This window comes from Molothrus aeneus, chromosome 13, assembly GCF_037042795.1.
Source record: "Molothrus aeneus isolate 106 chromosome 13, BPBGC_Maene_1.0, whole genome shotgun sequence".
Classification (NCBI taxonomy): Eukaryota; Metazoa; Chordata; class Aves; order Passeriformes; family Icteridae; genus Molothrus; species Molothrus aeneus.
Window position 1 is genome coordinate 10,179,749 of NC_089658.1, and position 72,043 is coordinate 10,251,791.

Consider the following 72,043-nt stretch of genomic DNA (forward strand, 5'->3'; position numbering starts at 1 on the left):
CAAATTTGAAATGGATCAGGAAACAAGGAGGAAGAGAATGATAAGTTTCTTAGCAGTGATGTGTTGCCCTAAGGGCAAACTGGACAAAATGGAGGATTTTTTAGTCACATTCATGACCCAATGCCAGAGTTGGGCAGTAAATTTGCAGCAGGCAAGCCTGGAGATGAAGAAAGCATGGGTCCTTGTGGTCATGTTTTCATCTGAAAGGACTAAAAGCAATTTCCTATGTAAGGAAAAAGGGAATAACCTTTATTGAGTTCTATTTTAACTGGAGACCAATGCACAATCTTTACAATCAGAAGCAAAGTGCTTGCAATTCATTTCAACTTTCGTTTTCAGTATGTGCACTGTAACAATGCTGTGGAAAACTCTTATCAACAGGAAGAAGGAAGCACCAATGCATGCATTAAGTATTAAAGGATGGCTTACAGCATGCGCATATTGCACATTTCCACATTTCCTGTGGTCCTGAAACCTGAACACATCTCCAAAGAAACAGAAAATCACAAGCATTTAGGTGGAAAATTTTTAAGTATTATTAAAGATTTGCTTGGGATTGTAATGTAAAGACCTGGGCATGCACTTTGTTAAACAGATAGAGAACCAAATGTCAATTAAGAGAAATCTTCTCTAAATCTAAATCAATTCAATTTGAGAGATATATTAGTTATGCTTGATTTATCAGATGCATGTTGGGCCATTCAGAGGCTTGGCAACTCATGCAGAGAAGCCTGATGTACACATGCACAGTGAGAAGGCATCCCTCCATTAAAAGATACAGAACTGGACTTGTATAGCAAGACATAAAAATGTGTAATTAAGAAAACTGCAGCTAAAGCACAGTGGATATTATTCTATAATTACAAGATACAAGAATATCCTTGTATTTTGAATGTTAGCAACAATAATTAAAGAGTAACTGCATTGTTCACCAACTAAAATTAGAGCTAGTGCCTTATCTAAGCCACTTTTAATTTATTCTTAACTACAAATGTTTCCAGAGATCTGAAGTGAGGCGCCACTTAAGAAAACTCACTTACAGCAAGTGATTTATTTTTTCAGAGCCAAGAGAAATACATGCTTATGCCTGGACCACGAACAGCTCCAGCTTTCTGGAACCAAAACCTCAGGTATGTATTTTTTCTCCTGGTACTAACTGTCAAAAACAGTAAGTAAACAAGGAAAAAGAAAAATTAAAGCCAGTACAGATCTGAAAGTGCAGGTTGTTATTGGACATAAATGAGACAGAATATTTACAAAAACATTTCTACTTGCATCCTATTTTGCTGAGTAAAACACAGATTACCTTTTATCCTTGATTGCTTTCTTTATAATACACAAGAGATAAGCCTTTTGAATACCACAAATTTTTTTCATTGCTATCATTCTGAATTCAGACTGTGGAATGGGTCAGAGAACATGCATAAGAAGAAATAAAATAAATCCAGCAAACGTACTGCAAAAGGCAGAACTGGGATAAGTCACTTCAGTCCCCACTCCTTGTCAGAATGGTGGCATGGGTTTGACAAGACAGAAGTCAAACTGGAGATAGCTGTGATCACAGTTTACAAGAGTGAACTAATGACAGCCACTTTGTGTATCAGCTGCAGGTATGCAGCCTTTGAAAGCCCTCAGCAGCACATCTTTCATATCAGAAAGGTGCATATACTGAGTCTCTTGCCAAAATAGGAAAATGAGCTACAGAACACAGAAAACAGCCCAGTATGCTGAAATAGAGATAACAACAAGAAAAATCTATCAACTTTGGACTGTGTGTGAAAACGGTTAAAAAAGAATGCAAAGCAAGTGACAAATGGGACTGATCCCGGTGAGTGCTGACAAGGAGGATGTTGATGTTAAGGAAGGAAATTACTCATTTTCTCTGTGTATAGGAAAGGCTGAGTACTACAAGTTTGCCTGGTGTACCTTTTTGTTAATTTTGGATCAGTGCAGTGAAACACCCTGTTTATTTATGTCCCCCTCACCACAAGGTGGCACATATGTACTCCCTGGGATTTTTAACTGCCTCTACAGTTCACTTGATTTTTAATTAAGAGGGAGGAAGGGAGTGGGGACGGGATAAGAGCATGGAATGATAAACTGCATTGTATTATTAGGCAGAAACTACTAAATATAAGTAAATTATTCTTAATAACTGGATTAATTCCAAACTTTCCTTGTTGATATTACTTACTAAAGGGATTGAGGTGTGCTCACATCAACAGTGGGGCAGTTAAAAGGATAAAGAGCTACTGAAAACTTTGCTTCAGTGTGTTTTACAAATATACTCACCAGAAACTCAACAGGATTTAGGGGTGAAATGGAACATGGGAAGGCTGGTGTCAGAGAGGGAAACAGGTACACAAAAGCAGAAAACCAGGTATATCCACTCATTATTTTCATTCCCTAGATTTTAAGCCCGTTGTTTGGTGTGCAGTATTAGGGATTTTCTTACATTGCTGCCAGTTTTCATCCTCCCTTTGCGAGTTTCCAGAACTAACTACATATGCTAAAAAAGGCTGATTCGTAGTAGCAATTTTTCCTTCAAACTGATAAAGGTTGTGTTTGAATGTCAGACTTTGAAACATCCAAATATATATACTTTCACATTTTCACCTAGTGGCTGATGAAATAAAACCTCAGTGCAGTGGTCTCTCTTTTCAAATCCATGGTATAAAAATATACCTCATGATCTCTAAGGGCTACAGCACACCCTTCTCCACGGTATGTAACAGACCCACGTTTCATATATCCTTCAGAAAGGCACTAAGCAGACTATGAATCCACCAAACTGCAGAAGAGATTTGAAAGCACACTGAGATAAGCATGTGAGTACAAAAGAGAGGAGGAGGAATTTTTTAAGGACAGAAGAATACTGACCTAAACCAGAGCACAGAAACACTAACTAGCATGTGAAGCAATTCTATCCACGCAGCACAAAATATACATTTTTAGAAAGAAGATTCTTGGAGATTTAAACCATAAACTATGTACATAGCTCCCTCTGATGACCATTGGACACGATACAATGCAAGTCTCCTTTTACTTTTGTTCGTGCATTCAACTGACAGCTGACTGGTTAAATTCTAATTGCTTCCAAGTGAGGTCAGCAAAGGTATTTATCGAAAAGGACTGAACAGGCTCAACACACACATGCACGCGCACGCATAAGCACATACACACCATCTCTCCAGCCTGTTGATTTATGGAAACAATTATAATTCTGGTGGAGTCTTTCTGAGCTGAGAAAGTTTGTAGCTACAGTAGAGTGTCTCATGTTGCAAAAAGGAGACAACAGAAATGGAGTACTTGGGTATCCAGCTCTTATCAACAGGAACAAGTAAGTTATCTGTCCTTTACAAAATTATTCAACAGTTTCTAACAGCTAATAACTTGTTTTTATTTCTATATGCTAGATGCTAAGAAAAGAATTAAGAAAACTATTTCTACTAATAATCTAAAAAGGGTAGAATAAAAACACAGGGCTAAAGCCACGAGGTCTGTTTTGAAATGTGAACTAGAGAAAAGTTGTATGATTGGCTGTGCTAATAGTAAATATATAGGTATGAAGTAATCAGGAGAATTTTATTATGCATGAGAGTTGAAATGAATCAATAGGAGATTTTTGGAAGGACTTAAAACTGAAGAGAGAACTGTGTTTACAATCAGTGTAAATGTCTGGTTATGTAAAAAGTTGTATGAGAGATATCTATTGTATATGCATTAGCATGTTTTTAAAAATCTGCTCAGCATGTCATGTATTTCTGTGTAGTAATTTTCATTAGCATAATGTATCCTTGCACATTTGTAACAATTGAGCATAAAGACTTACACATGCACCTTTTCTCACAGATCTTTTACTTTCAGTGCAAGCAGCAAATTCAAGTAGTAAAGAAGGTCACAACAACAAAGGTTTTTATAACTTGTGTCTTTAAAGGATATTCTGACTGAAGAGATATTTAAGAAGCTCTTCTATTTCGCCATTAACTATTAAGGAATAACGATCAGAATTCTAGAAGAGGGAGCAATCTCACTTAAATGAATCTGTAACTCGTAAAGACAGAAGGCAGGTCGGTGACCTAAGAGCAACAGTCTACTTGAGATTTAATTTTCATTATGTTGTTCATGAACACCCAGAACACTGCACTATAATGCACAAATGGATACTGACATGGATCCTGCCAATTTTGCTCTACAGATCATACTTTTACATTATCTTTCTAATGGGCACTATATCTTTAGCTTGCAATGACATGACTCCAGAGCAAATGGCTACAAATGTGAACTGTTCCAGCCCTGAGCGACATACCAGAAGCTATGATTATATGGAAGGGGGGGATGTAAGAGTGAGAAGACTTTTCTGTCGAACTCAGTGGTATATGAGGATTGATAAACGAGGCAAAGTGAAGGGGACAAGAGAAGCAAACAACAACTACAGTAAGTACTATTTTTGCTTTTTGTAAGTTTTTAGAAATTTACACATCATTGTTTCCTACTCCTTGATTTACCATAATTCCTAAAGAGTTTTGTATCATGTACTGACCATTGTGTAAAACAAGTTTTCCAATTAATCGTACAGCAGGACATTTGCTATTGATTTTGAAATGCGTCATTTTAAATACTGCATTGTAGATCTGTTAATGTATTAGTTACAGCTGGGAACTATTAGCAAACAGAGAGCCTATTTTAATAAGTGAACTAAGGTTGTATGTACAAAAATGCATAGCTACCAACTCTCCTCATAAAATACTCCTGAAACATTAAACCACATTTATATAGAGCACAAACTACCTAAAAGTTTGGTGTGTTTGAGTTAACAATTAAAACACAGAAATACTAGAAAGTTCAATGGAAAGAATTATGTAAACTCTCTTGCAAAATCTTTTAGATAGTTTGCCAAGCCAGGAACAAAATCTATTATAGTTTCTGCAGTTCATTATTACAATGATCATAATGCTGAAAAAATATTCTCCCCCCTTTCTTCCAAAACTATGACTCATCTAGAGAGAATGGACATACAATATTTTATGAAGCTCTACCAAGTATAAATTCTGATCTGGAAAATGAATTGTTGTACTAATATGTATTTTCCACACAAATACCTATATAATCTTTGATTAATATTTGAAGATATCAATTTTTACAGTCACTATTTTTGCCACTTTGTCTTTTGTGTTGTTACAAATGTATTGTTTATTTAGAGAAACATGACATCTACTTGAAAAGGCATTACTTTGTTAAGATGCAATGGGAAGATATAGGATTATACCGCACATTTCAAAACAAAATTATAACAAAAAGGGACCAGGGACATGCTGGTCTAGTGTTTAGAGACAAATAAAAGGACAAATATATTTCCAAGAATGCTGCTCAAAAATTATTTAATTTGTTGTATATAATAGTGTGCTTTTTATAATAGCAGCAGCAAAAGAAATCCATAAATCAAACTTCAAGAACTGTGTGTCAGCCTTCAGCTGAAGCTGAGTGCCTGTGTTCCAGCAGAGCAGCACTTTGGCGTGTTACGCGCCTGGCTAGTGGGCTTCAGCAGTTATTCCTCTGCTTCATGACTACATTAAGTGCTTGGCAACTTGTGTGGCTAAAACTGCATTGACTAACGTTACTGTTTCTTTTAAAATTTGTTTCCATATGTCTCCTTTCTTCCTACACTATTACATAGTGAATAACCATATTCCTCTGAAAGACAACACATGGCCAGCAGCCAACTAAATTGTTTGGTCCGTGTTCAAGACTCCCTTGGAGTTTCAGGAGGGCATTGCTACAATAGAGATCCATAGGACTAGTTTTGAACTGAAATGTTGTTCCCATTAAAAAAATCACTGGAAAAAATGTTACTGATTGTTGAAAGTGATTCTTCTGAATTAATGAAGATAAGTGAATATTCACAGTACCAAATTTTTTTCTGTTATTATTTACAAACACATTATGACAGCACCTTGAGCTAAGTAATTTACTATACAGAGTTGCTTTTTTAGTTAGTTCCATGATGCTTAAGTAAAACTTTGTTAGCAATTTAGCATTATTTCAAATTCAAGCAGAGGTTCTCAGTTCTCTGAAGGATTCCATTCTGCTTAAGCACATTGACACCTTTAAACGTTCTGTAGTGAGCCCATTAGAGAACACCACATCCTCTTGTGCCAATGATGTAGTCTCTTGCAGTTTCCTGAACACTTCATGATAATTTAGTGATGGTAACTAACTATTACAAATTATAGAAAGGCAAACTTGAGTCACTAAACCCTCATGTTTACATTGCAGTGGAAAAAAAAAAAACCCAATCCGTTTTCTGGAAAATGCAATGAGTATGATGAGAAAAACCAAATGGAATTGTAACGGTTATCTGGTAACTGATGTGCACTGTGATGAACTATCTTTAAATTGGCAGAAGTATGTAGGAAGTTCCCACCCTCTTAACTTTAATACTCTAATTTATCTATTGTATCTTAAGGAATAACACCCAAATGCTTTTGTTGCAAAAGTAGATAGGCAAATATAGACAAAGAGGACTAGAAAAATGTGAACACTGACAATCTGGATTTTGTGAGAAACTACAGAAATTAGCACTGTAGCAATATTATGGGAACACTTTTTGTCATACCCTTTGTTCAACAAAAGATGTAAACAGCCTTTCTGAAGATGTGCCTATGGTTCTCTACTAAAATCAATAACCATAATAAAATTATATTATATGAGGGGGCAAAAAGCAAAACAAACAAACAAAAAACCCAGAAAAAATAATGCCCACCTAGACTAGTACACCTTCCCTAAGGCATACTAGTGGTTTTTCCTTCCCTAAGGAAAAAAAGTAACATTAGAAGTTTAAACAGGCTACTTTTATCCACGTTCTCTGAAAAGCATAATTTTAAAACCATACAGATGAAAAGGATGTATTTCTGTGTGTTCAAACATTCTTGTTCTATGATTTCTGAAAGATAGTAAAAGGTAAATCAAACCTGTTAGGATGGAATGCCAGAACTGCTGCAGTCAAACTAATCAGTGGACAGGAAAAGTGTTGCTCCAAGAGGTTTCTTCTCATTTTATCCCAATTTTCCACTTACATAATAAATAAAAGGAATTCTTTTCCCTTTTGAGTTTGCCAATTTGTGCTACTGAAATAAAATGAGAACAAAATCATATTTTTACCTATCATAGCTTAGCTTCATGAAGAAAGCTGTGCTGACAGTTTTGAAGATCAAGTGAGCCACTTCTTTCCAACCCATGAGGTGTGAAGCATGAATATTGTGAAGAACAGTCTTCACACTGAGAAATGTCTGTAGAAGGATAACTTCATCACAATTTTGGCAAGTGCCAAAATTCATAGAGGTTCTCTTACTAATTGGGATTATAACTATAAGAACACTGAGATGGTGAGGAATTAAGGTCTTTGTATTTCAAACTTCTCTAATCACAGAATAAATATATATACACATACTATGAAAGTAACAGCATAAATAGCGAAAGTGTTAAAATTTCTAAGGTTTTCAGTTAACAGCCACTGTATTAAATGTGTGTGGATTCAAATTTCACATCAGAACAAAATACTGAACCAAATCTTCACTCACCAATTGTAAATAATCTGTATTTATCAGATTTTTATTTCTTAAAAACATTAGAATTTAATTTTTATTTCTTAAAAACATTAGAACATTAATTAGAATTAATTACAGAAATAAGTGTGTGCTGTCTCAGTGCAAGCAAATTGCCAAATCCTGTTTAGAACAGTGCTGACCTTATTAGGTACCCAAAGAATATGGTTCTGTGCACATTTCAGAAAGCAGTAGAGCCTTCTGGTGGACATAAAGGTGATAACTCAAGAGTGAACTAATCAAATCAGAGGACAGTGATCTCCACTAAGTAGGGGAAATCAATTTGCACCTGACAGCTTTGCTTTCAATCTGAAAACTAAATGGCAGAGGGAGAACTGAGAGTTACACACTGAAAAACTAAAGCAAGAATTAGGCAGCAGCCAAGAGGTTAGGTCACCCAGAAAAATCTGTCATTATTCATAAAAAAATTTCTCTTTTAGAAAAACTTACTAAAACTTGCCAAAGCCTGAACCTTTTTAAGAAAAAATAAATTCTGCATCTTGTTCAAGGAAAAGAATCTCAGTGTGCACACAAAATGCACCTTTTGAATTCATTATTGTAAAATGTGAGATTGACTGAACAAATCTTGGAGATAACAAAGCAATTTGCTAACTCTTAATCTTTGATAGAAAAATTAATCACTCCTTATCACTGTTTACTCCTGCCTTCATTTCAGTTAGTGTTTCAGAATTTTGCCAGATTTAGTTAATTTTGTTCAGAAAAAAGACAGCAAAAATCAGTTTGTTTTGACTCTATCCAAGAGGATTTTTTTTAACTATGACTGGATGATGCTTTAGGACTTTCCATGCTCTGTTGCCTTTGGAATCTCATTTTGAAGACTTCAAAGGGTCTCTTAGTTACTAGGAAAGCCTTCCCGGAACCTGAATCCTAACATGTCTGATCCTATCATATTCCATGTGTGCTCTAAACCCAGAAAGTGCCTATTTCCTCTTCTTTTTCAGTGGGTAAAGCCAACCAAAGAAAAAGTAGAGAAAGTAGTCTAGTGAGATCTTGACATAAAATGGCTGAAATCTTGATTACAATTTTATCTTGGAAAACTACTTCTATTTGACCAGAATCCAACAAGTCAAAGTTTTCGGCAATATTAAATGAACTTCAACTCAGTTTCACTCAAATGTAAACCCTAACTGATGACAAAATACACTTTATACATATCTTAGTGGTTAAATATTCTAACTTGCTTAGAAATCAGAATTACTAGCATTTTATTTAAGCTTCTTAGCATAAAACAAATATAAGTATGCTGTGTTACTGTATAAATTTTATTGCTGTTGCTTAAATACATATTACATAGATGAGCCAAGAAGACTCAGCTCCTGAAAATCAGATATTTCAAGACAGGTATTGATGGACTAGATGCAGTTAAGGGTTATGCACATTCCAGACAAACAGAAAGTCTGTCTCTGCAACTACATTCTTGGTTTTTCAAGAAGTTGTGGTTCAACCAACACTTTGGTGCCAGGAGAACACAAACCTTCACTAACATGGAAGTGGTTTTGTTTCACATTAGTACTCTGCTAATCTTTCTAATTATAACAGAAAGATTTAATCCAAATGGAAATAGATACATATCCTCTCAAAACCTAATCCACAGCACCAAGGATGACTTTCTCTCCCGCAGTAACTAATCAAACCTAATATACCAGATTCCCCTGCTGCCTCCCCAGTTCTTTGTCTGGCACTGGGGGTACCCTCAAGTAGCCAGCAGAAAGATAAATGCCTATCCCTCAGTCTATGCCGTATCACAAATCCCAGCTTTTCACCCTCAACTGCTGATGAAGATGGGTTTTAGCAAAGATGTAGATAACAGAAGCAGCTCAGTTATACCTGTCTTACAGCTTTTATTGAGTTTTTTGGTGAGTGTAGCCTTTGGGGAGGTGAGAAGAAAGCAGGGTGTGAAGCCCTGAATGATTACAGCAAGATTCTTCAGTCTCACCTATCAACATCCAGATCACTGCTCAACTGGCATAATATAAGAGGGGTGCAGAACACAATTAAAACTGTTTACAACTTCTGAATTTACCTCCTGAATCTTCATCACCTTGTCTATTCTTAGGCATTTGCCAGCTGAAAAATATGTGTAAAGCCAGACGGTAGCAGTTTGCACTCACTTTCTTCTCACTCTCATGAACAAAAATGATTGCATAAGCTCTGTGGGGGAAAACTCAAACCTCTGGCCTCAGGCCCAGGCAGCAGCTCCACAAGTTAACATACACCAACAGGGCAATGCCTGCCTGGGGGAGCTTCAAAACTCAGCTACCATCAGTCTGAGCAGTGAAAAAATCTGAGTCTGTACACACTGCCCTTATGGATTCCTTTGACCTTGATACACCCTCGTAGTTCAGCTGTGACTTGGCAGTTTTTCTGTATCTCTCAATACTGAAATTTATCAGAAATGAGAAATAGTGCATTTTTATAGAACTATCAATCAAATTTAGCAGCCAACTACAGAAGCAGTCACAAGATACATATAAAGATAAATTGCAGCTCCTTTTCCCCCACAGCTTTCCCCCCCACATTGTTTACAATTTCTGAATCTTCAAAAAATTGAGTGTTGTATCATTAAATATGTTATTGCTCCATCTTGAAGAAAATGTGCTGAAGTGGCCCTGACCTGAGACTCAAGAGACTTGAGGCTAATCCAAACTTCTAAGCAATTTGCTTACAGACTTTGGGAAAACTCTTCAAACTCTCTGTGCCTCAATGAAAAAGAATTATTCACCTCTTTGTAAAGAGCTTTAAATAGTATTAGTAAAAAACTTTCAAGCCACAAAAGAATTGTGTGTTAATATTATAAACATTAAATAATTTGATAATAGAACATTAATTGACTAATTGAAAATGAACTAGAAGTCCTGAAGTCAGTAGCCAGACGGAAAAACACAGAGCTCAGATGAATCTTAAAAAAGCAATTTCCCTACAAGCAAATAGAATTTGGTATAAAATTTAATTCCTTATACAGTCAGTCTCGCGAAACAAAGCCCAAATCCAGTTATTCCCGTTCACAGCTTCCCACTTTCTGTATTGTTTGAGGATCTGAAAGTGATTGTTTCAGATTTCTAGGATCCTGGAATACACAACAGAGTTGGCTTTCCTCCCCATCTTCCTTAAAGCTTAGGAAGACCAAGACATCCTAAACCATATAATTACACTGTTCAACATTACAAGTTCTATCAACTAGCAGTATATTTTGGAACACATTTCTCATCAAAACAAAGTTTAGGCAAATGTAGGCTGTTACTCTTCATGGGTGGCACACTGCTTTTGTTGCATAATTGACTGTCTATGACTATATTTGGCAACAGTATTTCAATTGTCTTGTTTGACCTTTGACATTATTTTTAAATCTGGATATGAAAGAAAGATCAAGTTAGCCTTCTGGTGTATGCAATTTAGAAGCATTATTAATAAAATGTTAATAGTGAAAATTTTTATGAGAGTAACATAATAGAGGTTAACAATCATAGTACTGAATTGTCACACTTTAAAACTTTCATAACACATGACATCATTTATTCAAATGGAAAAAATTCTTTGTAACAATTGGCGTTGAAAAGTTAGAAGTGGATATTCAAGATGTGGCCCACAACTTCATGAAAAGACACCAAAGAAGCAATAAAAATACCAATGCAATCAATAGGCTCTTTTGACTATTATTTAGCTTTTAAAACAAAGAACAAAACCAGGATGAAATTATTAAAGGGTCTAGATACTCCATTCAAAACACTGAAATCTTCCTTCTGCATCCAGTTTTTCAAAATTAAGCCCAGGCAGAATGGATAGATAACTCAAAACTATAAATTAAAACAGCAAACATGACCATTCCATGGCATTGATAAACACAGTGACTTCAACAGGGATCAACACACACCACTCATGTCCATCTCTTCAATAATGACACGTTTTGAATACCCCCATAACCTGGGGGATATTTCTTTTTACTGTGTTTCTTAGCATTAGTATTTCCATTTTTGGTAAGCTTGCTTCCTTTTAAATGTGTCAGCAGACACTGGGAGGTGCTATAGACTATAAAAAGAAGGTGATCAGACTTGTCCTTGGCTATTTTGATACCTTGCATTTTTAATATTTGTCTAACAAGAAGGTATTGTATTTCAAAGCAGAAAAAACAGCCCCAAAAAAGAAGTATATTTTCCTTTAAAACCTTGCTAATTTTATATGTTTTATTATGACCTTTAAACATCACATGGGGTTTGATATTTCGATCAAAAGTAAATGTTTACAGAAAAAAAAAAGAATTAAGAGATAACTTTATGGCTGTTAAAATACAAACATTCTTTTAGATGAACATACATATTATCTAGAGCTGAAAAAATATTAGAAGGAAAAAATAACCACAATCAAGATCAAATTTGGAAAAGGTTGTATGTGAATCTGTGCTGCAGTCCCTGAGCTGCTCAGGTGAACTGGTGCCGTTGTTCAGTGGCTGTTTGTGTGCACAGCTGGAATGCAGTGGCAAACATGGAGTTTTACATGCCAGGTGTGTGGAAATGCTCATTCCAAGAGCTTGCTTCTTGTATAACACATTCACAACATTACATGGTGATGATAGACTTGCCCTTTGAGTGGTCTACATGAACTCTAAGGGTGGCAATGTTCAGGCTCTCTAGCTAGTCACTAAGCAGATGGATTTGGGAGAGAATGCTGACCTAGTCAAGGGAAGAAGGCAGCAAACAGAGGAGTGATTCCATCCAGTGTTTGTGTAGGTCCTTGTGAAAACAAGAGCTGTACTCCCTGACAGCAACTCTGAACTAAACCAGAAAGGATAACTGTATCCTGGAGAGTGCAGTCAGTACTAACACAATAGGAAACTGCAACTTTCACCAGCTTTCAAAAGCAACTTTAACTCCACCAAACTAATTTATTTCCTTTGGAATAGCCCAGGCAGCTTGGGGACTGTGCATAATGTGCAAGATGATACACAGAAATCCAAGCCGTTTTTCAGTGCTTATTGGTGACACTTTACAAGGATTTAGGGAACTAGCTATGTAAATCCAGCACAGAGTGATTCAAATAATGGAACTTGCTTGATAGAGCTGCCTTACAACAAGGGAGATTTATGCTGTGGGAAAGGCAAGTACAAGATCTCCCTCAGCAGCAGCCCTTTATGTTTGCTTGTGGGAAAACTGCACCTGAAAAGTCCTGAAGTCATCACAGCCATGTCACTTCCCAATGCTACAGCAAAAAATTGTAATAGTAGCTTTACATAACCACAGGAACAAATACCTGTGTCCAGTGAGATTCATCCCAACTGAATTCCATACACAGCAGGAGTGCCTGCATTAGTTCAGCATCACCTTAGCAATACCACACTAGAACATAGCACAAAAAGAATTCTCTGCCATGTACATCTCTGACCACATCTGAACTGCAAATGTGACAGAGCTCACACGGCACTCTGCCTACAAACATTGCTACTAATCAAAAGCAAAATTATATACAAATGCTTTCAAACTAACTAGTGAAAAAAGCCCTTCTTCCTATTTAAATAAGCTCCACTCTTCTAACCAAACTTCTTACGTCTTTTACTGAGCATGGAGATTCCACTCAGTATTTCCAACAAAGACTGAAAATTAAAACCAAATAAAAAGGTACATAATTCCCAGGGCAAGCAAGTTCTTTAGAGCACTCTAAATGACTGCAAACCAGTAGAAAACAAAGAAACTAATTTATGCCCAAATGATGATTCCAAAAAGACAATTCATCTACTCAGGAAACAAAATACCACCTACCACACCAGGTAAGGGACGAGAAAAGAACCTGTGGCAAAAACCCCAGCAGGAAATGGATGGAGAGCCTCTTCCCTGTAAGGAGTCCTCTCCTGACTGCTGGCCAGCCACAAGGGCCTGGTTCTGCCCTTCTTCCTCTCATTAGTATGTAGCAGGTACACAGGTGCTTTGAGTCTTTGCTCTGTTTTGCATCCTGCCACCCCATCAGTACTGACACTGTTTCACAGGGCTGAGCATTTTCTCTGAGTATCTGCTTCAGCAACCAGAAAAGCTCCCTTTTTGAAGTTGTGAAAGACAGTCTGGCATGTTGTTCTACCTTACTACCAGTGCAACAGCCACATATTTGGGTGAATTTGTGTTGGACTTTGTAGAAGATATTTAATAGTTCAAAGGAAATCAAATGTTACATCAACTTTGAGAGTAGCCTTAGGAGAGTCTGCTCAAATTATAGAGTAAATGGCAAGAGTCCTAGGCCACTTATACTCATCCCTTTAAATACCTTCTAAATTGAGCAATGAAAATAACACAGCTATTAATAAAACCACGCTTTTAGATTATTATACACCAACTTCAATCAGAATGTTTATATTAGCAAACGGCACTCAGCCTCCTTTACCAAGTATCAAACTAAAATTACTTAGCATGCTTTCATTTCTGATTGCACCCTTATGTGACTTGGGAAATTCAGTCTATATTACTGAAGAGAACTATCATGCAACAAAACTTAAGAAAAAAAAAATTACCACATCTTTCTAGGAAACTATTACCACATATTTCGCAGAAATCATGCTCTGTTGATTTTTTAGCTAAGTAATACAGTGTTTTGAATTTGAATTCCTCTAATTTAGTCATATTCTTCTAGGACACATTCTGATGAAAACTTCTGAAATGGCACTTTCATCCAGAAGGAACACTGGAAGCAAAACCAGTCTATACCAAAACTATAAAACTACCATTATACCAAAAGGAGAATTTTCAAATTATTTATAACATGCAAGGCGAACCCCACTAATTTAGTTCAGTGATGAACAGCCTAACTCTGATCCAGGGAGATTATTTAAGAGAAACAAATGGGCAACAATGGCTATATTATCTAAGCAGAAAATGATCTAGTGATAAAAGATATTTTTATCATAATTATAGTAAGAAATTATTGGAGAATTATTCAGAACCGTTCAACATTTGAAATAGAATACACTTCTATGTTTATCAAAACAAGACATTTTCTTCTTAGATAACAAAATATTCCATAAACTCAAGTAGGTATCTGTACGCTGTCCTTTTCTCATAGGATCTGTAGACAACCCAGAGACAGTTCTCTAAAAGGGCTGACAACTACTCAAGGGACACTTCAAGCTACCTTAAAAATGGGCAATACTTAAGCCTAAACCCCACAGCATACAAATATGGTGCTTACATTTCTACATCACTTTAGGTGGTATCTACAAAAATGTGCAAGTTGCCACTGTTATTCAACTATGTCAGACAAAAATAACAGAACCCATGTTTTCTGACTTTGTCTAATCACTTGTAAGTGATAATCTTGTATACATAAGATAAAGATATTTTTCTCCTGCTAGGGCTCAATTAAAGTCATGACTGCCCTCACAAAAATCTTTCTTCCCTTTCTTCCTCTTCACATTGCTGTTCACTGTTTTCTGTCCATGACATAATTTTGTTTAGGGTATCCTTACTCATGTATGAGAAAACAGAATATTAGTTTTGTATAAACTATTTCCCCAATAGACTACCCAGATTCCAAAGGTAGTCACCTCTTTTAAGGTGATTTAGGAAAATGAAGACTATTTCTGTCTGTATACAGCACTGTAAATATTGAGGATTTTGGATCACAATTTATTATATTGTCTTGTTCATACTTCAATAATGCAGTTCTGGGTGTATTCAGCTGAACTCAGCTTAGCAAGGAGAATAGTTTGTTACAGTGCTCGTTTTCCGAGTTTACTCTCCAACACCAGACCCGTCACAGCAGGATGGTTCCTTTCTTTGTTTTCCTCTTAAGAGCTATCTGACAGCTGCAGCCCAAACTAGCCTCTGTCAGTGGATTCCTAAAGAATTCTGCATAGATCATCTCTTGTAATCACATGTGCTGCAATCTACATCACAGGTGGTATTGTACAAAAAAGTTGGACTTGAGCCCTGTCAGACCATGCCATATTTGTTTCATTAATTTCAATTTCTATGTGGAAAAAAAACCAATCCCCTCTCTGTGTGCATGGTATTTGATTGAAACAAATTCTCAACAACACAGAGATGTAATCAACAGAGAAAGTAACTGCCAAGAAGTACAGCATTAGCTCTTTCCAAAAAAAAGTCAAAATATGGCTTTTCTATTCATACTGACTTAGGGATGAACTATGGAAAACTATCACTGATGGTCTAAATAGCTGCTGTTAAAAGTAAAGAATATTGCACAGCTGTGGAGGAGTTAAGTTACTTACTAGTGGAAAAGCTATCTAACCCTGTGATTCATTAGGAAAAGTTTGCTCAAGAGTTGAAAGACCCATATTAGGAAAGAGACAAATACATGCCATTTGTAAAAGTCTGGCTCTACTGAAATCAGTAAAAGTTTTGTTACTGATGCCTCTCCATGGCTGAGGAGTTTATTTTAAAATATGGCAAATAATAACTATTGCTTCTCCAAACCCATGTGCTTTTACTTTAAGATACCATTTCATAACATTGGTAATAAATACTGGGCATAAAGGAAAATGAAATTCCTGTTCCACTATTAATCTCTTCCTGACTTTCAAATCAGAATGACTTCTCTATCTTACCAATATCAGTGTAGGAGTAACACTGCTATCACTATTTATTCTTCTTAAGATATGGTCTGAGAAGCAGAGTACATCAGAATATACCAATTTAGGATACTCAAAAAATAGTTAGCTGTCACTTTTCAAATATATGTGCGAATTTATATTTACATATGAAAGATATAACAAGAAGTTTATTCTATGTTTTTCTGACCTATATTAAAATCACAGATTCACATTTCTACACTGACTAAAAACTGACAGCATTATTTATAGTGAATATATATTCAATAGTAGAAGTATATCTCATTTTGTGAATTTTTTTCCCACCGTAGAACATTTGCATTTACATATGAATCAAGAATATGTTGATACTCATGGGGGAATTAAGGTGGCACAAAAAGACAAAGTTAAGAACAGCAGAATTACTTTGTTTCATTTTGTGTGGTTAAAAAAACCCATGAGCTCAGTAAACTTGGGTAGTGTTTCCCCAGCTCTTTGCTGCAATACAGCTGAAGTCACAGATATTTTATGCAAAGAAAGAAAAGGTTTCTTCACCACTTAAGTGCTTAGAATAGCCATAATTGTTTCAGTCAGAGCAAAAAGCATAGCAAATCCTTTACTAAGAACAGGTTTTCTTTATATATTTTAGAACATGCCACTACGGGCACAGCCAAGCCCTGTGCTCTTTTAACTGTACACTCTTCAAGGCAGTTCAAAAATTTCCTGCTAAGTTCTATGTTATGGAGTCACTATTTTATGTTGCAAACATTAGGAGAGAACGGTACCTTAAGGAGTAGAAATTATCATAAATACAATGCAGACTCAAAAAAGGCTGTCAAACTGAGTCTGCCAATCACAGAATTATGCAAACTTAATGCAAATCCACGACAAAATAAAAATGTAAGAGCTTCAAACCCTTTATTTGCACCTGCAGCATCTGCTACCCAGTCCAGATTCCTATATTAAAACCCCACCAGCAACTACCTGAGTAATCTAATTTAATAAAACTATGGACGAAATCTTATTTTACTCTGATTCCTTAAAATGAACATTTCATTCTTCCCTTCTTGAACAAGGTCCTCGTCCAAGCCCACTACTGAAATGTATATTTTCAAATATCTACAACTCATAGACCAGCTGTTTCCCAGATTTTAAAAGGGTCCACATATTCTGCTACAGGTTGCTTATGTAGTACTTCTATGGAGCTCATCAAACTTCCATGACACCACTACATATAAGAACAAACTGTAGCAGAAAAAACTGAAAAGTGGAACATTCTCAAAGGCTCCTGACTGAAGCTGTTCTCTGATGCTTGAATGGTATGAAATCTGCCATTTGTTTCAAGGTCAAGAGAAAAGTATGTCTTTACACTTATGCCAATGTACAGCACTGTTGTCTATCAAACAGGTTGGTTGATTATCATCGGAGATAGACATTTGGAATTCCACCAATATAACAATATGGATGCCAGAATGGATCTGACTTTAAGTTATTAAATCCTTTAACAGACTGGTCACGGCTATCTTTATTACAAACAGTCATTGGATAGTGATACAGCAGTACCTGTGTGCTTTGGGAGCTGAGCAAATGAAGTACTGCAGTTTGCAGGCACAGGAGAGCTCCCATCCTTCCTCAGGCTGCTCAGGGCCACAAGAAGCTTCCCTTAGTTAAAAGGAAAGGCAAAGGCAAAGGCAAAGGCAAAGGCAAAGGCAAAGGCAAAGGCAAAGGCAAAGGCAAAGAAAGTGAAGTGGTTTCTACCATTTTTACATGCTCTGGTTAATTGAAAGAACACTTCATGCGCGGTTCTTGGTGATAATGCAAAGGAACACTGGGTAAGACAACAAGGCAGCTTTCTAACTTCAAAGATGCCATTTTTTATGTTCCCTCTATACATCTTTAGCTAATATAAACTAATAATTTAATGAAAATAAATATAACTGTGCTGATTCACACATGGGGATATAAAAAATTAGAACAAAAGCAATGGGAAACTGGATTATGTAAAACCAACAATATACTAAAATGTATTAAAGTTAATTAAAACATTTAAAGAAATATCATAAAATTTGGCTAATCCTATGCTCTTTTAATTGTTCAATACTTATTACTTATTCCATTACTTTTTTACATTAGCTATGACTGATAACTTCTTGTCATAATATAACATCATAGTATTCTGTCACAACACACTGGAATGTGAGTACTAGAGCTCTGATTTCTAATTTCAGGGTACAATTAACTGTCACTGAAAAATGAGGCCACTACTCCTATTTAATGCAAATAAAGCAAAGCACAGAAAGGTTGTGGACTCTAGAAAATAGACAATGTTTACATTATTCTAGTTGAAATAGTTTTCTCACTGACTTCCTGATATTATGCACATGGACAAAAGTAGGAGTGTGCATGGATACTTTTATCACCAGATTCAAGACAGTTACTCTGCATCCTGGCCTTTGCAGTCAAAACTGAAAAGTCCAGATTTTCCAACTGGTCAATTGAGCTTTTAAAATTTTAAAAGGCAGATTAAAAAGTCACATAAATAAATCCAGAATAAAAGAGAAGTTTGGCTGCAGCTCCTACAGTCTATTTGCTCTGGTAATAGCAACTGGTCCTGTAGCAGAGGAACATTTTTCTCTGCTGGTGCTGATGCTGCTGTTTTTCTCAGTTTTGGTATAGAATTGTAAAGCGAGATGGAAACTAAGGATAACAAGTGGATGACAATTACACATTTACAAATATCTGGTCATGTAAACAGAGAGGTTTCAAAGTGCTGCCTGTGTGTAATGGCAAAGATTCTACTGATTTCCCTAAAGTCAGGCTTCCAGTCAGATTTAAATTTTAGACTGGTAAAAACAGGGTGTTTACCTGAAGGAAGGAAATTATTTACTTTAGGCAAAATTAAAACAAGGAATGACCTAATCTATTTGAAAAAACAACAGTGGTAGGATAATTGACACAAGTTTTGATCCATATACTGAGCAAGACAGGAGAAACATCTGCTACAAAATCCGAATTTATTTATCAGAATTTAATTAGATTATTCGATTGGTTTTGATTTTAAGGGAATTTTAATTTTCTCCTATTAGTTTATAATTTAGTATCTGGTCTTATACAGATTTTGAAAGTCCAACTAAATCTAAATTATTTGTCAGCAGTAAACCAGAACAACTTGAGCGGCCATACATATAAATATATGTCCAGTAGTGTTTTGAAGGCAGGAGTGAGCCAGCTGGTTTCTATCAATTCCCACTCTGTGAGGCAGCAAGGGGTTAGCACAATTTTCTTAGCAGCTTCCTGCATTTTGTACCTTGGAAGGAATTACGTAGTGCCTGCCCATGTTCTTCTAGACACTGTAATTGATACTTTTAGATATCCAACTGCAGCTCTTCCCACACAAAATAGCAGATCTGGTCTGGAAATGGAACTAAAATCTATGGAAATGGAACTAAAATCGATGCAGTTGGGTAGTGCTTGTCCTACATTTTACATAACTACTGAGAGTGGGAAAAGATGTCTCTCTTCAAGAGGATTGCAGTGTTTATGACTGAAATGAGTTCTTAACTATGTGAAACAAAATTTAACTGTCTAATATTTCAAACCATTTAAAGCTCTTTGCTTCTACTCCATAGGCCCCTCAGGATATCTTCAAGCTCTAGAAAACTGCCACCTTCTTTATTCTGCAACCACTTTCTGAATTTTACTTACTTTAAATAATTTTGGTTATTAGCTACTTCTGGGACCATTTTCACAGTTAAAAAGTGTTGTACTATATATTTTAACTGATAACACATTGCAGAATTTCATTATGATCAATCTACAGGAATTTAATATTTGCTTTTAGTGATTTGTCTCAATGATGTATAATTTTAAGTTATCCTCAAAGAACACAGTTTGTCCCCAGAATAAGGCTCTGCTCTTCCTCTTGTCAAGCCTGTTTCAGGAACCAGAAAAACTGCTACAGGAACAGCTGGAGACAATACACAGAACAAAACGGCAAGGCCTTGAGCTCAGGGAAAATTTCATGTAAAAAGAGCAGATTCTATGCTGGATTTATTTTTGCTCCATTTAGCTGAATAAATCCAGCACCCCTTGCCATGTTATATTTAAGCTGATTTTGCAACTGCCTGCAGCCAGTTCATCCAGGTGATACACAGGAAATGCACCTGGATTTAATGTTCCTCAGACACAATTCAGAGAATGAAATACTTGTACATGGAAAAGGCACGTAAACATGCACTCCTTTTTTTCTTAGAAAAATAGAAGAAAAAATCTTCCACAGAAATGATATGAATAATTTTATGTCAACTGTGATCACTAACTCGGGAAAGGAGCAAACACAGTTCATTACCAGATAAAAACACAAAATAGAATAGTAACGAAATTTTTTTAAAAAGACAAAGTAATCTATTTAAAGACTTTTGCATTATGGAAGAATTTGAAAAACAGGAGGCTGTGGTCTTATGTAGAATTTTCTAAGTTCAGATAATCAAAATAGCTGTACACACTGAAACTGAGTCTGGGAAGTTTTCTCCCTTTAGTTGGATATATCTTATTTTGCTTTGAAAAGGTTAATAAGCAACATTTTACATTTACTTTTGGTATTTTGAGTCTACATTCTGAAAGTCTGCAGAGCTTGAAAACATCATTTATTCTAATAAAATTGGCACAAAATATTTAAATACTAGAAATAGCCTTCATCTGAGCTGTAGGGAAAGCATTTGTTGTACAAGTTCAAGTCTAAAGTATTAAATCATTAATTTTATTACTGCTTGGAAACAACAACATTTTGTAAACAGTCATTCCACTCTTTTTTTCCATTTTTCATATCAGTAAATTATTAATGCTGTAATAAGAGATCACTTTTTCAGACTGAGGATTAAGACTTGAATTTTACATGACAGTATTAATTCTAAAAAATAATATTATTCTTCATTATAACCATATGTTTAGCTTCAGGGCAATTTTTATTGGAGGGAAATGTAGTTTCCTGCAAAAATGAGAAATGACTACATGCTGTCTTAGAGGCTGATCAAGAAAATATTTATATAAAGCAGCGGAGATCAGCGAAGTAAAGACTTCTAATAAGTTTAATGAGACATTCCCAAGAGAAGGACTGCCTGGGGCAGCATGTTATTCAGCTGTTACCATGTACTGCTATTCACAAGTCACACCTCAAAATTGAAAAACTCCATAACTTTGCAATCTACTTAAGTGAAAAATGTCACACCCTTTTGTTCTAAAGATCAAATCAATAGAAATATTGGAAATAGAGTGGTCTGAATAGCTAATGTTCAGCAGAGACATGCACAGAAGGCATCAATTTAGAGTCAGAACATTCTACACCAACTCTTACTATGCCACCATTTTCAATGAAGAATGAAGCTTTTGATTTATAAAACTATCTCCTAACTCAGCAAAATTAACAGAGAGTTAGTACAAAACTGAGGCAAAACAGGTTGTACAGTAAGGAAAAATACTTGAAAATGTTAAGGTATTTCCCTTTAGCAATTATTAATTGCAAGAGGGTCAATGAAATTCTCACTACAGTAATTAGGGGAGGTAGACTTTACAGAGTGCTGTAAACTGATGATCACTGCATTACATTTATTCATTATTATATTTATTATTCATTGTTATTTGAAAAATAACTAAAAATAGATATTATGGCTTTTAATATTTCCCACTGCAGAACAAATGTGTTAAGTTTAAAGTAAAAAGGAAGATGTATTTCCAAACATAGTTCAAACCACACTCTTCACTTTACACTATAGTATCAGCCATCCATGGTTGGAAGGGCAGATTATACATTTCATGATGCATAAGAAACTGTGTAAATACTTTGAAAAATGCAGACTTAAGAGTGGAACCTGGCTTACCCCTTCCTTTTCTGCAATAAAGGTAAACACCCACAAGTCCAAGTACACATGCAACAACAGATCTTGGAAGTAAAATAACAGCATTTCTAAACAATCATTTTAGCTTCCTGTTGTATCTTCTCTCTTATTTTTGGTTCTTATCTTGCCTTTTTTATACTGTTTTCACAGAGTTATCAGGTTAGCAGTTTCTTTCATAAACCTTGACACGGCTCATATTCCATAACTAACTTATCTGTCATGTTGAGTATTACCAGGACAATGGTTTATCATAAAGTTGTTGCATCTAGCAATGCATGTATAAATTAGTTTATCTGACTGGAAAACAGTGGAGACATTTATGGATAAGATAATGTAAAATAAAAAAAAATTAAAATTATAATCTAATGGAGTACAAAAAATACTTTAGGGACTTCTGTTTAGCACTTAGTTGATTTTAATACAGTATGTCTCCTTTTTGTGCCCAATGAAATGCAAAAGGGTAATTAAACATCAGCTACTTATGCTTAATCAAACGTTCTGTACACGAACTGAATCTTGTCAGCAAATCCTGCTGCTCGAGGATGCTGAACCCTGAGCTGCAGCAAGTCCCCAAGGAATACCTCTCGATCGTTAATCATGTTTCCTCAGACAACTACAATTTTTCCTGCTTGGAAATTGCACACAGGACAAACGCAGGAGTTTTGAGTATTTCTCCATGATATCCAGATGTCTGGCATCTCACTGAAGCAGTAGCTTCAACTGTTCTCCTGAAAATCCTTGACAGATCCATTATTTCTGTTCAGATCATTTTTACAGCCATATTCATATTTAAAGTGCTTCAGAGACTCTACACATGCACAGCAAATGCACACATGGATACAGCAAAAAGCCCCTGAAGATCTTTTTTAGCCTTCTATGCTGTAAATAACAACATATTTTTGTTTATTACATAAATCCAAATTCCGAGTATCACAAGGAGAAGACAGAAGAAAGTGATAGTGAATGTATGTACCAACTTGTTTTCTGTTAATTAATTCTTCATTAAAATCACATCCACAGACAGAAAATTCCTGGTGTGGAGAAACCTCCTGCTTTGTAACATATCCTAACATATTTTAACATATATCTGTACGTTTATTTCTACTTTAAAAGCTTATGAACAGGAGTTCTGTGAGGTACCATCTAGGAAACTCCTTCATTCTCTTGCTAAGAAAGTACTCAATAAAAATGCAAATTCTACTTTCTATCAATTTTAATTTAATAATAAGGAAAGGTAAAAATTAAGTCATATTACAAAGTATCTTAAATCGAGACCTTTATTTGCAGTATGTTTTTTTTTACTGTTAGTTTTTATATTTGAGACAGAAAGAGCACATAAATTGTTTTACCTAAAAATGAACTTCACAATGCATCCATTTAAAAATATTAAGACTCAAAATAACTTAAATTGCACAAATACTTTACAATATAGGCACTATATTAAAAAAAAAAAGAGAGAAAAATATTTCCTGAAACAAATGACTTTCAAAACTATCCAATAAAAGTATTCATTTCACTGATAAGATTCTTCTGGAAAAACATTTAAGTGTAATACACCAGCTATTTACTGTGCTGGCTTACCAAATGCACACATGTACCCATAACATCATGAAAGTCTTCCAAGATTGACCATCATGAACCACATTTTCTGGCTTTAAGAGGCACAAAAATTAACTTATTAAGTGCCAGAACAAAAGAACAAATTACATTACTTATCATTAAACAGTGTCTTCTAAGCAAAGACGAGATCATTTTTCTTGGCCTTGAATCATTTGCAAAGGTCATTTGAATTCATAAGTATGTGCTCCAAATTCAATTAATGAGAAACACAAGTTAGTGAAATTTAGAAGTTACATTTTGTTTTGACTCATTTTCCATCCAAGTCCTTTCTGCCCCTCTGTCCCTATTTAAGATTTCACATACTTTATTTTTAAAGACAATTCTGCTGAGGAAAGAGTGTTTCACAAACACATTCCTCACAAGTGCTAAACTGTCAGTGCCAGCCTCCCTACCCCTAAAAATCAGCAACAGACTGCTTTTTTTCACCTTCACTACACAGAGAGCCACAAGAAATAAAGTGCTGTACATATCATATGTGCTTCCACAACACATGGATCTGGCAGAACAGGAAAGTACTGGCACGAAATTGCTGTCAGCCTTCTGAAAAATGTAATGGATGTCAAAATGTCTCTTTGAATGAATGTCTACAGGCACTGACTGGGGCAAACTGAGGAGCAGTGACCAGAAACTTCATGTGATAGACATTGAGGGGATACCTGCAACATATGAAATGTCTGGAAACAGAGCCAGCTGACGGGGGACTGAACTCAAAATGTGCTTCCCAGAACCTTCCTGAACAATCCTGCATACTGGGGCAGTTTCCTAGAACATGAAAAGAGATCCCCCTCTGTGGTTCTGCTGCCCCTGCTCTTCCAAAAGCTCCTGAGAGGTTACACCTGCCCGTGGGATCTTCAGGCATGAGCAGCACTTATTGCATTCCTTACAGCTCTCAGGAGCCAGAGCTGAAATTGCTCTTTCAGCCTCTTAGCTGACAAATGAGTGAAGGGAAATGCCCTTATTTTGCTAAATCACAAGGCTCTTGCTGCGTTGTTATAGATAAGATACTTTTATTCAAGGGTATTATGGGCAAACATAAAGAAACTGCCTATTCAACTATGCCTGCACACTGATGGAAATTAATATAGTCTGCAAACAGATTTTGTAGCAATAAAAGCAAAGATTTGTTTTAACAAACACGATGTCAGTGTGTTGTAAAAGCAAAAAGGAGTCTAATAAATAAAAGGAAGATGAAAATGCTGATTTGAAAATATTAATTGAATCAGAAAATGCACAATATCAGGAGATAAAAACAAAATTATCAAATACTATTTGCCAGGAAAGAATCATCTCACGTGACAATGCTCAATGTTATAGCAATCATATAACTAAATGCCATTTTTCTGCATAAATTTCCAGCCTGAGGTACTGTCCTGCCATTCAGGCAGGTTATAGAATAAGTCTACACAAAAAAGTGTCTGCTTCGAAGGACTGAGGAACTGTCATCCTAGACCAGAATGCCAGGAAACTCACCTCATTAATGACATAAATTTTCTCCAAAACCTGATACATATTTCACCCACTGAAACTGTTGTGTCAGCCTAAAGGCTTGTTTTGTTTATTTTTGTTTACTTTTTTTTTTCTACTGGATATCAACTGTGTGTTATTTAATTTGTACCAAGTGGTTCCAAAGGCTGCTGCCACCATCCATAGGCATCTTCTCTGAAGACAAACTATAGCCCATCTCTGCTGAGTGTCTTTTACATACACCAGAGGAATTTCAGCTCTGTAGGAAACTTCATTCACTACAGGAATTTCAAGCTATATTTGATACACTGACCATACAACCATATAAAATTGTTTGGAATTTCATGCTGATTTTATAGGAAGTACAGTTGTTTTCAATTTTGGATGCCCATCTCTAGGTTGGTTTTTTTTCTTTTCCTGGCATTAATCTGATTTCTTTCCCAGTTACTTTGTGGTATGTTAAGTCTTTTCTTAAAACTCTTCCAAACTTCTCTGGGGATGCTTTAGATAAAGCAACTGAAGAACATAGTTTACATTTTAATTTTGAAATCAGGGATATTTAAGACCTTTTTGAAGCTTGGCCTTCTGAATTTCTCCTTATCAACATCTTATTAATTTAAGCATGCCTTTAAAGTAATTTTGGTTACTAGAGTATGAAAAGACTATTTCAATGAAACAATTTATGTATAAGAATTTTCTCTTTCCCATCATAGCTTGGTTACTTTTTTCTTTTCATGAATAGATATTGAAAGGATTAAACACCTTTACTTCAAAAGGAAGCATGTAAGAATAGACCTTCTCATTTAAGACAAGGAAAGACATTGATGTCTCAACTGTGAATAAAGTAGAAAAACAAGTATCCCAAACCAAAATAAAGTAACTCCAACAAGTTAGTCACAATCTACTTCAGGCAAAAATAAAAAAACTAAAAAAATAATGTAGAAATTGTAACAATAATAATATTGCTTTGGACAAAACCTTTTGGCATTTCCTTTTTTAAAGTAGAGAGATTTCTTACTACTCTAACTTCAGCCAACATCAACTTACTCAAGGAAATCTCAATTCTTATTAGAATTATTTGTTTTAAAAAGTAATTTTGAATCTTTTATTTTTTTTTTAATTCTGTATAAATAGAAAACTCAAACATAGACTTTTTTTAAAAACTCCCCTTACATTAATGGCCAGCAGAGGCAAAAGAACAAATGGATATAAGCTGTCACTGAAGAAATGCAGATTGCAAATTACTACAAAGTCTCTAGCCATTAAAATAAATCAAACTCTGGAACAGTCCTCAGCAGAAACACAGGGGGCAAAGAAATAACAACTCCAATTTAGTATTGGCAAAGTTTATGAAAAGAGAATTATCTGATGCAATTCCCTGGCTAGCAGAGCACTGGACTTGATGACCCAGAGATCCCTTCCACTGTTGTGTTCTTTGTTAGGCTAAATGCAGATGTTCATCTGTTTTTTAGCCTCACTGTGGTTTTTCTAAAGTGAAATTTAAATGATAGTTATTATAATTTTTGTAAGTTTCGGTTACAAATTACCCTTTGTTAGAACTATTTCTAGGCCTGCAGAAGCGTGGAATTTGTCAAAGAATTCTAAAAGCTTTACTTAAAAAAAAAGCTGGCTTAGCATTATAGGGGAGTATAGAAGTATAAACACTCTGAGCTGAATGCCCAGCAGGGCACACACCATGAGAAGAGGGAACTCATCTGCTAAAGAAAAAAGGACAAAAAATATACCCATATGTTCTACAACTGATACACCAGTAACATCAAGGAGAAAAGCAAAACAACACGAAGGAAAGCAAAGGACAAGAGAAGAGAAAAATGTATGGGGAAGAAGAAATATCATAGATATTTAATGCCTTTCTTAAAAACCTAACTAACAAAATCCTATTACTGTGCGGCTGTGAAAAGTCAATGCCAACTTGAAAGGGAACAAAAGGAAATGCTTTGTTAAAGAGGACATTCAGGTGATAATCTAACACATGCCTCTCTCCCACCTTCCTCACTTGTCTCCCCCATGCTTAGCTCTTGCAATTTGCCTCAAGTTGGCTGCCTTTGAAAGACTCCATTTTGGAGAAGGAGTCACAGTGAAGTTCCTATGGCAGAGTTCTGTCAGTGACTCAATATTGAACGAAATAGCTCAAACTCAGATATATAACTCTAAACTACTGCTTAAGAAAACATTAATAACATTTACGCTTGAAAACAACCTGGTGTTCCTTAATAACTTGCATAATCCCCCTGCCTTCACTTTTTTTTTTAATATTAACAAAAGAATATTTTTTTATGTTGCAGGTAACTTAAATGTATCATAGTGACTACAGGAAAGTATTGTTGATATGTATCAGTGAGATGAAAATAAATCAGGTTATAGAAAACAACACTAAATGCTTTCTGGTTTTGAATAAATAGGCTCTCAGGGCAGCCTTTAATGATTTTCAAATACACGTATCTTTACAGCTCCGATCACTCATAAAAGCACACAAAGGTCAAGCAAATACTTTATCTTATTTCAGACACTGTGGTCTGTTTTCTGTCATTCACAAGTTCTAAGGTTTACACTCTTTCAACAGGATGATACTGCTACACAAAACTTCAAAATAAAGGCTTTACACAAATTCTGTGAACCTTGATGGCTAACTAAATATTCCAAATGAAACCCTGAGCCTGATAAACTCTAAGCTAAACTGATTCTCTAAAACAGAGAAATTACTTATATTATAGACTTCACAACTTCAGTATATACTTAAAAATTACCACCATATAATTTTAGCTCTATGCAGACAAGATCACATAGGGAATTTTTAAAGTCTAGCCCTTTCTTCACAACAATGTACTTAAGTTTCCTGTTTTCCAAGAATAAATTCAATAAACATGGAAATACTACAGAATATTAGTTCAAGGAAACCTTCAGAGTTAACTGGAGAACAACCAACCATTTTACAGCCCTTGCTGTGTACCTTTGCAGGTATTCTAGAAATCCGCACGGTGGCAGTTGGAATAGTGGCAATCAAAGGAGTGGAAAGTGAATACTTTCTGGCAATGAACAAGTCAGGGCGACTCTATGGAAAGGTATGGATGCAAACTTCTCTTCTGTGTACATCCCTACAATCTTAGAGGTATTTTGAGATGTAACATTTGTATGGTTTTTTATACAACAGATTCCTAATTAAGTAAAATGTATTCTGGACTTATCCCATGCATTCCATATTAGACTTTTATGTCCATTAAATAAATTCAATGATTAGGTCTTATACACCTCTTCAAAATGTGGAATACTAAGGGGGAATACACAAAACTAGAACATTCAATACTCAGATTTCAGAGGCCAAATTAATTTATTAAAATATTCCTAATATGCCAGGTCTAACTAATGCTTATTCTTCTCCCATCTTCCCCCATCTTCCCTAATCTAAGTATTTTAAAAGACAGTTTTGTTCTTGCTTTACCATATTTTATTATTTACTCTCAACAGAAAGTCTGCAATGAGGATTGCAACTTCATTGAACTGATTGAAGAAAACCATTATAACACATATGCTTCTGCAAAATGGACACACAAAGGGAAAGAGATGTTTGTTACACTAAACCACAAAGGGGTTCCAATGAAAGGTAAAAAGACAAAGAAAGAACACAGAGCATCCCACTTTCTTCCTCTGGCAATATCCTAATCACAAATGATCTATAAAGAACTAGTTCCAGCAGGAAGATTAATTTTAAGAAGACTGTTTGACAAGATACCAAGAGAGGCTGGAATACTACTGAGAAACTGAACAAGCTGGACTTGCGCATTTATGTTTATTTTTAAGAGACTACATGAAAAAGATTTGAAAATATACACAAAACCAGATTTACTAACTAAAAGTTGTAAAAAATTCTAAAGAGTTGTACAATCATTATCTTAGTCATTGTAACTGGGTAGTTTCTTAAATTAATTTACCCTGAAGAATAAGTCATTACTTGATTATCTGATAATATTTTATTTAAAAAACTATCTGCTTCTTAAATATGGCTGCTATAATAATAATAAGCAGATGATAATGTTGTGTAAAATATGTCAGACTTTAAGGCTGCTGGAATGAGTTGTCAGATTATCAAGTCAATAGAAAATGTGGAGGCTGAGCAGTATTTTAAATACTTCCCCCAAGAAACTCATATCCTATACATAAACTATATGATCAAAAAAATATAATCTTGTAAATGTTTATTGTTGTATTCAGATAAGAGAGTTAGTTTGGACAAATTAAGTTTACTCTAACACAAAATGTTCCTATCTATTAATGAAACAAATACCTAATGCTGCTCTAAAAGATGTTTCAAATAGTGTATGTAAAATAAAAATAGGAATAAATAATGTACTTCATCTCACTTTTCACAAATTAACATTTTATATAACAATGAAGCAAAAATTCAGACATATTAAGGTTTTTTATGTAACATATCCTATCTTTTGTATAATTCCTGTTAGGGCATACAGCTTTCAATATTGTTTTTCCATTCTTATACATGCTTTTTCTGTTGTTACAGCATTAAACTTTATTTTAAGTTGTATTTGAACTTTATTGTTTTAAGTTATTTAAATGTTATTTATAAAAAAAAGATACTTATTAAGCTGCATCTGTTTCATATGCCTTTAATTCTAAAGGAATAACAAAATGGTCTGGCTGAGATGCATGAATTTTTTTTTGTGACCAGACACAAAGCCTAGTACACAACCTTCCTGCCAACATACATTGGATGGCAGACAAAAATGACAGCCTGCAGCAAATCACACAATGGACATCTCAAAAGAAACAATGCAAAAATTTTAAAAATCTATGCCACATACTCTTGATAATTGAATTACTGGCATGCTCAGAGTTATGCCAGGTAAAAGAAGGTTACAGTTCCAGCAGGCACTGTAAATAATCCAAAGATGGTAGAACCTCCACTCACAGATACAGAAATATGTGCAAGCCTGCCTGACTAGTGTGAAACTACAGCTAAAATCCCTGGGACCTGATGAAGAAAAGAAATCTTAATTTTCTAGCTATGAAAGTGCTCAACTAAGCCCTACTTGACTTATGCCTCATATAATTTAATTCACTTTCCCTACACTTTTTATTGGGTTTTTGATAATTGCACTTCGATAAAGATCACCAAAACCTAGCTAAACCAGTGATGTGACTGGGATAAAGTTAATTAAAAATGGTCTTAAATGTTTCAGTGTTATGCATTGAATAACAAGCGTCTAGAGTCAACCATTTCTTCCTATATGAAACACATTTATTTTAAGAGCACTCACAGAAAATGACAACAATTTCCTTTGACAAATATTTACTTTTTTAAAAAAAATCTCGTTTAACAAATAGTGCCATTTTAAAATCAATTATGATATTTGCAAGTCAAAAAAGATATAAATAGATCATGTAAAAAAATGTGTCAGTACAGCTCTCTCAGTAAACCTTCACTGTGCTTTTGCTACTTTATTACTTGTTCACTGAACACAACAGACTGTACTATAAAGGAAGCTTTTTTGCTGGTACCTCCCTGCACTACTTTCTGTGAATATGTAACAGTGAAACAAAGCTCACACTTATGATCAACATTAACATACTAGCAGAATTTTCTGTATCTAAACTAAGTTAGCAGAAGCTTTGAAATAAAAATGAAAATAACAAAACCCCATTAGGATTTTTTGTGCTTAAAAGCTTTACTGAAGTTTTAATTAAAATGTATGTATGCACGTTAATATATAAATATATATATGTAAAAAAATCTTAAAACCAGATGCAGACAGGCTCTTTTAAACAATCTTTTGATTATGTAATTCAAGAACATAGAAATATAGTCGAACAAATCCTGAATCCAAATTGTAATTAGCCCTTGCTGCTAAATGCTTTATATAATGAATCACAATGTTACCACCATCTTCAGGTAAGCCAAAGCTGCTTTATATTTTACAGCTGTCACAACTGAAATGTGTTCTGTGAGGGAATTGTTCCCAGAAAGACACCTGACTGCAAATGCTGCAATTCATCAGTACCACACTCACATGTCCTAACAACTGAGCAATTGTCAATGTATCTTTATCTTAGAAAATCTATTCGCAAACACTGACTCAAAAAAAAATCAGTTTAGTGCTAAAATCAGAGAATAATAATCAGAAAATTTACAGAGATAATCTCCAGTAGCAAACTGTTACAAGAGGAGGATAATAAGAATCTATTAGATTTTAACAGCAATTCAGAAAGATGCCAGAAATCTTCACAAAAGCCTCTTACATCAATTACATCACAATCCAAAGCAATCTTAGCACCAACGTACAATATACCATGTTGGAGGGAAATATGTTTATAAAGAAACTGATACACATCTGGAAATGGCTCGTTACTAACCTGTGTAATACTAAAAGTTCAAGAAAACCCAAGCAAAAAGGGTTATAAAAGCCAAGCTCAAGTGTCATTTCTTTGCCTTCCCTTCAGAGGCATTGGCTTTGCTGGAGCTTTTTTCTCTGTTTCCCACTGACACTACTCAGTGTGTCCAGACTGGGGCTCAGAAGGGAAACACAACTCCTGTGGTCAAAGCAGCACCTACAGCAGCCACTCCCATCTCACAGAAACTGCTCCATCACACAGCAGCTGTAACTTATTTACTTCTGTATCACTACTGATAAACACTCTGGGACACAAATGGGCAAATCTCATCTGAGGAATCTCAGAGAAGACTGCAGATCCGTTCTTGGAGGGTTTTAAAATACTAAGTCCAGTCCAAGCAGTGTGGGCCCTAATTTGAGCAGGAGATTGGACAAGAGACCTGCAGTACTGCTCTTCCTATTTTAATGAGTCTAGGATTCCATAAGAAAGTTATTTTTCTTGAAACAATCCCTTCAAACAACTACACAAAACACATCTCCTTGTTAGGGAGATACACATTTGTCTCATAACTTGTGAGTCTTTAAAGGTATGCAAAATGGTGTAAATACATTTCATACACAATAAAAATGACAATTGGACAGTATCCATGACCTTTAAAATATATTATATGGTACAATACAGTCTCACTTTTAGTTCTGTTGCAGGTACCTTAAAACACGGCTCTGCATAGCATCTGTAATAATCACATTACTAAATGGTTGATCAATTGACTATTAAAATACACTTGTCTGTGTTTTAAATTACTTTTTGAAGAAAATATGTATATTCTCTTTTAATAAGCTGAAGCAAGATGTAAGTTGACGTTAAATCAATAAAGAAATAAAAACATCAGTATTTCATTGCACTCAGTGACCAGTATCTGAGCAGTCTAAATATTTCATTAACCTATGAAATCTATCTCCTCACCACTAATTTTTCAAATACCATAATGATTTTGTAACTTTTATCATGTAGAAAAAGGAAATGACAGGTTAGATGACTTTCCACAAATTAGGAAAAGTCATCATCAGAGGTGAGATCCGCACTTAGAAATAATATTTTTTTAAACATTTAATAACCAAAAAAAAAAAAAAAGGAGGTACAATTGTTTACATCACTGGATGAGTTTTAAATTGTTACAGTTATTTAAATCACACATTTACTTAATACAGCAGAGAAGGGAAATTTACTAGCAGAAAAAGATGCTAAATTTTCTATGCTGATAATTTTGAACATTAGGACTGTACTCAAAGCAGAAACTAGATGGGAAAAATATTCAAAGAGTTGAACAAGGTTTTTAACATGATATTTATCCTAACTTTCTAAATATTGCCCCAGCAAAATTTCTAAAAAAGCTTTTTAACACTGAAATTCATAAAACAGCAAAATTTAATTTTAAATATTTGGGGGTTGGGGGCTTAATATAGTATTAAAACTACCAAGTGTTAAGTCTTGAGCTCTGTAAACAACTTCACAATACCTGTCTGAGGAAAGCTAGCTTGTAAATTTTAAGCATTCCAGATACTGCAATTCCATAACTGCTTACATTCCAACCCTAAAAAGGGAGATTCTCTTCCATTCCATTTCCTGGAAGCCAATCCTAGCTCACCAAGATTGGTTGTTTCATTAGGGAAACACTTTTATTTAGAGGCCTGGCACTTGAAAAGATCAACCCAACACAGAAGGAAAAACAAAATTACTCACTTCAGATAAAATTACTTTCTCATGAAAATCAGTATTTTACTTCAGTGCTAACCAGAAAAGCAGAGGAATTAGAATGAAGATGCATCAATTTGTCACATAAGGGTTAGTGTTACAGAAGTTAGCCTGGCTCAGGTCTCTTTGCACTTCAGGAATTTATACACATTGCTAAGTTTGCCCCTAAGCCTCCCATCCCCAGGCTAAACAGTCCCAGCTCCCCATCATCCTTGTGGAGAGATGCACCCCCCAGTCACCTTCGTGCCACTTCCCTGGGCTCTCTTCTGTCCATGTCTGTCCTGCTCTAAGAGCCCAGAACTGAACAGCACTCCAGGTGTGGTGCCACCAGCACTGAGTAGAACAGAAGATTCACCTCCCTTTGCTTCTAGCTAATCTAGTAATATCTTTACTACCCCTAGAAATGTTCTTTATAGTGTTATATCATAGAATTTTAATCAGAATTCAGGACCAATTCCCTTTACAATTACAACTGGCTGTCCAAACATAAACACAATTCACAATTACCTTGGACAGCACCAGTTTTGATGGATAAGAATTCAGTCCTCAGTTAGTGACTGCTGAGTTTTCAGGGTTCACCTACTGGGCCTTTGAAACCTCGCTCTGCTACAGATTTCTTATATAACTTTCAGCAAGCCACTTTCAATGTCCTATTTGATAAGAAAGACAAACAAGTTTGAGTCTGGTAAGCACAGCTAAAACATCAAACATACACAAATTATCTGACTTAAGTAACCTAAACACACCAGGGCAGCAGAGGAGCTGCAGCTGTCTGTCTGTCACATTTAAGTGATCTCTGCTGCTACCAGGACACCCCTGTGCCACAGGCAGATCAGTGCCTCTGCTCACCCCAGCAAACAGGGAGAGCCTGTTTATATCTTCTGGAGTTACTCTGACATCACTGCACAGTACAGAAAAATGGGATGAGACTGTTCGAGGAAAGGGAACATCTGAAAACCATGGAAAATTGTGTAAGATTCATTAACAGTCCAGCTAACTTGCCTATGCACTTTATTCCTATTGCTTTCACCAAAATCCAGGCACAAAAGTGGATCTGAACAAGTAACTAACTTCTCAGTGGCCATGAAAGAGAGTAAGTGATTATTAAAAACTGTGAGCACCCTGAAAGCCTAAGGCAGATCACTACTGGAAGAGCTAAAATAGTAAGGCTTCTCCCTTTTATTTCAGTGTCATAGGAAAAAAATAATCATTGTATCTTGGCAAAAAAACATCAAGATAACAGCTGCAGTGACTTCAAAGTTATTGCCATTATAACAGGCTCCCTGAGGTCAGAAGCGTTAATCAACAGCTGAGGTGATTTATTGACCTTGCTTCACAAATAATCACTTTCTACTTGTTTTCATAATCTTGTTTCTATATACTAGTAAAGTATCAAGCTCTAAAAGGAAATATGATTATACTGGAATAGAACCACTAGATTTTATAAAAATCAGGCAAATGTTTCCACTGGGTTTAGATTTTTGGGTTTAAAAAAATACCCAAATGTTCCTGTGTTCAAAAAGACAGATACATTTCTGTTTCTAAACATTTTACTGCAAACTGAGCAACACACAAAAAAAGGATTCTGTAAACAAGAATTTCCTTTCAAGACTGTAACTTGATGAGAGTAATACAGACTTTGAATTTTAAAGAAACCACACTAATTGTACTTATAAAGAAACACTAAAGTAAAAAAGGAAAATTATTCAGGAAAGCTAACAGGCAATACACAATGACAGTAAAATAGTTCACTTTATGAAGTGAACTGTGCATAGGCAATCTATACAAAGATTCTATAAAGCCATATCCATTTGTAGACACTAAATCCCTCAGCTAGGTCTCAAGAGGAACTCTCCACTCCACTTTGCTTAGGTAGCCTCACACAGCTCTTTCACATCCACATTACAGGAGAAAGCTTTGTGGAAATCATGGCACATGACAGGACTCTTCCCATCCTCTGATGTGTCTGCAGTACCTCATTAAGTCAGGATTTCTGAGTACAGCATGTTCCAAACCTCCTCTCCTTAATCTTAACAGACACAGATAGAGCCCAGCATCTTTTCCTAAGCATTTAACCTAATTGTAGAGAAAACTTGTCAGAGTGGTGTCACTGAAAAGTGGGAATGCAAACTTACAAAATTTTGCTCAGTTCATTTCCTCTGAATTATTCGCAACAAAAATAAGATTTTCCTATCTTGATGAATGGGGAATTAATTCAGAAAAAGCACATGAGCCCATGAAAACAAAACAAAGAGGGGGAAAGAGGCAAGGATAGGAAAAGTTATGGTTATGGTTGGTGCAGACTCACAAAAGGGATTAAGAGAACATTGGTTGCACAAAATTGTGGTGGTAGATGCTTGAAGGAAAATAGTAATTTCAGGAAGGGGGAAAAGGGAAGAAACTGGCTACCCTGAAAGAAAAAAATGCTGGATAACATTCAGAAAGGGAGCAAGTTAGAAGCAACAACAACACAAGAAGGTTGAAAGAAAAAAAGTTATAATAGTGGCCACAAGACAGAAGAGAAGGCTAGGCTGAAAGAGTAAAAATCCAGGTCTGATCCATCGGGACAGTGAAAACAAGAGGGTAAAAGAGGCTACAATGCAAGACATACTTAAAATGGGATCCAGATACCAGACAAAGGAGTGGAAAATGAGTGGCTGTCATTAGTGTAAGAAAACTGACAAATCAAACCAAGATGGATTATCAGCAGCTCCCTTAAATGCTTTGTAATACTGTTCACAGCTTAAGCAAATTGACTTATCAATATATTGGCAGGATATATATTTAGAGTTGATTGAAATTCACATTTAATTTTGAATTGCTTTAACATTTTGGGTTTGTGCAAAATAAACTGAAAGTATTAATAACAACCTATGCTGACAGTTAAGATTTTGCAGCGTACCAAGTTTCATTCCAAAGTCTATGGTCACATGGTTTATGTGTTTAAAATATTTACAAGACTGGCTGCTGCAGAACTGGCAGATACACCAGCTTGTATTTTAGCAGTAGCATCTTTACTAATATGAATTACTGTGGCAGCCTTAAGGCTTTTGAGATTCCATTTATTCCACACACATTTCCTTGGTTTTAGACCTAAAGTTTGAAAAAAATTAATTTAGAAAAACGTTTATGTGAATTTTGAAAACCACCCTATGAATATCCCCAAATGAAATTAAAATTGCTTTATTTCCTGTCTCCAATGTGCAAGTTTTTATGCCACTGTCAACTTTAGGCATGAGATCCAAGCCTGTTAACTAAAATAATTACATTCATATACTTAAAGTCAACCAGAACAGTTTTTGCTATCTCCCTTCTGCTTCTGCTTGGGTTTGCACATGGGTGAATATCCTTACTTTGTGGTTGTTCCAGTTCTGGTAATTTAATACATTTGCATATGTTTTGTTGAGGTTGTGAATTACTCTCGCAGCAATACTTAATTTACTTTATTCAGTGGTTTTCAGTCTTCATTCCACTCAAATTTTACACAGCTCCCACACTGTAAGTTTCATGCAGACACAGACTCTGTGCCATAGCAGCGGTCTCCCAGAGCTCTGGGATTTTTTCTGCTCTGACTAAATTTCACTTCAATCCATCCATTGTCTGTTTATAGTGGTAACCCATTACAGAGAACGCTGTGGGCTCACCCAGCTCTTCCAAGTTAAAGGCCCTTTAGGAGTTTGGAGCATATATAACTTTGATGTATATAAACCTTCTCTAAATTAAATTTTTCAGGGTGATCTTTTTCTACATACAATTTTCTCTGTCTGTAACTAAAAAGAGAATTCTGCCCAATGCACAGTGACTGACACAGAGAAAGGTTTTGGGAAAATATTTCTGTATTTTACATTTACTTCAAAAACATTTCTTTTGCATTTGTCAATCAGTTTCAACGTATAAGATAATGAAATCCACATTGTCATGAAATCTAAATAAATGAGCACTAAAGATAGAAATCTCCTCTAAATCTAAGTTTTGGAATGGATATCAAATGACATATGCAATCTAAAAATCATAAATTTTGACTGTCAAAACATGCATGTATTTAATGGTAATATAATACTACTTCCTTTAATGGTAATGTAATACTACTTCCAATAGAAATTTCTAGGACAGGTATTGTCTGAATTCTGTAAGAATATTTGTAAAAAGTGGCTCTTTTTTATAGAGAGATACTTTCAAGGCCACCTACAAACAGTTGCTTTTGCAAAAAACATTTTGAGATGTTTGATCCAGTTTTGTTTTTCTTAAGGAGAAATAATGCCATGGATAATTAGTTCAGATTCTTTTCCACGGTACTGTTTTAAAATATTTATTCATATTTATACACCTACAACCAGTATTAAGAAATCATCATAATTATTATTACTGAGCAGAAAAAGACAGCTTTGACATCAGTATTTCTAGTAAAGCATTTTCTATGTATGTATACATGTATGGCATTACACACATAAGGCAGCAGATAATAAAGGCAATAGAGTCACACTGAAATGCACAGCTGGTACTCTGGACAAAATATGCCTCAGGAAAAGGAAAAAACTACCAGTACCTGATACCCACTGAAAAACTAAGTCTACCAGTCCCTCCTGAAAGTCATCATCAAAATATTTAATGGATTCAGGAAATACTGCCCAAAAAGCAACACAATGACTTGTGACAACCAATCAGGATACACCTGACAAAATAACACCATATCCAAAAAGTCTACAAAAAAATTTTCATATTGTAATTTTTTAATTAATGTGAAAATATTGAAGTGAACTGTCACAACTGCCATGAACTTCTGTTAGAGAAAAAAAAAGCTTTTAAAAAGCACATCATTTAATAATTCCATTTTACTATTCACATATTATATAAGCCAAAAAAACTCCTTTTAATGACTGCCCATGATAATTTCCAGCTTTTCCTCACCAGTTCTGGTTCTTCTCTCTCAGGTACTTACATGCAAGTCCTTCCAGCTGTCCTCTGGAGCCAAAAGCTGCCAATCTGGATGCAGGTGCATTGGCTTATGTGTCACATGAATACTTTTATGTGCCAAAATGCAGCAGCTACCCATGTATCACTGAAAATGCTACTGGTACTCTTACCTGAGAAAAAGCATCTTTAGCATGCCTGGGAACAGGAAGAAAATGTGCCACAAAATCTGCCATTCTGTCAAACAAGTGCTCTTGGTTAAGCTTCAAAGGGAAAAAAAATCAGGGCGAAGATACCTACATAAATTCAGATATGGCTGTGTGCAAAATAGTGATGCACAACATTGTCAAACTCACAGTTATCTGAGGTGAGGTACTGCCAACACAAAGGAACAGCACCAAAACACATATTCCTAAATTACTGCCCTCTCTTACTCCAACACATCCTTCTTCTAGACATTTTAACAACTTCTAAGTGTTTAATTGGTTCTGAGTATATTGAAGTAGTTCCTGATTCAGAACAGCACTGAAAAACATGAATTATCTGAAGCATATGTTAAGTTTATCAGCCAACAATTAAGACAGAATCTAAATGATGTACTGAACCAAAGCCAGGGCACATAATCACAGGCTCCTGCCACAGGAATATTTTCCTCCTCTTCTTAATAAAGAACATAGTGATCATCTGAGGTAACAGAACCCACACACTTTTGATTTATGCTCTTAACCTAAATATTCCAAACTCATACCTTTTATAAATTTTAGCACCATTACACAAATAAGCAAAGTAAAATAAACAGTCAATTTCATCTAAAAGTTTATTTTAAGCTTCATGATAAAAACCTGCTAACTAAACTAATTCTTCATATGCTCAACTACAGCTCCTTAAAGTTACATGAAAAGGTAACTGGGACCTACAGATGATGCAGTTGAGCTGCATGAGTAAAACACTCACATTTTTGTACTTGTGGGATATGCAGATTTTTTGCTTGATAATAACAGCTGTAACAACACTTAAAATTAATTAACATGTTAAACTTCTGGAGAAACCATGACCACAAAGGATCCTGAAGTACTGTAATAGATTATTTTGAGAGAAACAGACTTCTCCAGACTTTGAGAACAATTTTCTATCAAAACAACAAAAAATATTCAGCACAATGAATGCAGGGATTTAAAACTTCTAAAACCACATAGCAAATCACAACTGGACAAAGGTAAAAAGTACAAGGATTTTAATTTGAAACACAATCCACAAGCACATAGGAACTTCTTTCAGCTTGCAGAAGTACTGAAGGGAAAAACTTGCAGGGGGAATGTTTAGCTTTTACTGAGAGAAACAAAAGCAGCTTCTTTGGGTATCTCAACACTAGGCTGTCAAAACACAGGGACTGATTTGCATTTGCCAGATACCTGCAAGTCTCTCAGCCTGTTACTGATTTTTCTTTTCAATTTTCAGTAAACATAAGACTAAAAGTCTAAATATTTAAAGTTTAAACCACAAAAACGTTCTTATTTGATACAAAATTAGTAAGGCATCCAGTCACACCTGCTGTATTAATTCCCATTGAAGATGAGTAAAAAACCCCAGAATTTACACTTTTTATGGTGATCAGTCATCATATTTACACAGTATTTGGAATTTCCATTACACAATATATATGAATTCATGTAATCTTACAAAAATTGAATGACTTAGTTTGCTGTCAGAGGTATTTTTTTGATTTCCATGTCAAACCATGTCCATAAGACAGAATGCTGTGTAGTTTTTCACATGCAAGCTAAACAAACTCACCTCTATATTTCTACCATTTGACTCCTCAGCAATGTATTTGGGAACCTGAAAAATTTATAAATGCTTATTTCATAATTAATTCTATTGCACACATGAAATAAACAGTATTTTCAGCTAAGAGAATTCACACTATGAAGTGTGAATATATTTCAGATAAGAAACAAACGTGTAAAAGAGATATATATCTCTTTGGATATATGACTATATGATACTCTTAGAAATATAAAGAAACCAAAGTAGTTTTTCAAGCTGGGTTTTTTACCTCCTAAAAAACATACAGAGATAGGTGTAATTCTATTTCTGTATCCAAGGGGGAAAAAATTTATTTTTCTTGTCTTATCCATAAAAAGAATTAAAAATATTTAATACTCCTTTGCTTTCCACATTTCATGTGTCTCAGTCAGAGCTCCCTCTGTAGTAATTTGCTCAGTAACAAAGTCTTAAAAATTTAGCCAGGTTTAGCAAGAAGTAGGGGTTGGATTGATGATTTTATTGATTAAAAGCTCCAAGCAGGCAAAGACTTTACATCTGTATCTACACCTAAAGATGTCTACACACAAAACTTAACACACTGCACAGGCCCCCTGCATCACCGGAAGGATTGGAAGGCTTAAAATTTGCCATTTTAGGCTCATCTTTCCTTTATTAATACCATGATCTGTGGAGAACAGGCTTGCATAGACTTTTGCCTGCATTTTGTTTAGGCCTAAACAAAATGTTCCTAAAACCCAGGCAGAACTGGGGCTTTACTTTATTAGGTTTTTCAAATTATGAACTTGACACTTCACACTGACAGACTGAGGGAAAGCTGTAAACACTTATCTGGGCCAATGCCTGCTGGGTGCTCTGTTAAGGGCAGTAAGATGCTCCTCTAGATACACACACTGGCATGAGAAGACTTTTTGAGCACAGAATTTCTGTGCTTCAGTGACATGTGTTTATTCTCTTCTCCAAGTCTGAGTGTGGTCTGATGTTCATACAGATATTTACATAAAACACTAAAGGAATTATCTTTTTGTAACTTACCCAGCAAAAAGTAAAGCTCATCAACAGAGATACAACTCAGCCACTCTTGCAACCAGTACATTGTAAAAACAGCTTGTTCTGGAAATTATAGAAATGTAAATCTTAAATTAAGTAATCTGTGAACTTTATTTTGCATAAAGAATTGCAATACAAGTATAACTGCATTTTACATCTAAGAATCTCTAATTCTGGCAACATTGCAATGCAGACTGTGCTTTCCTCCTCTCTCATGTACTGCATTCAGAAAGGATTACATCATCTCAAAGAGCCAGAAAAACAGAAATAGACCAGGGAGGCCCATTACAGCAGACACAGAGTAATTAAAAAGACTATAACTTTTTAGTTAGAGAAGGAGATAACTCAAGAAAAAAGGGTCATTATGTTTCTAAAGAGACAAATAAAATCATGTGCAATTTAAGTTCTCGGAAAGGCCAGTAATGCCTTCCATCTGTTGAGAACAGCCTTGGAAGCACAGGAGGAAAGTGATCCTTGATCTAGCAAAGAATTTAAACAAGCAGCTTAAATATTTGAGCAAATTGTTGGAACCAAAGGTAGTTGTTTGAACTTGATCATCAAATTGATCACTTCACTGAAATAACTCAGTAAGCATTAAAACAGAGTAATCAGTGTATTTTTAGGCACTCTGGTATTGCTGAAGGACATTGACATGCTCTATTTTATTAGCAAGGCAGCAAGACAAATTATTTCTTTAAAAAAGTAAATCACTGAAATGTTATTGACTGCACTGAAACTATTAACACACACATGCTCATTCTGTGATGCTGTGATTTCAGGGTAAAATGCTTAAGTAAAACCAACTTTAAAATGTAAACAATTCAACACATTGCTTTGCTATTATCCTAAATTAAAGTGTTTCCATTTTTATATCAGGTTCCTCCTCCTAGATATCTACTTTTTAAAAAATTAAATTTTATAGCTAAATGTTTCACATCTTTTCAAGAATTTTTTGTTTCTTTCTTCCAGCGGGGGAAAACGTTCTGGTTCAAAGCTCAAAAGAGCAAATTTTCTGGTTTAAAAGATTTGAATGAATTAATACTTGCAAATAATGTAGGCAGGTCAAAAGGAATGTCCTGCTTCTTCCAAAAAGAATGTCATTCTGACAAATCACTGGTAACCACATTATACTGAATTCTTCAACAAACCAGAAAGGCATCTATAGTCAAAGATTTCCCTAGCAGTACTAGTAGTGTAAGAAAAGAGAGAAAGGTAAAATCAGAACCAACTATTTCCCCTTTCATCTTCAGCAGAACCTTCTGCCTCAGGGTTCAGGACTTTCTCTTATGTTAGTAATGGCATGGCCTGATCAAATCTTTTAAACAAAGCTTGATTCAGGATCTTGACTCAAGCAAAGTTCCAGCGATAGAAAATTGCTGTACAGCATAGAGGCATTTTCCTCTATGGTATAGGAGTAAGAAAAAAGAAAGTTAACAGCAGAGAGGCTGCTCTCTTAAAGGTGAGCCATTTCTACAAAGCTCTTTTGTAGTGCCCAAGGGTCTTGGAAATACAACCTACACTCAAACTCAATTCTCAGTTTATAAATTCTTATTTATAGGGTTTTGTTCTAATACACAAAATACTACTTCATATCCTTAGATGTTAAGAAACATACTAAATCTGTGAAAGATATGTAAAGGCACTGAATCACAAAGACAGAACTTCCATTTCCATCTCACTACCTCCACAATATTATACTATTATTATTCACGCACTTCTAAAGTGCACACTGAAGAAAAAGTGACAAAACTGCCACTATTCTCTCGTATTCAGTATTTTGTTTACAAGCTGGAAGCTCTGTGAAGATTGCAGATTAGCCGAAATTCACCCTAAAGGCTGAATATTGGGTAAATGCTACAATGGAGCAGCATCCTCAACCAGGCCAAGGAATCCCACAGAAGAGATCCCATATTCCCTTTAGAGAGAGATTCAAAACAAGCAGAAGAATGTGGCAGCACAATTCCTCCAGCCAATAAATACGCTCTAAGGATTCTACTGGGTGACGGGGAAAATACAGAGTTTAAAAAAAAAAAAAAATTCTGATCTATCTTTCCTGGAGTTCTGACGGGAGTCAAAGCCGCAGCCTCACACCCCAGCGGCTCCCAGGCGGTGCCGCCTCACGGGAGAGGGCAGCGCTGGGCAGGGGATGCAGGGCAGGAAACACCTGGCGTGGGCCCAGCTGGGAACGGCGGGATTCTGCCCCCTGCCCAAGGAGCTGGAAGTGGTTTCTGGCCAGTTTTTTGTGACCCAAAGCACGGAACAGCCCATGCGGGGCGTGAGGCGCCCAGAGCAACGCAACCCCCTCAGACAGAGGCGGCCCGCGGGAGCCGCGCTCAGCCCCGGGCTGTTTCCGTTCCACGCCTCCCCGCGGCGCCCGAGCCCGGCACTTTCGTTCCGGGGCCTGCGAGGGCCACGCGGGAGCCGCGGCGGGCAGCGGGTGAGGAGCGGGCGGTGCGGGGGCGCTGGAGCCGGGCGAGGAGCGGCTGAGGAGCTCCCGCGCCGGCGCGGCGGTGGCGGCAGGAGAGAGGAGGCAGCGCGGCTCGGGAGCGCCGAGGGGCCGCGCTGTGCGCGGGGCGGGCTCGGGCGGCCCGCGGTCGGAGGCGGCTTTGCGCCCACGGGGGCCGCGGTGCCGCTGCGGCGGCGGGACGGAGCCGCTCAGACCCCGAGCGGCAGAACCGCGCTGTTACCCGGGGGCAGAGGCAGCGGCCCAGGGCTGTGCCCGCCCAGCGCCCTGCGCTGTACGCCTGCAGAACCTTCACTCGGAGCCGGCCTGCGCTTACCCCGCTGGGCTGATAGCAGCAAGCAGCGGCATGGCCGGGGCTGTAGCACCCCAGAGCTGTACACCGCCCCCCGAGGTGCACCGGCCGACCTGCTGAGATGTTCTAGAATTGCGGCTGGAGTGTGGAGGGTACCCACCACCGGCAGCGATTTACCAGGGGTTTAGAGATGAGGTGCAGATGGAGTTGTTTAGTCTTAAAAATATCTGTCTGAAATGAGATTTGGATCTCAAAGTTCTAGTCTGTCATTTTCTGAAATGTACTGTACTATATGTATAGTGCTGCAGCCTGGGCCCAGCTATTAGTTTGAGGCCACAGCGTATCCCTTGTCAGCATCGATAACAAAAGTGCTCCAGGGTGTCACCGTTGAGCGGCACAGAGTGTAAGACATTCCACTGCAAAGAATCAGTTTGCAGGCTGGGAATGCATGTCCAATTCCAGGGCCTCTCGCCCTCTGCTTCTTGAGGAAACTTGATAATAGCACAGGTTGCTCTGAGATGTAAACTATACTGGCTTTATCTCAGAGAAACTTGAAAGCAAATCGCACTAGAAAATTCGTATGCATATTAGATTTTGTGTTTATTTGAGTGGACTTCCCTGACCTTTCAAAAGTTAGACCTTGGCAGAGGCAGAGGGGAAGGTATCATAGCATGCATGAGTATTTAATTTTACCAGAAAATAACAATTTTTTCTGGGATTGATTTTAATTTGGTGTTGGAAACTTAGCTTAGCTTTTTGGTTTTGTTACTTTCCAATTACATTACACTTGATTTTATTTAAACGCTTCATTTTGGATTACATTTCAGGACTTACTGTTTGTTTGTTTTTGTTAAATATGACTTTGCTACACTATTTCATAAGTGTGATCCTTGACATGAAAAAGTAAACCTAAATTAGCTGAAAGTAAATCCTGAGAAGAACTTCTTTCATTGCATGTTATGCAGCACAAAGTGCCAAAGGCAGTTTATAACTACTGCAGGCTGTGCAGGCTCCTGGCTGGGGCTGCTTGGGGGCTGAGAGAGCAGTGAGAGGGGGCTGTGAGAGCACAGCAGCACTAATTCTGTCTGCCCCAGGGTGGGCACATGGTCACGTTTCTCATGCCTTGCTACATGGTGAAAATTCTGTGCCAGCTGTAGAGGGTGAGACAACAGCTGTCCTGAAGAAAGCCTGACAAAAATCCATTGATGATACTAAATAAACACAAACTTGTGGAAGTCTAGACTGAGTCAGCACTTACTATCTGGAACATGGGGCACCAAAGCCCTTTTCTAGCTGTTACTTTTCTGCCTCAAGCTCTTCTCCTGGAAAATTTCTTCTATTTCACAAAGTTCTATCCAACAGGGATTTCATTCAGGTTATTTGGTTGGCCCACACGCAATAAATTTTAGGATAGAGATCTAAATTAGCACAATTAACTTTTGTCTTACAAATTTCTATCCTGTAGGCATATACTTCCTTGTCAGTAGTCATGTTGGAGACAAATGGGATTGCTCATCCAGGTAAACACTGCTTACAGTGTTTTCATAAAACTTTTAGGCACAGATCTTAACAACAGAGAAATAATAGACATCTGCAGGACTTAAATAAGTGGGATAGTGAATGTGCATCTGTGCATTAAGGATGCAGATCTCAAGTTCTTTCCAGTTTATCTCATGCAAATCTTTTGAATCAGATGATTTTATTATTCTTTCTGTTGTAGGAAACCTGTTCTTAAATAGGATAATACAGAATATTTTCCAGTAGATTAGTTCATAGTAATTGGCTTTTTATTTAACAACATTTTGTCTGTTTCAGCTAACCATGTCTTTAAATTCATCTACACTTTTAAATGAAGGAAATGCTCAAGGAGCAAAAAGAAATACTGAGTGTTTGGAAAGCCTGCTGCAGAGTCCATCACCTATTCAAGATAATCCACTTCAACAATTACAGTTAGCATCCCAGGAAGTACTGGAAAAAGCAAAAAGGAGTGGGAGATCAAAATGCCCCCGATGCAATAGTTCAAGGATGTTTTATTGTTATACATGCTTTGTTCCTGTCGAAACTGTCCCTACCAAAGAAATTCCAACTGTGAAGGTTAGTATTTCTTAATAATTTTTTATAATATCTTTGGGGTTTTAGTTACTGTGGACAGAGAATAGTCTGTCTGCAGCCATTTCTTTTCTGACTCAGTCTTTACAGACGTTCATTTTGAACACAGTTATAAGTATGAATAAACTACAGTTAGATAAAATTACTGTTCTTACTTGAGGAATTACATGTACAAACACTGAAAATGTTCCAGTCCTCACATAAACATTTATGTATCTTCTAGATGAGAATATAGGCTGAAGTCACTCAGCTTCTCATGCAACTGTGTTTCCACTTAGTTGTAGAAAGTTTCTTTATGGTGCTCTTGCACATTCTTCAGTTTCTAATAACTGTGGCCAGAAAACGTTATATTGTGAACAAAAACTTTGTCCAAAACCAAGGGTGAATTTTACATAAAATGTGACCTAAAAGACATTCCTATATGTCATGGTTCTATAATTCAGATAACTGCTGTTAAAATATAAATAGTAACATGCCTTTCAGCTGAGTTACTTGGGGGAACTATCAGAAAGGACTGAGACAATTTGCAAAATCAGTTAGGATATAAGATGCATTTTGAAGACAGTGGAGTTTGAAAGCATCATAAAAAGACTTTAGAAGTACTTTTGAAATTTGACCTAGTAAACTTAGGTATATTTTCATTGAAATAGTAATTTTCACAGTTGGGTGAATACCTAGTAGAGATAGAACCATTATATTGCTCAAATTAAGACCACATCCAGCTTACCTTATTGATTCTATTTCTGTAGATTTTACCACACTACTGCTGGCAGCATTCCAAAGTGCATCACTGCTTACTTAGCTATTTGCATAAATTGAATGTAGTAGGTGCTTCTTCTCACTTGTCTCTAGTTTAGTTCTAAACCTATAAAAAAATCATCACATACATTTTAATTACACACCCATAGGAATTTCTTCCAAATTTTGAATAAGTTCTTGTTTGTTTCTAATAGATAAGTTCTTGTAAGTTTCTAATAGATGTTTGCAAATATGATGATAAACACTGCTTTTTTCTCCTTTTACTCTAGTTACCTTTGAAGATTGACATTATTAAACACCCAAACGAAACAGACGGCAAAAGCACCGCTGTGCACGCTAAGCTCCTGGCACCTGATGATGTTACAATTTATAAATACCCTTGCATTCCAGAGTATGAAGAGAAGAGACACGAAGTAAGAGATTCTCTAGAGATAGCCAGGTCTGTGCTGGGGAGGTGCAGCTTCCTCCTGCAGTGGTAGTGCCCTGCAGGGAGGAAACCACTGCTCATTAGTGCAGTCCATCCTGTGCTCTCTCAAAGATTAGCTCTGCAGACACACAGTTTCTGGACTGTAACCTTTCCTCCAAAGCTGAAAGACTGCAGCACTATTTAACCACCTTGAATTTTCTATGTTCATCTCCTCACATAATGGAGAATTGGATTTACTGTGTATCTTAAGAAATGTTTTGCCTATAAATGAAAGTATTCAACTTGAAGCAAGTTAAACAGCAGTTGAATCTTGTGCTCATATTTAGCAGCTGCAATATTTAAACCTCCTTAAAATTTTAACATTCACTATGACACAGGAAAACAAGTAAAATTCAAGTCTTGTCTATCATAGCATAGAGCACAAAAAAAAAGAGTTATGAACTCGGATGTGTATGTTCATCTAAATGGTAAGCTATCCTTTTTGGCCCTCCTGCCCCATATACTGCAGTGACAAGTGACATTTGAACTTCCTCAGGGCAGACACCATTGTCTCAGCTGAAAAATCTTCTTAAACAGAAGTGTTCGAGTTGATAGTAGAGGCATGAAAGTAACATTAATTAAAAATCTCTGTTAAGGATCTCAATTCATTAACATGTTTTTAACATGGATTTAACACTGTATTGGACAATAGAATATTTTTAAGAGATACTATTTCATCTTGTCCTGATTTAAATGTTTATAGACATTTATATAAATGTTTATAGACATTAAATGTCTAATATGACAATTCCTGTTGTTCTGTTAGATTTTATTGACAGATCTCTTTGTTTTCTCCATTCAGATAGCACTTATATTTCCTGGCCCAAATTCAGTTTCAGTTAAAGATATTGCTTTCCATCTCCAAAAGTACACCAAGAAAAGTGTCTGTCCTAGTGACGATGACTGTTCCAGAGAGCCCCTTCTTAAACAAGCAAAAATAGAACCTGAAGCAGAAAAAAATCCAAATGAATGCATCTCAAGCAGCAGGAGTGAAGGCACTAGACTGAAGAAAATAATATTTATTGACAGTACCTGGAATCAAACTAACAAGATAATAACTGATGAACGACTTCAAGGTAAAAAAATACAAGTTGATACTGAGACATTATTGCTGCAGAAATGATTAAGGGACATATGTCTATAACAGACCTGAGCACAATGTAAGCTTGTATGTGCCCCTATCTCTGAGTGTCTATGAAGGATTCAGCAGCCTGTTCCAGGGCTGTAAAATACTTCCTGAGCCAAAGAAAGCAGAAATTGTTAATTCTTTAAAAAGTTTTTGTCTTAGGTTCTTTACAAGAAGTTTACATTTAAGCATTCTAATTAAAACCACAAAAGACAAAACAATTTAGCAATAGCATTCCATTTCCTTTGAGATGAATAGGAGTTTGAAAATACTTTCATTAGTGCAAAAAGTGCACTTAGCTGGGAGGCAGGTTGTCAAGTTTGTATGCAATATACATATATATATATATATATATATATATATATATATATATATATATACACACACACACATATACACTACTACTGCTTCACACTAGATCCTACAAGGAATTTCACAGACTTTCTTGCATAGAAGATGGATGTTGCCTTGCTGTCTAGTCAGTTTATTAAAGAATCCCACATGTTAGTATGATATATTGGCTAATTAAAATCCTGTTATAAGTACTTAGTTTAACACAAAACATACTCTATCAGCTACATTGAAGTATTACTGTAAAGATTAGAGGAATTGCATGTTGCATGTTAATGTAAGGCATTTGAAGTTTACTTTTAGAGGACAAATTCAAGGAAAATAACAGGCAGCCAGGGGAACTGAAAATTTCCATGGAAGCCTATGCATATATTAGTCAAAAAGTCTTAATTGGTGTTACTTTGGAGCTCTTGAATGGTGTCCAGTTTCCCCATGACAATGCTGATTTGATGTACTAATCTCTCCTTTCTAGAACATCTCAGTTCCAGCTGTTTTGCAGCTCCCTGGGTTCCTGAGCACCTTTCAGGATTGCTGTGAGGTTTAATAGTGTCATGCAAGTCAGTTTCTAGTATGAGAATTTTACCCATCCACACATTGGGTGTAACAGTGTGCACAGCCCGTGCATGTATTGCTTTCCTTAGTGCCTGTCATAAAGAACATAAATTGCATTAATACCCCTTTTAGAGATTGCAGTTTTCACTTCCAAGATGAATGGGGCAGAGTTTCCTTAGGCATAAACTGATGACATTTTTATGTTGTACATACATGAAAAATAGAGAACTGTTTTCATTTTTCAGTTCAATTGCAAATGAAGTCATCATCCAGCAAAATATCCATCATATGTTAAAGTTCAAAAAGGAGTGTTCATAATTCCAAATAAAAAGTAATTGCCATACTTATTAGGATTAAGTTACAAGAAATATTGAAGGAAAACATTAATGAAGCCAAGAAAACATAAAGAAAAGCCTTGTGTTTTGTAAGCCTATATTTATGTAGACAGTAAATCTAGTAAATTGTGCTGCAAGAGAAAGCAAATGAGTACATCGATCTTAAAATTAGCTGAGAGAACTTGGACAAAAGATAGTTCTATATCTTGGAAAAGTGTTAATATATCTTTAGAAAACAAAACTAAATCAGTTAAAGACAAGAAATACATGAGAGTTGGTAATGTCTAGGATTGATTACTTCATTAAAAGTGATCCCCAGATCAGAAAACAATCAGTTGAATTTAATGTTAATGATTACTTTCTCACATGAGTGATGGAGCTTATTGGCAACATCACATGATTGTTAAAGAAACTGATTGCTTTGGTTTTTTTCCCTGTAAGTTGTAACTGCTTTGTATCAGCCAAATATTTTATTAGCTTATTCATTAGCATTGTGGGGTTTCATGTGAAGGGTATTTGTAAGCAAACATTGCCTTTGGCTGTATACAGATCCAGTACAGATGAAACATGCTCACTAAACTTTTATCCTTAACCCCCTCTGGTTTTATTTTTTTTTTTAATGAAAGGTACTAAAGTTTTTTTTTTTTTAAAGTAACTGATACTCCACTTGTGGTAAGCTCAGTAGTGTCCATGGTCTTGCCTTCAGTGAACTTTTGGTTGTGTTCAAACCACAACTATGTGGGAGTTTATGCTGGAGGAATCATCCCTGAGATTTACTTCACTGCTTTTAGGATGAAAGCACTGTGGATTTGATTGAAGTTTTCATTTTGGTTAGGCCTGAGAATTCAAGTGGTGAAGAGGGCAACAAGCTTGATGCAGTTTCCTCCTGCTATTTTAAGTTTCACATGTGTAGTATTATTAGAGGTAATAATTAGACTGTGTATGCTGTTTTGAGGTTTTGGTTCTGAAATGTCAGTAATAACACTGAAATTCAGGGACAGACTCTCCTGTTCAGGTTTGTTTTTTTTTTTAATGCAGTAATTGAGATTTCTTCTACAATGCAGGATACCATACCTTACTAACTGCAAAGCAAACAACTAAATCCTAACCCTAAACCTTTCTGAAACTTTCCTGTCCATAACTTCCAAGCAGTTCTTAGACCATACTGGTTTTTGTACTGTTACCTGTATTAAACTGTCCCATGAGACAGAGTATCAGATTATGATAGAAAAAGATAACTTTACAATCTGCTTCTGATATTGTTGACAGTGTACCCTGTTCTTCATGATCCAAGTGCCCATCCTGTTTAAAATTCATCTGAATAATAGAATAGTTACAGAGACTAAAGTAAAGATTTTTTTTTGTGCCATACAGACACCAAATTCCCTCTTTCATCTTAAGTGGGAATGCTTTTAGTATCTAATAAAGTTAATTGCAGGATGCTGTCATACTTACTCCTGAGTCATTTCAGTGACATTTCGGTTACTTAACAAGCATAAATTAAAAGTTCCTGGCTCTTGTAAATAGTCCTCACTTCAGCAACACTAACAGTCTAAGAGATTCTGTTTTACACTTGAAAAGTATTAACTTTGCAAAAGATGAAATAATAATTTTCTGAACATTGATGAGTCTTGGTAAGTGTGGATTTCACTCTTGCCATGTGAAGCGACTCTGCAGTTTACTGAGGGCTGTGTTGCTGTTTGAATGAAAGGATAACTTGTAATTAACTGCAGATTTGAAGATTGTAACCTAGGAATTACAGCACTTCATCAAATTCCAAAGTGATCCAAAAAGGGGGATTAAATTATTGCCTCAGTTTTACAGATCAAAAGTGTAGGTACAGGAAGAGAAATTATTTTCATGCAGGCACTGAGCAGGTTAGCAGCAAAGTCAGAAAACAAAACTAAAGTCTTGGTGCTAAAGTCTTGTTTGACATTCTGGCCACCAATCCACATTGTCTAATCTAGGTCATCTTTTTTCCTTGACAGGGTTACTGCAAATTGAGTTGAAGACAAGGAAAACTTGCTTTTGGCGTCATCAGAAGGGAAAACCAGATACATACCTTTCCACAATAGAAGCAATTTATTATTTCCTTGTGGACTATCATCAGGAGATTTTGAAAGAGAGCTACAAAGGACAATATGATAATCTGCTTTTTTTCTTTTCATTTATGTATACATTGATTAAAGATGCCAAGTATTGTGCAGGAAAAGAGTAAGTTGTCTGTCGGTGCATGACACTACTTTTTCTTGTAATAATAAACTGCACAAACATAACTAGGATTTTTTTTTTGGAAATAGACTGTACTCTAAATAATGTCCAGAAGTGGGCTGCAGACCTCCTCCCTCACGCTTGAGGTTGTAGAACTGCTCACATCAGCAGTCTTATTAGAGTTACTTATTTGAAAACAGTTACATTTTCCTAAAAATTCCTGTACTTCAACCTACAGGCCTGATGTGCTCACTGTGATGAGCACATTTCCTGAGATGGGAGTGGAGGACCTGACCCCTCTTGCTGTAAGAAGTGATCTCTTAACTGTAAGAAGGAATTAGCATGCTGGCTTTCCATTGTGACTAATACTTCTGTCAGATGTTTTCTTTGTGGTTTACACAGCAATACTGATTTTGCCTTCGTGGCATCAAAGGCGTACTGAATGAGCAGATGGTGTTTAGTTGCTGGGGTGAATGGCAGCAATAGAGAATGAAAGAGCACATTAATTGAATATGAATTATATACTTTCATGATTAATTCTGGAAATTTCTTCTAGTAATAAAAAAGTGGTCTCTTTAAACACTGTTATACAATGTATGATTTCTGTAGTACCATTCATGTACTCTTATATTAGGATTATTCTCAAATTCTTGGGTAATTTTAGACTTCTTCAAACAAATTTAGTTAAGTGTTTATTATTGTTATATATTATTATTTGAGGGAGCACTAACCTAACAAATGTCACTATGGCATATTGTAGGCACCACAAATACTGGTTCTGACCATAATATTTCTGACAAGGCTTCCTTAAACTAGGCAGGCTGTCAGTCTGCTCTGCTTTTCCTTTTGCAGTAAAGGGGCAGATTAGAACAGTCTCAGTAAGACTTTGTGCTGATGGGAGTTTTGTCATGGTTGTAGTGCTGCTGTCAGGTGTGAATAGAGTTTTGCCAACCTACACCAGCACAGCCAGTGCTGGCAGAGAGAACAGACCTGAGCTTTAGAGCAGAGTTATATGAATATATTTTAGATCACACATTGATAATTATATTCCTTAGGTAGAAAAAAAAATTATTAAAGGTACAATATAAGAAGGATAAATATTTCTGGATATTCTTAGAAATGTGTTACTTAAAATATATCTTGTCAAAGTGATAGACTGAAAAATTACAATAGATTATTTTTTAAACAAAACATCAAAGTTTTTGTTATCATTTGTAGCATACTCTCTAGGAGGCCACTCACACACCCTGGTGAACATAGAAATAATGTCTTGGAAAATACTTCAAGAAAATGTTTTTATACTTACACAGCAGTCCACACAGGCTCAAATAGCTGGTTTGTAAAAAAGAAACCTGCATTTTTAATAGTGAAAAAAACCCTGCATTTCAAGGTGAAATCTTAATATTGTTTCAAACACAAGATACAAATACACTCTCTTACATCATACCTCATATTGGTGTGCTTATCTGTACAAGCACATATAAAAATGTATTGCAGTGGACAACAAAAACATATCCCCATTTGCAGAACAAAATGCTGGTTATGTTATGAACTTATGAAATGTGCATGAACTATAACAGCACCACAGGAAACACAGGCTTGAAGTCAGAATTAGAAAGATAATTTTTATATCTATCTATATATTGAGCTCATGTGCCAAGCAATGAGAAAAATCAGCAGTTGTGTCTCAGTGCTATTGAAACAACACTGCCTATTCATTTGGTTCTTATTGCTATTGAGAAGTTATTTTGGCTTTTTAAAATGATTAATGTTATTTCCTTTGGTATGAATTTTGATAGTCTTTTGACATTTCCATCTGTTCTTGTATTTCCTAAACAAAGATTGTTGGGGTTTTTTTTTTAATCACACAAGTATAATAGCTTGAGAAGGAAACTTTCACCCACTTTAAATAAACAAAATAAAATTAACCCACTGACCTAATGTTTTACAAGAACCAGAGAGAAAAATCTGGGGGGAGATGGGGAGTTACTTCCAAGACACATTTCCCTGAAAACATGTTTTTTATTTAAGAAGCAGAGGTCAGATAAAAGCTTGTATAAGCTGTTCTTCATTACTTTTGGAAAATAGTTTCATAAGGTGAAAAATTGTTTCCAAATTTAAGTTTTGTGTATCTCACTTTATTTGAACAATGGGAATTAAGAACCTTTTCCAAAAGAAAATAAGTTTTAATTCTCAGATGAAATTAATGTACAGAAAGGATTTTAGATCTGGTATACTGTGTCCAGGAACTGGGTTCATATTCTTTTTCTTCCAGTGCAACCTCAGTGTAATGCAAAAGTCATTTGTTACACCAAGGGACAGAGGCACACCTAATATCTGTAATTCTTTACAGTCTGTTGCTGTTCCTCTGATAACCTTTTATGGGGGCAGGAAGGAGGTTTTTGTCACTTCTGCTGCAAATCTGTCTTGTCTGAGCAGCAGATGTAGTTGCCCTTTCTCTCATATATATAAAAATATTTACATCCTCTATTTATTTTTGATGTTGGCATAAGAAGCCAAACCAAGTCATCCATCTCACACTGAAAGCATCTTAGTACAACTGATACATTTCCCCAGCTTCGAGACTAAAGAAAAATTTTGTTCCACTAAATGAAAGCAATGAAGTGGTTAATCCTTTCAAGTGCAATTAGCAGCACTGACCTCCCTGTTCTTTAAATTGAGGGTCATGGGGAGGTAAAGGCCAGTTCTGGGCCTTTTCTTTCATATCAGAATACCCCTTCACTATCTCTTCTGTTTCCAAAAACATCAGAGACCAAGAGAGAAAAACAGGCTTCTGCTTCCATTAGCAGTAACTTAAACAGCCATAAGTTAAAGGGGGAGGAAAAGGAAGAGCATCTCTATCTCCTCTCACAAGAGGAGACATCTGGCCTCCTGTGGGGAGGCCCCAGATAACAAAGAACCTGTCAATGCAAACCTCCATGATGTGTTCAGAGAACCATTTTACCTGCAGTCTTGCTCATTCATTTCCTGCCACTGAAGCCATCTGCTTTTGCTTATTGTGGGTATTTTTGTTCTTTGTTTGGCCAGGAGCATGAAGTGGCTTCACTTTAGCATGCCTGTAAGCTAGGTCAGAGGGAGTATTTAATCCTTTTCTCAAAATGAATAAGAGAGGGAGCTGCTGCAAAAAACAATTCCTTTCCTGGAAGGTAGCAGAAATGTCATCCAAGCCGAGGTTGAATAAAGGGTCATGACAGTGCATGGGGTAAAGATACATTGAGATTGAAAAGAGATGCCAACTTGGAAGCTACAGCGCAACTCCCAAAGCACTTGTAATCTTACCTGATTTAAATCCTTTGCTACTGCTTCTTGCAATTTTTGAGTCCATCTGGTTTTCCACATAATGTTCTTCAGGCCCAACTGCAGAGTAATACAAGGATCTGTTCTTACCTTGCCCTTGCATTGTGTTTCAGTACTTGCCTGAATGCTCTAAATATCAGTCTACATAAATGATAGTTATAGCATACTTGTACAAAATGTAATGTGATTTAAAATCCATCCTACCTACCCCTACCTTCAAAAGTGCCAAAAGAAGAAGGGAGGGAGGGAAACTTCCTATTAATTTCCCATAATTTACTATGACACAATTCATACACTCCCAGATGCCATTAACTTGTGTCTCAGAGTATTCTGGGACACAAAAGTTAATGGTGATTGCAGCACATTTCCAACAGGAAAGCTTTCTCACTAAGATCAAAATATGTGGCAGTTAAACTCCTGATCCACTGATACCAGAATATGAGGCCACCTACTAAGGTACTGAAGGACTCAACATAGTTCCTAAACTGTTATTCCTTGTCTTGAAGGACACCATTTTAGTAAAATTCTAATGCTGTCATTAAGAATGTTAATTGTGACTGATCAAACTTAGTAATACCAACATTTAAAGGAAGTGTTTATATGAAAAATCTACCAGATTCTTCCTGTTTGCTTGTTGGGAAAGATAGCATGTATCTGCCATTTTACGGATTCAGAAAAGAAATGAGATGCTGTGGAATTTAGAAAGTAGTCTATCACATAAAACTACTCATAGTGGTGTGATTTCTTCACCCCTATCTGCCAGAAATAAATTCAAATAATTCTGAAGTTCCAGAGTAAGAGGTGGGAACTAGTTCTCTAATGCAAAACAGACAGCAGACTGTATTTTCACATCATGGAAAGTGGAAATTTTTGTCTAACTTTAGCAATACTGGTGCGGTTGCCACATGATTTTACTGCTGACTTCTCAGACCACTGGTGTTGCAATAGGATGTTTAGAAACATACCACAGAAGAGTGAACAGAAGAGAATGTGCTCCACCAACATACCCCAGACTGAATCCTGCTCCTTCTCTGATCCTGTGCACTGAGCTTCCCTTACTTGTAAAAGTAATTTTTGCCTCTGAATAAAGTGTCCATCTATGAAACTGGGCCTGTAAGCCAGTTTAACTGGCATGAAATCTAAAAGCTTTAGTACAATTCTTGAAATTATTTCCTTTGGAGATGGATACTAATGAACTGAAGAGAATCAAACTCCTTTAGATTTAAAAAAGGATCCTTTTGTCTTTTCTACAGAAGAACAATACTTGGGGTTCCAGCAAAAGAAGCTTGTTCAAGCTGCAACTCAGCCTTCATTTAATTTCCTAAAATTAAATAAAAATTGTGTATTTCAAGAACATCATAATGTTTTATTTCTTTCAAAAATTATTTTTGAGGTTTTAGTTTCATGACTAAATAGCTTGCCAAATGCAGCATGAATTTCAGCTGACCTGAAACTGTATTTTCTAGTGATAGTACTGCTGGAACATGCAGTATAGTTTTTCTGTTTGCAGGTTTCCTTTGGGCAGAAGCAATGCTACAGTCTTTTTCTTTTTTCATGTTTACAGCAGACAAGGAAGCAACTTGATACAGCTTCCATTGTCAGAAGCATCATATAACACACCTCAGTCTACTTGAGGCAGTGGGATCACATTACTTCCTCTTAACCTCACATATGTCTGAGTGTGGTGACAGTATTGGCTTTACTCTGCATACCTGTGTTGGTTAAGAATACAAAAGTGCTTGCATTCTATTCTATGGTGACTGTGTTGGCAAAAAAATATAACATAGAAAGCTTTACATCACCAAAATCTTCCTCTTTTCTCTGAATATGGCTTACTTTTTCCAGAAAACTGGTTTAAAACCAATGCCTGAGGCAGCTGCCGGGGAATTGGCAAAACTAACAAAAGTAGACTCTTGAATGCAGAATGCTCTCTAAGGTGGGCATGGCTGGTTTTGCTCATTTTAAAAGAATTCATTGAAAAAGAATGAAGCCCATGAAAACTAACACAGTAGATTCAAACAATCAAGGTAACATGCAATACTTGCACTGCTCCAACATATGGATGGTCTGATGGCAATGGCCAGGATTTGGTTTTCTAGGCCTCTGCAAAGTTCTGCCCTTTCTATATAGACAGTGGTGATTTTCAGCTAAACATGTGCCTTTGTTTATTCATCTTTGAGGCATTGATTTAGAAAATACATTGCTAGTTTATATTTCTATATGTTGGCACTTCTCTTGTAAGAAATTAATATATCATAACTAACTCTGTACTAAATTCTGTCACTGTCTTTCAGTACCTTGTTTTGTTTTCCAAAGTTCCAGTATTGGCATGCTACTGATAACAGAATTGGGATCTTCCTGTGCTGCTGAGTTTACTGTGTCATTTGCACCAGTGACCAGAGCCAAGTCTGTATCTCAGACAAAAAGGAAATATATTACAAAATGTGTTATTCTAAAAGGAAAAGCCACTGCTTCAAGTTATCAAGACAACACCAAAGCACATTAATCAAGCATACAATAAATGATGACAGTTTGTTGTTTCATCTGAATGAAAAAATTAAATCCATCTGTTGGTGTTCAAACCTAGAATCCAATCTTGGCAGTTCCATGTGCTAATGAAAACTATTGAAAAAATTTCATGCATTCTCTATGCAAGATATCATAAAAATAAATACTCCTAAGACTTAAGAGGCAGTGTTACGCAAGGCTGTGGTGAGGTCACTAAACAGAGCCCATGTGTGGGATCTGAGGATGACGTGCATTATGTTATACCACATAGAGTAATTTCAACACTGCTCACTCACAGGCCAAACCTCCAATATCTGTTCTGATCAGCTCCTCACTTCCATGGCTCTGCATGCAAGAAGGTGGAATTTACACCAAATCCATTGGAGCACCAGGAATTAACATTTTAGTTATTCAAAAGGTTCCACCACTTAAGATAGTAGAACACAGCTCTAAACATTTCTTATAATTCCTAAAACCTCTAGCCATGCTGCTCATGAATGGTATATTTCTAGTGTAACACTATTGATAAAAATATAGGATTTCGTTTAGAGCTTTAGCACCAGCAGTATCAAACAGATTTCCCTTGTCCTCCTCATGCTTATTGAATCCTTCAAGGACCTCTTAATAGGCCTGAGAAATATCTGCAGAAGCAGCACTACTCCCTTGGCCCAACATACTTACCCATATGCTTACCAAGTTTAGGGTTTTTTTCCAAAGTTGTTCACAGTTTGCCCAGTAAAGTCAAGCTTAACTGTCTGTACATTTGTTCAGTCTCCTAGAGTCTGTATTAAAATCAGCACCATGTCAGAGCTTCCATTTCTCTTGACCTTTCTAACTACAGGGCTGGCTGTGCTTCCCAGGAGCGTGGCAACCTGAGAAGAATGAGAGAAGAATGTTTGTCTGTACCATTTTTCTGTCTTCTGCAAGAGTCCTCCAAGTGACTGAGGGGCATGAGCCAAAGGAATTTAGTGTACTGTTACATGGAGAGCAACATGATCTAAGGCAACCATAGGTCTACTTTGAGCATAGAAGGGAACAAAAGCAGTCTAAACAAAAATGTCCCATTTCCCTGCTGTTTCAAGTTCTAAACTTCATGCAAATGTAATGTCAACAAACTTAAAGCATCAAATACATCAATGCAAGCAGATTATCCTCATTGACAGCAGCGAAGATACACTTATTTCAGTTGTTTATGAAACACAGATACATAATCTTGTCTTTTCAATCTGAGTTTATAGGATAAAAAGTGAGTCAAACATTTTAAGATTGTCAGCTGAAAACATTTGACATTGAGTCTTCTAGAAGCAGTAAATTCAAGATCCCATGGTACTAAACTTAGCTTGTAAATCTTCCTTTATGATCTATCTCCTGCATAGTTGCTTAGAACAAAGTCACCTAGACTGACTCCCATCTATTAAAGCTGGGTCCAGTGATGCAAAGCAGCTCTAAACCAGATAAAGCAGTGAAGAATTTTGTGAGGGAAATACAGTGTGTGCAAGGTGATACAAAAATCTGAAAAGGTGTTGTTGAAATGACCACATCCCCATCTGTCAGTGGCCTACATAGTCTCTAGTTTAATAGTGGAGAGCCTCAGAAGAAAGTGAAAGGCAGAGGTACTATAGGGCCATCTTTGCCTTTTCTCCTAATGTTGCAGCTCATATGCATCTCCAGAGACACTAACTCAGCTCTTACAGCCTTCCTTGCTTATGCAGTGTTGAATATATTAGGAAATATTTGCCATCCTTACAAAGTTAGGACTTATACCAAAAAAAAAAAAAAAATCCAAAAGAGACCATTAAGTGAGTGAAAATTAAAACCACAAATCATTAACACCCTAAACATTGAAAATTTTATGTGCATATTTTTAACAATGCAGCATTCAACTTGGAATTCACAATTTTATCACAAGTAAAGCCCCTGACCCTTTTAAAAATAATTTCTTTAATCTTCAGGGGACGAGTATATCAACATTTCTAAACATTTCTATTTTTATCAAAATTTCTAAGACTTTGAGTGTTTTCTGCTGGATTTTTTTAATGTGACTATCCCAAATGAACTGCACTTAACATTACTTTCTACAGCAGCCTGCTTTGCTGGGGGAGGCACTTTGGCAATTCTCTTCCCATTTTTCCATATCCCTCTCCTCTCAGAGGCCCCTCATCATGATGACCCATTCCTTTGGCTACGGGCTGCATGCAGCTGCCTCTGAAAGACGCCAACTGTATTCTTGGGTCAGCTGGAGAAGTCAGCTTCATTCCAGCTGCAGGGATGTACAGCGCCTGCAACGCCTGCGACTTGGGGCACAGAAGACCCAGGCTTCCCCTCAGGCTGCAGCAGAGGTGCAGAACATTTCAGCTGGCTACATAGCAGCTGCTCAATTGCTTTAGACAATTCAATGTACAAAAACTATTGTATTTAAGGATTTTCTGCTACATATTTGGAACCATTGTCTTTTGTTCACATGCCTTCATAGGCATTTGCAATTTTTTATAATGAAAGAAGAATGATTAGCTGGCACATTTCAACTTAGCAGCTTATACTGTGCTGTAGATGGGATGCATGAAAACACAATGTTTCCTGATTTCCATTAATATTTTCCATGTATATTTATGCTACAGAAATTAAACTGTCCTGAAATGCCATGACACAAGCTTTCCTGTTACTGTTGCAATTGAAAATGGATGTTGGCCAAAGCTTGCCATTCTTAGAGAAATCCCAGACTGAGTAGCTGATTACCCTGCCTAAATCTTGGCAGTACTGAGTTACCCATTTTTAGGAAAAAAAGTTTGGGAGGGTTTTTTAATGAGAATTAACACACTGAGGGAGGCCCAGTAAAGTAACATCAGTGACTTCATCTCACATTTCTTTGCTAAAAAACCACTACTATTCAAAGGGTAAAAAACCCAAAACCATTTAGGTTTGTGTCCAGTTCTTTGTATTTCCCCTATTCCCAGATGAGGAAAACTCCCAGAAGAGTCCAGAGACATCGAGTGAGTCATTATTCATTAAGGTCTATTCATAAAGAACAGGACTGACTTACATGGGAGGTGGAATACACATCAACTGCAAAACCTCAAAATTTCACTATATGACAAATTGTGTAAACTTGATGAAATTAGTCTTAGAGCCTTGATGAACTCTTTTGCCTTATGCTGTATCATTACAGAAGAATGAGCACTGTAGTACTATCAAGATGTATGCTTTGAAGCTGACTAATAATTGTAAAGGTCTTTATTTATGGGCAAAACCAAGAAAGGAATGACTGCTAACATCAGATGAGATACAGATGATATATAAGGAGAGAATAGGTATTTAACAATTTTAATATTTGGATTACAAGTGTGAATTGGATAGATGCAAAGGAAGTGGGAACGAGACTTTGACGTGATTAATGTGAAGTGAACAGTGAAATATTCAGTGTTACCCAAGATATGAGGTAGCTTGGAAAGCCTGCTGTTGAGTAATTTGAACAGCAAATATCTGAACTCTCACCCAGGGTAATGATGGAATCAGACTCCTTTATCTCTTCAATAACTTGGTCTAAGCCAGCTTCAGTGCAAGTTCCAACAATTTCCACAGGTTTCCTTCCTGCTGTAGGTGCTGTGCCATATCCACCCAAAAGTGACATTTGGCAAAGATCAAGCCCAAATGAGAATATAGTAAATGAGTATATTGGTCAAAACAACAGTTCCAAGTCCATTAAAAGAATCCCAAAATAAATAGTTCATTTGTTCATTTGCTGTAAGTTCCCATGTAGTTTATTTGGGAAGTCAGACTGCATTATTTTTCAGCTCATTAAAGTTTACTTTAACAAGCTGTGAAGCTGATACAGAAATAGTTCAACAGTTTAATATTACATTGCCTTTTTTTTAAAGCTTCAGGATCCCACTTGGCATAACAATTACATTTCAAACAGATTTTCAGATATGCTTTGGAGAAAACTTTGTTTTTCAGACATTTTTAAATTATTTCCCTTCTCCCCTTTAACTACCTTAACATTTTTCCCTAGTGAAACAAAGATGTTCTTTGTTTAAATAACATTTCCCATCCTGCATGTTATGAAACAGCACATTTTGCACTTCCTCAAGGCCAGTTGCTGGGTGAGATCTTTCAGTGAAGGCCATTCAGTGTTTTATAAAATATTAACTTACATGGTTGGTTTCACAAGTAAATCACATTGCTGTTATTGTTTTTTCTAGTTGTTTGTGAAGTTCAGTTGCCAGATTTAGTGTACTAGGAACTGTTTACATACAGCAAGGCTAGAACTCGTGCAAAAATGTGCAAGTTCTCTTATGGCATAAGATCACCACTTCAATCAGAAGGAATCTACTCTCTCAAGGCCACTGGTCTGTACTGCATGCCAACATGTGAGTGCCAGTCATGCCCCTGGTGTGAGCAGCCAGAACTGAACTGATGGCACAGTTAACTGATGTTCAGTGAAGTGCCACGTGGAAGTGCTGGAGCTCTGGGTAAAGGAGCTACTAAAAGCAGGGTAAAATGAGGAAGAGCTCTCCTAGCACAAATATACTGCTTGCCATCCTTCAGTTGGCTGGATATCTCTACAGTCTTACACATCATGCAACCCAGACATATTTTGATTTCTTTGCTGCCATTGGCATTTTAGGAGGTTTTTTGCCAGATTTTAATTCTAGAAAACCTACCAGACATATATATCCAGTTGTCATAACTTCATTATTTGTACTACCAATATGAACAAAATTCTGTCACAGAGCCAGTCCAGTCATCCAATCTCCTGCAACATCTTATTTGTAAAAGTTTCCTAAGTAGATGCCTTTGTCTTTTTTCACACAGAAAAGAGGACAAACTAGTGGAATTTCCCTACCACACACACAATGCACAACAGGATAGCTCCATCCAGAGGAGCCAATCAAGATATCCACAGTTGTCAAGACTGGTGTCAAGAAAACCTTCTGCACACAATGCTCAGCCAGAGTGACTGTTTGATATTTGAGTAACAGGCATAGCTGCTCCACCTACAGCTGTCAGCCCCTGCAATCTAGTATGCACCACATAAGGGAAATAAAAATTGAACTAATATTTCAAGAAATGATATCATTCCTAAAATATTTACTAAGTGAAATAAAAGCAAATAAAAGTTCATTTAATCACCCAGTTGGCAGGAGATTGTTACCTATGACCTCTATTGGGTTTGGTCATGTTAGCAAATATGCCTTCAGAATTTTTGCTCAAAGATTTTACAGGCATAATAGGAGCTGAAATAATTTGTTACTTTGCAGGACAAGACCCTTACTCACTTATTTCTTTCCAAAACCAATCCAGAGTTACAGCAATGGCTAGGATTACATATACATCTGACTAGATAAACATCCACTGCTTATTTTACAGCATTGCTGCTGGCTAGAAAGTTTTGGATCTCTGCAGTGTGGTTAGTGGGATCCTACAAGGTCTTGCAGACTTGTTAAGGAATTTCTATAGGGCTAGATAAACATTCTGCGGAGCGCTTTGTTGATTCCTCATAGTTTATGCCAATTTTTTCCATTGACATGCAAGACTCTCTTGTGGAGAGTACTCAGCAAGTGCTGGATGTGCATGCAAAAAACATATTTGTAATGAAATGGTTCAAGTATTGCTCTCTGGAGACCAGAATTGAAAAGAATCCTGTAGCATCAACAGAGGGTACTAATCCAGGGGTGCAGCTTGGACCCAATGCAAAAATTGATCACACTAGCCAGGGATGCTGTCAGCAAGCCAGCTAGTGGTGCCCAAGGAAGAAATGGTGCTGAGTTCAGCACCCTGGAAGTGAGCATGGCTGCTCTACTGCTGTATTGCCTTTAGCACTAAAATATTTTTAATGCTAAAGCACTGGAAATTAAGACAAGGTACAGTACAGAATAAAAATACCAGAGATACTGGTATTCCTAGTGATTGGTTAAGCTGAAGGAAAAAGCCACCAATTTCAGATAGAAGACAAAAAGTTGGGAATTTTTTTTAAGGAATTCTGAGAAATGGAAGTGCTCCAGCTCCTTTCCCTGTCACAGTCTGTGACTCCTATCAGCCTTGTTAATTATGAGAAAACAAAAGCAGTTTGATATGATTGCTTTGTAATATCAAGTAGGACATCAGCTACACAGAACGTGAAGTTTGAATAGCTGTATAACTTCACAGCAGGAAATAATTGCTACCTAGGGACCTAAAAGATCTCTTTCTACAAGTCCTCTAGCCAGCAATTGTTCACATGAGTCTCTTAGGAATAATGCTCTATGGAATCTAAGTCAGATTCTCAGTTAAACACTGTTTAGCAAATCTAGAAAAAAAAATCCTTGAGACCAACATCAGCATCTCTCTAATCATCACAAACCTCTTTTTCCTCGTATTCCAGTCCTAGCAAATTTGTTAAGCTAAATTGTGTAAGACCACTTCCCTTGTAAAGGGCCTAAGATAATTATGCCCTGGCTCCTCCTAGAAGCCAACAGGATTTTGAGGAAAACAGAAAAGGGCCTCTAGTGAACTGCATTCTAAATTTCATATGACAGACTACAGTAGAGTACCCAGCAATTTTACAGAAGTCACTAAAGAAGCACTGAAACTACACCCCATTACAGTGCCCAGATATGCCACAATCTTGAGAACACTGGCAGAAGGGCGAACGTCAAGGTGTGGATCTTCAATTCCACATTTGGCAATTCATGTAATAGTTGCTGCTGCCAAACCAACCAGACTGTGAAATGCAGCTACAGGCTGAGGAAGGTCAGAGATTTCAATTCATTTTGCAATGGTAAGACCTGCAAAATTAAATTATTTAGATCCAAAATAAAATATTACATTGTGTTTCATACTCAAAACATAAACAGACCATTGAGCAAGAAAGGACTGTTTACTTATGTTGTTTTCCTCTTCATACAATGAATTAGAAATATAATAGTTATAGGAAATTTTAACCTAATTTAAGTCTTTTCCAAAAATACATTGCTAGAACATTTTGGGATGACAGCTTGTAAGAAACAGAGCCAGAACAGCTCCTTTGAAGCCACTGTTTCTCATGGATGGGAGAGAGTTGTGTGGATGTACTCGCCAGAGTTTCCAAACACATTTTGCCTACAGAGAATCAAGGCAGGCAAAACAGCTCTGGATGCTTTAGAAGACTGCCACAATCTAAGTGACAAACTGGTAGAAGTAGTGCCTTCCCCTCCTCTCTCTTACCAAGTTTCAGGCTCAACTTTTGAGAACTTCTATTGGCCTCCACAGTCTTGGATACAAAATCCTCCTTAACGAGTCAGCATTAAAACTAACTTAAAATTTTCAAATGTTTCTTTCCCCATAAATTTATTTTAATTTAGATCAACTGAGGCAGCTGGTAAATTCATAACAAGAAAATTGTTTCATGTAAGAAAACAAATGTGAAGTTCCAAAAACAACTAACTAGATCAGTGTTTTTTTAAACACTAATTTCTCATTGGTGAACAATTACCAACCTTGGATTTGAACAAAACAAACTTTTTATCAGCAATTAAGATCTTTTGCCCCTTAGATACAAGTGCTATTTTTAGAAATTCATGGCTTCATACTACATATTTTGCTCTCCTCTCAAAGACGAGTAAATTAATCAATAACAAGGGTGCTGTGGATTGAGCACATGTACCTTACAAGAAGTGCACATGCCCATTGTACCACTCAGAGCTACGCCCAGAACTTCTGCTGAAGATTTCAGGGATTCTGCTGCTGCTTGCTGCTAAAGTTTTGACACCTCAATGGTACCAGGGGTATTCCCAGATCTAGAAGTGTTCTGAGTAGACAGCCCTGCCATCCCCTCTGCACAGCACACAATTGAGCTCAAATACATTAGGTGAAAAAAAACAAAACACAAAAATCTAAGAAAAAAAAAAAATCAACCATGTAGTATTAATATACTTCAAACTATTTTAAAATTGCCAGGAGGACTGAGAACAAATAGTTTGTCTTTAAAGATGAAAGATTTCTTCTTTGTTTGTTATTGTGAGTGAATATCCGTTTTTGATTATTAGACTTCTGCACACTCCTCTCAACGTTTTCTGGTTTCTGTATTTTTATGACACTAATTCAGCGAGCAACTATGAAACTAATTAGCATCCCAGCAATTCAGCTCCAGGATCCATTGACATATATTTGAGTACATGTTTTCAATTATCATCAACACTGATGTATTGTTTTCTAATATTAGTTTAAAATGCTTCAATTGCTGCCTTAGTCTTTATGGTTTTCAGGCTTATTTCATAATACTCTGCCCTTATAGAAAAATCCTTAGCACATTAGTTCAAGTTGAAAGATGAAAAAAATACTTTTGCTAGATTAGCCCTGCCATGCACTGTGTGCATTTAAAAATGTTTTGGCCATTATATTCTTCATGGGTAGAATTTTATATTTTATCAAGGTATATATGAAGTTCTGATTCTTTCACATTTTGATTTTAGATATTTTGATATAAAATATTCTCTAAAATTCCTACATGACCTCATTTAGTAAACATGCAGTCATCCTTTTGATATTTGAAGAGCACATGGTGAAAACTTTAAATAATAAACTCTCTTTTAACCTACATCACTGAAGGATTTGAAAGTATGATCCAAAACAATATAGTCAGAAAAATCTACGATGCTCAAATCATAACCATTCAACAACATTCTTGGAACATTTGCAAAGGCCAAAGACCATGTGTTGGTATCTGCAAGAAATATTTATGGGCTTTTCAAGAGTCTAAGCCCAAAGGCTTCAAGCTGAAAGAAGGGAAACTGTCACATAAGGATAGGAAGAATGCTGAGATGGAGCAGGTTTACAGATATTGTACCCTGAGGAAATCTGGGGTTAAACAGAGCAGCTGTATGACTGTATCACTGTGGCTTTTGGAAGGGACGAAACACAAGAAGCAACACAAATTTCCCAGAACACCTCTCAAGTAACATTTGTAAGACAACTGAAAAAAGTTAGCTTCAGTGATTTTACACCTTATGTAAGCTTCTGACAAGTCCCAGGACATCATTAGATTTTTTCCAGTGATGGTACCATTTGAAAAACTTTAAAGAATTAATGAAATTCAACACCTCATTTCTTCCAGAGTAAGTGCTCAGCAATTTTCTAGGATGTTGGAAGCCTTAAGGGCAGGTAAAAAACAGTTCAGGTCTGATTACTATCAGATTGTTGTCTTCCCAAAATACTTCCTTTCTCTGTATTTAGTAAAGATGGATGCCAGTTATGTTCTACCTCTAATAAGAAATATCTCAGTTTTAGTAAGTTTTGAACAACACCTGCATCTGGATATGGATTTAAAAATACAAAATAAATGCATTAGGGGGTGGATTTAAAAATAGCAAAGAAAGGTAAATATGGTCTCCTGATAAAGTCTAAAGTAGCTAGAGATTGGTACTGGAGCAAATGAATTAAGTTCTTTGATGAATACTGCTGCTATAACTGACTGAACATTACAGAATTGGAAAGGCAAAGCTGTTTTCTCTTGAATGAAACAGCACAGTCAAAGGAATATGCTCAAATAAGGACAGTAGAAAACAAAAAGGCTATAAAATTGTTTCCCTGGCCCTAGGGATACCAGATTCCATGGTCTAATGAAGAAGGATGACAAATATTTGCCCATATAAGTGAATGGATTTCCTAGAGGGCTGTTTTTCAAGAAGGCCTGATTCTGCACACATGCCTTGTTCCTCACTGCTTGTAGCACTAATATTTCACTCTTTACTTGCTCATATTACTCATTTTACTAGCCAAGACCACCCTCCTAGCTTTGGGTTACTTCGCTATTGAACAAATTCTACCTTTGTTTTACTTTGAGAGTTACAGAACTTCACGCTAGATTATGTTATCTAATTTATCTGCTTTTCCCAGCCTTGTGTTTTGAAAACTACCCCATAATCTCTTAATTGTGTCAATAGTCTTCCATATTCCAATAAACAGAACCCATCCTGCTGCTGTAAACTCTATCTATTCCATAAGTTTCCCAACTCTTTCTTTTCTGTGGTTGCAGACTTTGTCTCTCCAAGCAGTTTTGGGGATTATTTTAGATAAATGCTAAAATGAAGTTTCTTAACTTTAATCACTGAACATATTAAATTGTGAATCCGGGTCTCTTTTTTCACTACAAATTATGACTTGGAAACCAGCTAGATAGCTTATAAAAATCTCTTGCATCTGCTCAAATAACAGCCAGGTAAGTGTGGAGTGTTAATCAGCATGACAAAGCCATCTCCAGGTGTCAGATTTAACCTAGTAGCTTCATCAACTGATGAAACACTCTCCCTTATTTGGGAGATATATTCCTTTTTGGACTAATCAGGCAGAAAGGAGCTGGTCCTATGCAGAGGGAAAATCAAAGGATACAGACAGACATACCTGAGGTTGCATCAAAATTTATCATCACTTCTCACTATTCCATTAATTCTATTAATTTTTTTCTTTTTCTTCGTTTGTCATCACTCACAAAATTACGTATATTTACTGCAGAGACAATGGATATAAACATGAAGTTGATGCTTATGTTGGCAGTCCTATATGATGATTTTACAATCCTTTGGTTGCCAGTAGATCTTTGTGCAAGAATATGCATAATGAATTTAAAGTAAATCTGAAAAAAAGTCAGTTAGTGCCAGGAGTACAAGTATTGAGGCAGGAACTAAAATTATAATCTCATTTTTAATTCATTTTGGAGAAGTAATTAACCTAGTTTTGATTTCCTGTAGGTCCCTTTTAATACAATTGAACTCAAATCTATCATAGGGAAGCATATGAGAGAAGAAGGCAGCAGACAATACACTTGGGAATAATAAATACAATTTCTGGTATGAGAGGCAAAAGAAGGCCAGGTGTGACTCCCTGGGTAGTGTGATAACCACTATTCCGAGCAAGAATCAAATCTGCTCACTATTTGATTTTAAAAAGGATTGGGAGAAAGAAGCATCAGTCCTAAAATACCTGCCAAACCTATAAAGAAAAAAACTATGCACTTAGAGTAAAAAAAGCACTTTTCTTTATTAATCTTAAAATAAAAACAGGCATAGAACCCAAACCCTTCTTCCACAGAAGTTGTCACAGACACCCATGATAGCAGAAGGCATTTCCTGCTCATGCCTTTGCATGCATAACTTGTGTACATTGTTTTTGCCAGAAAACTAATTTTGGAACAAAAGACTCTTGGCTAACGTGACAACAAAGCATGAACCCCAGGATTCAGCAGATGCACATGGGACTGCCAAACTAAATTTATGAAATAAAAAATATTCCACTTGGGCAAATATGGAGAAATTGTTCACCAAAAAAACACCAAAATCAAATATGTCATTAATTCCCCAGTGGCTTTTCACAACCTTTACTGCATTAGTAGAAATAAAGACCACAGTGTAGCATCTGAACGTTGTTAAAAGATGCAGACCACACAAAGAGTTCAACAACACTTCCTTGGGAGGAAATATTATTGCTTCCAGTACTAGTGTCTTTGACCATATGTGTTAGTGGCTTAAGGAAATGTTTTTCCTCTTTAGGAAAAGACCAGATCATTTCATTAATCCAAGATAATATGATATTCTACTTGGAGCCATATTTTGTCATCACTCACAAAAGGTTTTGTTAAATATACCCAAGTAAGCTCTGAGCAAATCACTGTACAGAATTAATTTCTCTGATCAAGACAAAGGCTGAAATAGCAAGATATTCCAATCTCACTCTTAGAAACGACAGCTTAATTTTCAGTTGTACTGTCATTTAAGAAAGTTTTTAACAAAAACTTTAAAATGTATATATTTAAAATTGCCCACTGTTAATCTAAGCGAATAGATCTTCAAACAAGGTTGATACTTTGGACAAAACATGGTAAGTCCATGAACCTGAGAGAAGACAGTAAGAGAGGACTTTCAGCTGCCATGCAAAGTTTGGTTAAGGAGTGAAACAGACTTCCTTGACTTCCTTCTCTGCTTTCCTCCTTTAAAATCAACTTTTCATACTTCCAGAATTTGCCTTCCTTGAACTAATAGATATTTCTACTGTTACCCATTCAACTTAAACAGGAGTCTTGAAGGAAGTGAACCCTCGAAAAGCTGGGCTATGCATATCCTTTTCTGTTATCATTTGCATTATTCTTTCATTCCATCATTATTTTTAATGTAAAGTGCATAACAATCTTGTTTATGAGAAGAATACTCTTGAACATAATCAAAACCTTGCTATATGATTCATTTATCCATTCCATACATATATTTCAGCACAGATAATGACATCTGGAGTTATGCAGTATACACAGGCCCCGATCCAAAAGCTTTTGAGAACAGTCTATGTTCATTTCAATTGGCCCTGGGTTGGGTTCCTAACCTATACTATACTGGCTCTTTATTTCATACATAATTAATATCAGAGTAAAATATTGGTAACAAAAAGCATAAGGTGATTCACCAAGGACCCTGAAAAGTGAATTGTTAGCCTGTAATTTAACTGGAAATCAACAGGACACGTTAGCAAACCTGATTTACCACTGTCTGTGGTTTTTCAAGGTTAGTCCACACTACCTTTTAGAAGCTCACTTGATTTTTAAATAATTATTCTTAGCATGACTCATCATCAAAATGCCAACTGATAACAAGAAATATAGATAAATTCTTTTGTACCTCTTACATAAAATTATTTTGTACCTCTTCCTGATCTTGTGCTTTTTTTTTTTTTTTTAATAGAAAAGAGTGCTGCCCCCTGGCAAAGGTTATTGAAATAATGCTTTACACCTTCCTGTTGCAGAAAAATAATTGTTATGATGGATTCCTGTTGTATCTCACCTTTCTTTATATGATGGGCTGGCTGTTTCAGCAAAGTTCTGTCATGATGACTTATTTGTCCGTCTGAAATCAGTAGGATTACTCACATGAGTAAATAGAATGGGATTTGGCCTTTACCTTTTACTGATTATGACCCTTGGTCTGCAAAATACTACCAACCACTAGATGCAGACAGTTGTAAAAAAAAAAAATCTGTGTTTCTGCTAAACCAGTTTTGGCCTGATATATATTTCAGACATAATACACTTACCACTGAAGGGGGAAAAACAAAAATCAAACAAAAATTCAAGAAAGATTCAAAGCAAACACAAAAGAAAGCACAGAAAACAAACATTAAGAAAGATAACATACCTAAATCCTTGACCATGTTCCCTAAAACTTAACATGAATATGCTTCTCTTTGCAAACACTTCCTTAGCTGAAAAGTAATTCCAGTCTGCCAATACTTAGATTTTTTACATGTCTGTACTTTGGTTTAATGCTACCTGCAGGCAAATATGGATTCCTGTCAATCTTCAATTCACCACGACTACAGAAATTAATTTTTCTACTTAACTACATCCAAAATAAACATGACTGAAAAAGAATCAGTTTATCTCAAGAAACATCTTGCATACAAAAAAATTTTAAAAATTGCAGTTGGCCCACAAGTAATATCAGGTTTTACAGACCTTAAGGCTGTCTCCTAATTTAACTGTACATTTAGTTCCTTTTCTCCTCCAGAAGAAGGGGCTGAAGGCTCTAGGAAGGCATGAGGGCTGCTGTTATTGCAATGGAGACTACACAGGGTATAGCTTAATGATGTCATATCAGGGTTGAAAGATGTTGGCTATTTTCAGGCTAAACCCCTGGTTGTTTCAGCAGAAAACCACTGTCTCTTTAGCAATGCTCCACCTCTCCTGACCTTGGGGCAAAGATGTAGTAAGTGTCACCAGAACATTTGGCCTTTGAAGTACTTGCACTACTTGAAGTCCTTTTGTGCATCACGCACAGCTCACCTATTCCTATTTATCAGCTCCTGTGTTCAATATGTGCTCATTTGAGTCCATAAACTCTAGCACTTGAAGTTCAGTTGCTAAGGCAGAGCTCAGTAGCCCAGGAGATGGGCTGATTCTCAAAACACATCCTTTTAAAACATGAGTTCAAAGGACAGAAGTAATTTTAGAGTACTGACATTTTATAAGTATTTTTGCCCCATATTTTACTGCTTGAAACCAGCAAGAAATTCCCTTCCCAACATGATCATGTAGACATTGAATGATAACATTTCCTCAGAATGACTAAACTCCCTAACAAAATCACTGCTTTCAGACAACACATTTAATATGTTTTTTATCAAAAAATGTATTAGTGTTGAAACTTACCTTTATTACCCAAATTCCTCTAATGACATGATCAATAGCTTTATAATCTAAATCGTCCTTTTGTTCAAAGTGAAAATATTCTTTCTTAGGAGAAACAGCTTTAATAATTTCAAGATGTTGTTGGAAAAAAGGCTACTGGCTTGAGTAGCCATTCTACTTGGCAAGTCCTTGTAACCAGTGTTCACCACACCCTGATGAGAAAGCAAAATAAATAGTTGTCAAAGCTTTCATGTGTTGGAAACTTTTCACATGTTCTCCGCAGAACTGATGCCTGCTTTATACATGCTAGTAAATCAAATTTGCATATTACTACAGACATGAGTTACTAAAGCTTTCTTTTACAAGTTAAGGTTTCTGTATAAAACTAATAGCTTACTCTGATGCATGACCAAAGAAATTCAGCAATTTTGTCAGG

The 72,043-nt window shown here is 36.2% G+C and overlaps 2 protein-coding genes across 5 annotated transcripts; both read left to right on the top strand.

The window, feature by feature from the left end:
* Positions 1 to 4,151: 4,151 nt before the first annotated feature.
* On the top strand, positions 4,152 to 28,808 carry FGF7 (fibroblast growth factor 7). The gene is made up of 3 exons (XM_066559054.1): positions 4,152 to 4,437; positions 28,107 to 28,210; positions 28,614 to 28,808. Exons 1-3 carry the CDS (start codon positions 4,152 to 4,154, stop codon positions 28,806 to 28,808), a joined length of 585 nt encoding a protein of 194 aa, XP_066415151.1.
* Positions 28,809 to 43,366: 14,558 nt separating this feature from the next.
* On the top strand, positions 43,367 to 52,239 carry DTWD1 (DTW domain containing 1). Of its 4 annotated transcripts, XM_066558760.1 has the most exons (7): positions 43,920 to 43,945; positions 45,216 to 45,270; positions 45,566 to 45,844; positions 46,888 to 47,031; positions 47,887 to 48,160; positions 51,437 to 51,662; positions 51,898 to 52,239. In XM_066558760.1, exons 2-7 carry the CDS (start codon positions 45,253 to 45,255, stop codon positions 51,998 to 52,000), a joined length of 1,044 nt encoding a protein of 347 aa, XP_066414857.1. In that variant the 5' UTR covers positions 43,920 to 43,945; positions 45,216 to 45,252; the 3' UTR covers positions 52,001 to 52,239. The 4 variants fall into 4 exon arrangements, with proteins under 4 accessions (XP_066414855.1, XP_066414854.1, XP_066414857.1 ...); XM_066558757.1 differs by lacking the exon at positions 43,920 to 43,945 and adding an exon at positions 43,398 to 43,431 and having other exon boundaries at positions 51,437 to 51,914; XM_066558758.1 differs by lacking the exons at positions 43,920 to 43,945; positions 45,216 to 45,270 and adding an exon at positions 43,367 to 43,431 and having other exon boundaries at positions 51,437 to 51,914.
* The last annotated feature ends 19,804 nt before the right edge of the window (positions 52,240 to 72,043 follow it).

What these genes read in the sequence shown, in the direction of transcription:
- FGF7 (XM_066559054.1), top strand. Translation starts at nt 4,152, where the DNA reads ATGCACAAATGGATACTGACATGGATCCTGCCAATTTTGCTCTACAGA. An exon ending in AGAAGCAAACAACAACTACA is followed by an intron (nt 4,438 to 28,106) that starts GTAAGTACTATT and finishes GTACCTTTGCAG; the next exon opens with GTATTCTAGAAATCCGCACG. An exon ending in CAGGGCGACTCTATGGAAAG is followed by an intron (nt 28,211 to 28,613) that starts GTATGGATGCAA and finishes TACTCTCAACAG; the next exon opens with AAAGTCTGCAATGAGGATTG.
- DTWD1 (XM_066558760.1), top strand. An exon ending in ATGAAGAGAAGAGACACGAA is followed by an intron (nt 47,032 to 47,886) that starts GTAAGAGATTCT and finishes TTCTCCATTCAG; the next exon opens with ATAGCACTTATATTTCCTGG. An exon ending in AACTGATGAACGACTTCAAG is followed by an intron (nt 48,161 to 51,436) that starts GTAAAAAAATAC and finishes TTTCCTTGACAG; the next exon opens with GGTTACTGCAAATTGAGTTG.